Source organism: Giraffa tippelskirchi, chromosome 9 (genome assembly GCF_054371585.1).
Source record: "Giraffa tippelskirchi isolate mGirTip1 chromosome 9, T2T-mGirTip1v1.2.pri, whole genome shotgun sequence".
In the NCBI taxonomy this organism is placed as follows: Eukaryota; Metazoa; Chordata; class Mammalia; order Artiodactyla; family Giraffidae; genus Giraffa; species Giraffa tippelskirchi.
The window spans coordinates 52,782,617-52,854,550 of NC_137283.1; the positions used below are offsets into that span (position 1 = coordinate 52,782,617).

General features: G+C 49.5%; 1 long non-coding RNA gene across 7 annotated transcripts; it reads left to right on the plus strand.

Moving 5' to 3' along the window:
- Positions 1-35,663: 35,663 nt before the first annotated feature.
- On the plus strand, positions 35,664-48,357 carry LOC145519776 (uncharacterized). Of its 7 annotated transcripts, XR_014063906.1 has the most exons (6): positions 35,664-35,951; positions 36,439-36,617; positions 39,292-39,439; positions 45,217-45,367; positions 46,770-46,944; positions 48,189-48,357. It is a non-coding gene; the product is annotated as an uncharacterized LOC145519776 (long non-coding RNA). The 7 variants fall into 7 exon arrangements; XR_014063909.1 differs by lacking the exon at positions 45,217-45,367; XR_014063905.1 differs by lacking the exon at positions 48,189-48,357 and having other exon boundaries at positions 46,770-48,079.
- The last annotated feature ends 23,577 nt before the right edge of the window (positions 48,358-71,934 follow it).

Consider the following 71,934-nt stretch of genomic DNA (forward strand, 5'->3'; position numbering starts at 1 on the left):
GGACAAAACCTTTTTCCTCTTGGAAACATATCTGAGGGCGAGGAAAACAAATCCTCGATCGATGAGTCCAAGCAAAACAAGCTTTTAGCTGCACAGCAGTGTCCTCCGGGATGGGTTAAAGTTTCTAGAGAAGCTTGAATAAGTCATCTGACTTATTGCATAGGCAGCAGGGGCGGCGTGGGGTGGAGGGCTGAGGAGGGAGGGTCGGGGAGGAGACTGGGGACAGTGTCAGGGGGGCAAAGAAATGGGGGCTCTAGTGCTCTAGTGGGGGACTGTACCTCTCCACCTTCCACCCACCAGTTCTCCTTTGCACCCCCTAAAATAGGATGGGGTTGGAACTGAGCCCAGGGCGAAGTGGCCAGCTCATTTTAGGACTGAGAGCCAACGCATTGGTCTCTGGGCATCTCAGAATCCCCCCAGGATGCTCTTCTTTTCCTTCCTCTCAGTAGAGGAGCTGGCAAGAGGCAGTGGCCTTAACTGGATAATGTCCAAATGCCTTACCTCGACATTCAAAGCCTTTCATCACCTAGCTCTGGGCCCTCCCATCACTGATCTTTCCACATACACCAGTCAAATGCAGCAATTATTCCTGAGCACCTACTATGTGCCAGGTACTGCTAGAGGCACTTGGGATAAAGAAGTGAGACAGATAAGATCCTTGCCCTCAGACAATTCACATGTCAGTGGAAACGTGAGATAGACAAGAAAACAGTCAAACAAGCTAAATGACTGGAGTTGCTAGAAGCATTATGAAGGAACCTAACAGGGCAATGGGCTGAGGTGTGACTTCCCTAAAGGCATGATGTATACTGAGACCTCAAGGGCAAGAAGAGAAGCCAGACTTGTCAAGATCTGGAGGAAGAAATTTTTTTCCTGCAGAAGAGAGCACGGTAAGTGCAAAGGCCCTGGGGGCAAGAACAAGCTTCCAGTGTTCAGAGAACAGTCGGCCAAGATGACTGGAGTGTGTGAAGGCAGGCAGGGCAGGAGGTGGGGACAGAGGCTGCTAAGCCAGATCACCAGGGCTGGCTGGACACAGAAAGATGTTCAGGTTTTGTTTTGCTTTTTTGTTTGTTTTTAGCAGAAGAGGAAGTCATTGAAGGTTTTGGAGGAGGCTCAGTGAGACATGATCAGATTCACATTTAAGAAAGTCCGTTCTGGCTGCTTCTGTTTGGAGAACAGATTGGAGGGGCCTGGGGAGGTGGCAGGGAGATGGTCAGGAGGTGAGAAATGAGGCTGGAAGAAAGGGGCACATGTGCTTCCCCAACAAGCAGTGTGTTTCACACCCTGGTGCCTTTGCACACACTGCTCCTCTTCCTACAATGGCATTCCCACCATCCCCATCAGGAAAACCCCACTGGTGCTTCCAAGGGCTTCTCAGTCTCAACCTCACACCATCTGCCCTCCTGCCCAAACACGGCAATCTGCTGCCCCTTCCCCTGGCCCCATCTGGAAATTGATCTCTCTCTCCCTGCGTTATCGCACGCTGCGGTATGGAAAAAAACCTGGGCTGTGGAGTCAGACCACAGTTGGCCCAAAGCCCAACTCAGCCACCATTGGCCGGGGACACCTGAGTACGTGGCTGAGACTCCCTCAACCTCAGTTCCCCTCATCTGCAGAATGGGAAACCAGGGACACTGACTACAGTCCCTAAGAGGAGGATTCCCCTGTGAGGGACGCATGAAGAAAGCGCTCCAAGGGGAGACCAGGAAGGGAGGGGAAGCAGAACAGGGGCAGGAAGGGGCGAGCATGGGGAGTTCCGGGCAGAGCATGGGGAGCTCCGGGCAGGGGGTAGGGGTCACACCTCGGGGGGGCCTGGTCCAGGAAGGCGGCTGGGCTTTCACCCTCCCACACTCACCAGGCATCACCTAAGCACCGCCTCCCCATCAGAGGGGACATACACTCTTAGGCTTTTTGGTTCCATGGGTGCTAGGAAGGCTGCTCCAGGAACCCATTCATGGGTATCCGGCGAAAAAGGAATCGCAGTGTAGGCATTTGAAACAAAACCACAGCACGGCCAGGGGAAGGGAGCGCAGACACCGCCGGGGACAAGAAGGATAGGGCTTCATCCACTTCACCACTCACCCGGTCTGACATTGCAAGGATCACTGCCCGCTCCCCCCGCCCCTGGGGGAGTGGAGGCTGAGCTATGACCCTCCTATCAGGGGACTCTGGGCTATCTGAGGACAGGACAGGGTCCCCTCCATTGCTGTCCACAGAAGGACATGAGAGATGCCCTGAGGTCCCTGATAACTGTTTAACAAAGACATCAACTCACCCCAGAGCCCGTGTGCCAGCAAGACAAGTGAGTGGTCTTACAAGGGGGCTCTGTGATTGCTCACGGCTCTCCCGAAAGTTCAGAAGAGCATCGCTGCATGCGCCGCCCCCCCCCCCGCCCCCACCATGCTATAGAGGTCCCAGAGGCAGGGAGCAGCCGGGGGGTGGGGCTGAACCCTGAGCTGTTTCACTCTGGAGCCGGGACCCTGCCTCCTCGCATCTTGGGTACCTGTTGTCTCTCTAGCAACTGGTGGGATGATTCATCTCCTGTTTCCTGAAGCCCCCCGGGGCCCTGTGGCCACTAGGATTGATTTGTTCTTAGAACGGAGCAGCCTCTGGGGTCCCCAAGGAGACTCTTACCCAAACATCTCCTCCCCACAAAGCAAAGCCCCTCTCGCCTGTCCCCACCCCAGGGTTACTCACTTGTGAAGGCCGGAGCTCCTTTTCTGAAAAGACTTGTGTCCCGCAACAAGCGGGCGTCACATCAGGGCACCTCTGCCCAGCTCCCTAGTCATGGGACTCGGCTTCTCTGCAGGTTTAGGCCCCCCTCCGCCTGGCATGACCCCATGAGCTTTGCTGGGACTTAGGGACTAATCCTATTTCACCAAGACTCTTTTGTGAGCCTCGGACCTGGGTCTGTCAGGCATGTTTTTCATTCGCCTTTTCTCAGAGGTAAGGGAGATGATAAAAGATCTTTAGAAACACAAGAGCAAAGGTATCTGATCTCCCAGGTGCCTTGAAAATAGGAGGAAATGGAGAAGGCTGCCTTGGGGAGGAAGAAAACGTTCATCTTTTCCCACAGATTGTAGTCTTCTTCTTCCAGCCTCCCCGTTGCAGGACAAGGCTCAAGCAAATGCCCAGATACCTAAACCAGAAACCCAGGAGCCACCCGGACACCGCCTCCCACCCCCCCAGCCCCCATCCCATTCACTCTGTCACATCGACCAAGTTACTCTCAAGTCCAGCTGCTCCCCTCCGTGGCTGTCAAGCCACTGCCTGCATCCAAGTCTCTTGCCCAGGTAACTGCAGTGGCTCCTCCCTGGGCTTCCTCATCCTCCTCAGCCCTTTTCCAGCTGAGCTTTGGGGATCAGACTGGTCTGTGTCTCCTCAGAAGCCTCTCCCCTGCTCCAAACACCTGCAAAGCCTTGCTTTTGGGGATGAAGAATAAACTCCACAAGGGCCTGCCAACCCCAGGTCCAGCCCCACCCACCTCATCCTGCAACATCCCGCCCTCTGTCTCAGTTCCGGCCACAGGCCATTCGTACAGGCCAACCTGCCCCTTCAATCTCCCCTTAGCTTGGCTAGCCCATCCTCACCCTGCAGGTCTTGGTTCAACATCACTTCCTCAGGGAAGCCTCCCCTGACCACACTGCCCACTCGCACCCCGACAATCCTCTCCTAGGCCTGTACGTGGCATGCAGGCATCTCTCACCACAGACAGAACTTCACACAGAGCTCTGTGATTCCCTGACTGATTCCCAGACTGATGTCTGTCTCCCAGCTGCACTGGGAAGGGAACTTCATCTGGTTTTGCTCATTGTTTTGTCCCCAGCACATCCCCAGCACCTGGCACATAGTAGGGTTTCAGTAAAATATTGCCTCAAAGAGTGAATGAAAGCAAAGATGCAGGAAAATGTGGCTGAAGCCACTTTTGGGTTTGCACAGAGGACCCACCAAAGGTTAAGATCTTCCTAAAATTCAGGTTCCGTATCCCCTCCTGACATCGTAAGCTCCTGAAGGAGTGACAGGCATGGGGTCACCTCTGGCTTAGGGGTCCACCCACCGCAGCCTGGGGAGAGGTAGACAGAAACCCACCACAGAACGAAGAACAGACCAAGGGCTCCTCCTGACCCACCAGGGGAAATGTCCTCTTCTGTCCTCATTGTCAGGAAGACCTAGAGGACATTCTTTAGCATGGAAGGAACTTCTAAGAGCCTCTTGAACGGCCCCCACTAACCATTTCATAGAAGAAGCAAAAGTCAGATACGTTCAAGGACTTGCTTCTGATTTGAAGAAGCCAGTGGCAGAGTGGGGGTGGAATCTAGTTTAAAGGGTTCCTGCTGTGCACCACGTCCCTGGCCGCTGGCCAAACACACTCACACAGACGTGCCTGAGGGGTTTGGTGGGTCACAGATTCCCTCTCCCCTCCTTCCCACCCCCCAACACTGCTGCTGGGGAGAGGTAGAGCTCTCCAATGGCCACCTCTTACAGGAAGCCCTCCCAGGCCATCACCGGTGATGCTTGGCTCTCATGGGCTCCCAGTGCCTGTGACCTCTTGCTGTTCACTAGGAATTTCCACATACACATCTGACTCCCCAGATGAAGGGACTCTGGGGAGATCCAATGGTCTCCTCTGTCTGCTCCCTACATGGTCAATCCAGTTCGGTCACTCAGTTGTGTCCGACTCTTTGAGACCCCACAGACTGCAGCACACCAGGCTTACCTGTCCTTAACCATCTCCCTGAGCTTGCTTGAACTCATGTCTGTTGAGTCGGTGATGCCATCCAACCAACTCATCCTCTGGATACTCTACATGGTACCCAGCTGGAAGCCCAGAGAAGGAGAGAATGAATGGATGGATGGACAGGTCCAGCTCCCCAGGGAAGCCCCCGGCCATCTTTCTCCCACTCACCTCCCAGCCTGTGCAGCTCCCACGTGTGCTTAATCTCACTCCCTGGGACAGCCCAAGTGTGGCCAAGTGACACGGGCGCTACCCCGAACCCGCTCTTCTCCGGAGCCTGGCGGGTATGGCTGGCTAGGAAGAGAAGGTCTCACCCCTTGGAGAACACGGAGTTCTGCCCACACTGCTCTCTGAGCTTTAAAATTCCACCACCTGATGTTTTCCAGGCTTCCCACTTTAGTGGGGTTACCAGGCAACGAGGACTATTTCTTTCCCCCTCTTTAGACTCCTGTGAGCATTCAGGCAGCATTTCCACCCTCACTGGGGCTCCAACAAGACGGAGCCCTAGAGATTCAGAAGACCCAGCAAGGCCACTGATGGGCCTGTGTGACCTTGGACAGAACTTCCCCCCTCCTGGGCCTCAGTTTCCCCATCTGGAAGATGCAGAGGCTGGGCAGGGCCCTCTCAGAGGTGGTGCCCCTGACACTGCTCCTTGCCGGGCACCATCCAGAAGTCCTATAGACAATGGACCTAGAGGATGTAGGCTCCCGATGTTGTAGACTGGGAGGCGGAGACAGATGGACGAAGGTGTTGGCCGGGTCCCCTGGTTGATTGGCAGTTGGGGGGGCTCAGCCTGGGCCTCTCTATTTCAGAGCTGTCTGTGCACTGCAACACCACAATACGGTGCCCTGGGTGACTCCCAGATATTTCCAGGAGCAGGGGAGCCTGAATGGTTCTCAGGGCAACATTTCTTTAGCATAAATCCCCCAGAAGCAAGCCAGCAGGGAAAGATAGCGTCAAGCATGGTCTTTCTGAGTTTCCTGCCTTAGCATGTCAATCTGGGCTGCATTCCACATCCTGAAGAGCCATCAAAGTGCCAAAGCACCACCTGAATGCTCACTTGGTGAGCACTGGCAAGGGACTTCCCTGCACCTTCAGTCCTCAATTCTTCACAAGGAGCCCCTGAGCTTCTGGTGAGCCCATTCTACAGATGTGGGAATGAGGCCTGGAGAGGGTGGCTCCTTGTTAAAGCCTCCATTCGAACCCAAATCCTTGCATCTGAGATCCAGCATGCTCTGAACAGGAGCTACATTCAGAAAGAACGAGATGGAGAGACGGGCAGACACGATTGGTGGCCAAAAAAAACCTCTCAGCTCAGGACTATCTCCAGTCCTCTGGGTAAATTCCAAGCTCCCTTCCTCACTATGCAAAACAAACAAGTGAGACAACCTAATTAGAGGGAGGAGAACTCGGAGTGATCTATTTTCAAAATCAAGGGCTGCTGCTTCATTTTAAAAAAGAAATAGCTGAACTAGGATAGAAAGTGTGGGGGTGGGCAGAGGTGGGGGGGGGACTCGCAGGCCCTCCTGCTAGCTGTTGGGGCCCCACCCTGGCTTCCGGCTTCCTGGGGCATGTGTCCTTGGGCAGACAGATGGCAGCAAGCGGGTAAGGTAGGTGGGAGAGTGACTCTGGGGTCTCAGAGCAGCCCCTTAATGCCCACACATTAGGGTCAAGTCCAGGCTTCTGTGCGTTTGATCCCCATGACAAACTTGAACTATAGGTCTTTTTGGTATCACCATTGGGTGGAAGTTCAGAGAGGTTAAGTGACTAGGCCAAGATTACACAGCCTGAGAACTGCAGAGTTGGGATTCAAACCCAGACTGATCTAATCCCGATTCATGCTCTAACTGCCACACGCTTCAGAAGTGAAATGCTATGGCTCTACCAAGATTATCAACACTAATAAGGACATTAATGCTAACATGGAGCAATTAAATCACACAGGATCTGCCAGATCACTTTAAACTGACCCTCGGGCATTCCAGGGCCAGATTCTGATTCCCACTGCTTGTAAAAGCTAAATTCAGCCCCAGGAGGTGAAGAGCCAACAACTGAGATACGAAGAATATGACAGGGGGAACTGACCCACTTTTTGGAATCAGGAAGGGGGAACCTGCAGGAAGCCAGGGTGTGGTGCTATTTGCCGAATGCGTTTTCTCTTCTTGTCCCAAAGCGGACTCAGTTTTGGCCCCCAGGCAAGACAATGATGGCATTTCAAACCCAGGGCTGCGTCTTTAGTGGGGATGGCAGAGATGCTCCAAGAATTTGTTAATAAGCAGGGCAGGGCTGGTCATGTGTCCGTGGCTGACCTCCTCCACCCTGCCCAGGCCCTCTGGACCTGCAGCCCATGCCCCATTTTATTGGGCATCTAGAGGGCCCTACTTCTTCCCGCCCCTCGTTTCCCCTCACCTCCCAACGCCTCCCCATCCCTGGGTCCTGGGCTCACCTCCTTCAGCCCTTTAAACCGCAGATTTTAACTTTGGGGAGTTACAAATAGGAGGCAGGGAGCCTCCTTCAGGCTCTGGGTCCCTGAGCTGGGTAGGTCCATATGCCTGTGCTTCTGACAAGCTCCCAGGCAGTCGCAATGAGGGCGAGCCTCGCTGAACAAGGGCTCCCTGGGAGATTGCTTTGCAACTTTGTCCTTGGTTTTCACTTACCTCTGTGCCCTGGAGATGAGTCCTCATTTTACAACCGGGCTGTAAACCCCCTGATAGACAGGGATGTGTGTCACACTTGTATCCTCTAACTCTGACCCCGAGTGCTCAGTAGGTGCTCAATAAATTCTCTAAGGTTGGCTTAGGTCAGCCCAGTTGGGAGGGATGACTAATTCACACCGTAAAAGATTGAAGAGCCAAAATTATCCCCAAAGGCAAAATTCCTGGGCCAGATAGTCAGAGAATGATACTCAAGGGTAGATGAAAGACAGGCGTCTAGACTCAGAAAATTAAGTACAGATCAGTGGGGGCATTTGCTTGGTAGTAGTTTATGTGAGAGGCATACCTGACAGAGTTAATATTAATACAGGCTAACAGCATGATGTGGTTGCTGTAAAGTGAAAAAGCCAAATAAAATTTGGTTGCATTAAAAGAGGTAGAGTATAGAATCAGGGGAGGTGATGGTGACCACTCTTTGGACTAAGCCAGCCTCAGCTGGAGTGTGAGATCTGATCCTCTTGAAGAGGGATATTGACAGGCAGCTATCACTCTGAGGATAATGACTGAGATGGCAGTCTGGGGCTGCAGGGCTGAAGAGGCATCTAAAAATCATCTTACTCAAAGAACAAAGTAAAAACAACAAATTAGGAAAGTTTACCCTGGAGAAGCTAAGTCCTGATATGTTAGTCCCTTAGTTGTGTCCAACTCTTTGCGACCCACGGACTGTAGCCTACCAGGCTTCTCTGTCCATGGAATTCTCCAGGCAAGAATACTGGAGTGGGTTGCCATTTCCTCCTCCAGGGGATCATCCTGACCCAGAGATTTAACCCATGTCTCCTGCATTGCAGGTGGATTCTTTATCATTTGAGCCACCAGAGAAGCCCAAGTTTCTAAGTATCTAAAGGACTCTTGTGTGGAAGACGGTCTGGACCTTTCTAAGCTACTCCAGAGAACAGAAGTAAGATGGGTGGGTAGAAATTGCAGCAAGAAGGAATTAAATCTAATATTGGAAACGAATACAAAAACAATTCATGTTTTCCAACCACAGAACTCATGCCCTACGAGGCAGTGACTCTGAGCAGCAAGAGTCTAGCAGTAGCCAGGCCCATCTTTGTCGGGACAGTCTGGAATTCCAGAATCCTTGCTCCCTCCTCCACAAAAGAGAGGAAGAGCTTGGGGCAAATAGGTGCCCCCATGACTTATAAATGCCCCTTCTTCAAACTGGGAAACTGATGAGGAAGCTCTGAAGTCGCCTAGCATAGGATAAGATAGTGACTCTACTTGCCTACTTGGTTAACAGGAGCCCCTAGGACACTGGTGGCATTGGATGGGCCCTTCTCTTGTAGAAAAAACACCCCACTCAAAGTACCCAGGATGCATCTTTCTCATGAACCCCAAGTAATGGAGCTGAAGTTGCTGGGACCTCTGAAGTATGCACTGTGTGTGAGGGCCTTGAGGTCCATTGCACTATTTGCACAAATGTCTGTATTTGCCTGTCAGAGAGCCTCAGAGCGAAAGCAGTATGATCTTATGCAACATGACAGCCAAGCAAACATTTGACAAGGTGTTTGGGGCCTGCAACCTTTCCTTGGAGATCATAAGCTCCCCCACTGGTTAAATCACACGCAACTAAATGGTGAAAGCCCACATCTGCCCATGTTTTCTCAAACTCCTGGCACTCCACTCTCCAACCCCGTAAACAAAGTGTGGACAGACTCATGAGTTCAGGAGAGGCCCCTGGATTTTGTCCACAACAGCTGGGTATGGATGGAGCCCACTCTATTTTTGGCTCCTTCCTCTGATGACACGGAGGAAGAGAAGGTTGCCGGGGGAAAGGTCAGGCAGGTGGGGCTGAGCTTGATTAGTGGTGGGTCTAATGGGCTCTCTGAAAATTCTCTGGTGTCTTCAGTTCCAGCTCTTTCCAGGATTCCCAGCCCAGTGGCCTGTGTCAGGAAAACAGCTTTGCACTTAGCACAGGGCGGTTTGGATTAATCATTCTCCATGCCATTCCCATCACTTGGAACAGGACCCCTGGTGCGGGCCCAGGCACAGTCACTCCATTTGAAAGGTTTGCAGATTACTGGCCAGTGAGCGGTGACTGGACCAGATTGTGCAGAACAGGATTATTAGGGTCATAAATTTTTATTAAAGGTCACTACCAGATTTACAGAAAGCACTGTAAAAGGACACTTGCTTTTATTAGCATGGTTTCCAGCCCCGGACAGAAAGTGCCTGGGCCGAAGCAAAGCTGGATGTCTTTCTCCGATGACAGAGAGGCCTTTGATTCAAGTTCTTATCACCCACAGGGGTACCAATGCTGAAAACCCCGGGGCTCTCTGTGAAGTGGGTAGGACGCTCCTAGGATTATTCAAAGAAGGCCTGGTGGGAAGTTCAAGGTCATAATGTGTGGTGTGCTGTCACAGGGCACCTGCTGGATGGTGACCTGGCCAGTCATTTCTCCTTTAGAGCCTCAGTCTCCTCCTCTGAAAAACAGGAGTGGTGGGGAGGTTGCAACATCCACTCTTAGGAGGGTTGTGACTGCCGACATGAGCAAGTTAGGACACGCAGGGCTCCCCATCAATTCATCATCATTGTTTTCCTATCCACTCCAGTGTTCTTGCCTGGGAAATCCAGTGGACAGAGGAGCCTGGTGGGCTACAGTCCATGGGGTCGCAGAGAGTTGGACACAACTGAGAGACTAAAAATTTTCATACAAGTGTCAGTTGCCTGACAGATGTGGTTTATCAAACAGTAAAGGTGGATCTGGACCCCTGCGTTGGAAGGAGCCAGCCTCACATTCAGGTTGGAACACCCAGCCTCCTCCTCCCTCGTGGAGGGTGTCCAGCTAGCTCAGAGGTCTTCACGGATTCTCGTACCAACATCTAATTTCAATATGTTTTCTATATTAAAAAGAAAAAAGCCATGGGAGATAGAGAAAGATTGGAAGAGAATATACAAAATGATGGTGTTGGAGTGGAGTTTGGGTGCTCTTTGTCCTGCATTTTCTCCAGACATTTTGTAGGAAGAGAAGTGGTGGTATAAACACGAGGGGAGTGTAGGCTTTGGGGATAGGCAGACCCAAATTCAAATCCCAGCCTTCCTGTCCTTGTGGTGAGACCTTGGACAAATTGCATAATCTCTCTGAGTCATGGGATATACACAGTGGGTAAGACCATCTGCTTCACGAATTACATGCAAGCATGGAAACCACTTCGGGGAGGAGTCTAAGCATCCTCTCTTTCCTCCCTTTGGGGAATTTACGCTCTTCCTGATTGGCCCTGGCAGCCATCAAATGTTCAGGAAGGGAAAGGGAGTCTGAAAATGAGGCCAAACTACAAGAAGCAGAGCCTAGACAGAGAAGTCCTGCAAGAATAGCTCCTGGATCAAGCCTGACCTGAACTTGGAAGTCCTTGGACCAACAAATATCCACTTCAGTTATTTGGTTGGATTTTTTTTATTCCTTATAAAGGCCTACCTGACCCATGAGATTATCTATAATACATATTAAAAGCCTAGCAGGCATGGGACACACAGCCATAACTTTTTAAAACTCTTCTTGAAAAAGGACGATTTCCTACATTATTTTATTTCCCAAATTTTTAGTTTAGAAAATTGCAATCCTACAGAAGATCTTCAAGAATAGCTCAATTTGTGTTCACCTCCTTTTCACTTATACACACCAGTTGTTAATGTTTTATCCCACTTATGGTGTGTTTCCCTCCTTATCTCCCTTCCTTTCCCTTTTATTGAGACATTGGTCCATTTCAGTCCTAAGGATTTGAGCATGACTCTCCTAAGAATGAAGACATCCTCCCACACAAGCATGATTCCAGCTTCCCATCCAGAAACTCAACTCTGTATCATCCACCTCGCAGCCCACGTTCAAGTTACCCCAGGTGTCCCCGTGTCTTTACAACTCCTTTTTCTATCCAGGGTGATGCATTCTGCTTAGTGGTCATGTCACTTTAGTCTCTCTTAATTTAGAATGGTTCTCCAGACCTTTTGTTTCTTGCAGTATCAACATTTAGAGGAAGTCCCTTATTTTGGAGTCACCTCATTGTTTCCCACAATTAGATTCATATTAAACATTCCAGGCAGGAGCACTACCCAGGTGACTTCGAGTGAATGGATTTAGTTGTAGTGAACGTTGTATTAAAGTGTCACAGACATACATTGAAGAGACTAGCACTGTATTTTGCAAACTGCATTTCACAAACTGAAAACACACCTATATGTCCAGCCCTTGGGTCAACACATAGGAATGGCTAGCCTCCCAGAGGGCCCTTCCTGCCCTGTGAATTCTGTTATCACAGATTAGCTCTGTCTGCTCTTGACCTTCACACGGAAAGAGGGATCGTTCAGCACATTCCCTCTGGGGTTTGCCTTCTTTCACTCAACATCATTTTGTGAGATTCAGGCACATTGCTACATGGATCTGTGCCTCACAGCATTTATGATGATTGATTTATCATTTTCATAGGAACAAAGGGTGAATCAGGTCACATATGTTTTCACCCATAAGAAAAAATTGGAGGGCCTGGAGCTGTCCTGGCCCTCTAAACTGGCCTGTCTAGCCACTTACTGGGCACTTGCCTGCTCATACGTTGAGCAGCTGATGTTGCCAGGGGTCTAGGCACAGCCAAGGATGCCTAATGATGTGGCCCTGGTCTACTCTCAATTCACATAGACTTCACTCAACTCAAATCTTGGTCTTGACCCTGAGTTGGGCCACCCATCCCAGCAGCCCCTGGACCTGATGTTCAGAACTACAAGGCCTGAAGATCTGCCCAACTTCCATTCTCATTCACTAGCACCCCAGCCAGTCACACTGGCCTGCTTTCAGTTCCTACCTCAGGGCCTTTGCATGTGCCGAGCTTCCTGACTAGAATGCCCTTCCCTCCACCCATTTTCTGTGATCATCTTTCAGGTTTTGGTGCAAATGCCACTTCCTCAGAGAGGTCTTCCCCGATGACCATGGTGAACGTCAGGTCACCATCACACTCTCCCATAGCAACCCAGTGTGTGCATGCTAAATGATTTCAGTCATGTCCAACTCTTTGTGACCCTATGGACTGTTGCCCACAAGGTTCCTCTGTCCATGGGATTCTCCAGGCAAGAATACTGGAGTGGATTGCCATGCCCTCCTCCACGGGATCTCTCCAATCCAGGGATTAAACCTGTGTGTCCTATGTCTACTGTACTGAAGGAGGATTCTTTACCACTGAGCCACCAGGGAAGCCCATAGCACATCAGACCTGGTAACAAATGGTACTACTTTATTTGTGAATGTATCTATTTCCTGTCTCTTTTATTAGTTCCATGAAGGCAGAGATTTGCTTTGTTTTTATGGCCTGTTTGACACTTAACACAGCTATTTTCCAAGTTCAATGAAAAAGGAGGGAAGAGAAGAGAGAGGAAAAGAAGAAGAGAGGGAAGGAGGGAGGGAAGGAGGCCCTGGTTACTGATCCTCAGCTGGCTCCTTTTGTGGGCTCCAGGCACTTCTGCACCTGTCTGTGAGGTCTGGGGAGGCAGTTCCCTCCCCCCTCTTACAAGTGCTGAGAGGTCCTGGAGGCAGAGAGAAAACTCACACTCCCAAGACAGACTAGAACTGAATCCCAGCTCTACCCTCCTGATGGATATGTGACCTGGGTTAAACAATTCACTGTGCAGAGTTAAAATGGTGATAGTAATAGAACCAACCTATGATAAGCCGAATTCTAAATGGCTCTCAAGATTCTAACCCCCCAGTACACAAACCCTGAATAATTCCCTCCCCTTCAATGTGGGCAGGGTCTGTGGATATGACGGGCTATCAGTCCTGTGGTCATGGTACAAAGGTATATAGCAAAGGGGATGGGGTTCTGCAGATGTAATTAAGCTTCCTAATCAGTTGACTTTAAGCCAAATGGAGATTATCCCTGGGTGGGCTGGACCTAATCAGGTGACCTTTTAGAAGAGGGTCTGGTAGCTACAGACTTGGAGTCCCTCATCCACTGGCCTTGGAAAACCAGTGAGTTCTGTAGGTGCAAGGAAATTAATTCTGCCATATGAGCTTAGTAGAGGACCCTGAATTTGCATGAACTCCAGGAGATGGTGAGGGACAGGGAGGCCTGGTGTTCTGTAGTCCATGGGATCGCAAACAGTCAGACATGACTTAGCAACTGAACAACAACAACAGACGACCTTGAACCCTGTAGACCACCACCCCCACCCTAGTCTGGATTGTGAGACCCTGAGCAGAGGAGCCAGGTAGGTCTGGCCTGGTGCGCAATAAACATTAGTTGAATGAGTGAATAGTCGTGGGGCTACATTATCCTCTATTAGATTCTAAGTGAAAGTCGCCCAGCATGTCTGTCTCTTTGCAACCCCACGGACTATACAGTAAGGAATTCTCCAGGCCAGGATACTGGAGTGAGAAGCTGTTCTCTTCTCCAGGGGATCTTCCCAACCCAAGGATCAAACCCAGGTCTCTCAACTGCAGGGGGATTCTTTCACCAGCTAAGCCACCAGGGAAGCATGCATCTTAAAACAATAAAACACATCAATAGATAAATAAAACACATAAAACCTTAAAGGTCCCCTGGCTCCAGAGACGTCCCATCTCCAGCCACTAACTTCCCTGTGGTTCTGAGGGGAGATCACCAGCCCTCTTACAGCCTCACGTTGCCATCTGTAAAATGGGGCGATGGAGGCTGCACGAGCTGGCCTTAGTTTCCCCCTGTTGCAGAAGTCTGGTCTCTGAGGATTCTGGAGGCCCAGGTGAGTGGCAGGTTGAGTGTGGGGTTGTCACACTCTAGTGCAGCTGAGACCTGGCCCTGGGGGATTTCACCTTTGATTGAGCCCTTATCATTCCTTGCAGGGCTTGAGGCAGACTTTGCTGGGAGGTACCAGCTCCAGCCCTTGATAGTGATGTGACCTTGGACAGGCCAACTATCTCTAGATACCTTAGTGCTCCAGAAAGGGAAGACTGCAATCCATCCTCAACCTGCCCATCAGAGGCTGTGACCAGTGAGACAGTCCTTTTAGGCCCCACTCCATGCCCCCCAAATGCAAGGACAAAAGTTTCGTGGAGAACAGAGGGTGCTCTCCAGAATCACTCCAGGCCGGCCCCCTGCAGGTGGGATGGCTCAGGCAGCAGGTTCCCACAGCTTCCTCAGCCCTCCCTGCCTGACTACCCTCCCAGGCTGGGTCCCATGCTGGAGGCACAGCCCCAGGTCATCTGTCCCTACAGCCAACATGATTGCAATCTCTCCACTGGGTACAGGGCACCTCCCTGTTTCCAAGGCACTGTCATGGCCCATGCGCCCCCACTAATCCCCACAAGCAGCTGGGAAGCAGACTCGTGTCCCCCTGTTCCATGTTCAGGGGGGTTCGTGTGCAGAAGGGCAAAGTGTCCATGTCACTCCCTCACTCACTCTCCTGTTCTCACAGACATTCATGGGGCATCTGTTGGGAGCAGGGACTATGTTTGATCCTCAAGATACTAAAATGAAAAACAGTCTCAATAACAATTATAACATTTATAAGCACCTGCTACCTGGCAGCAGGGCTTCCCAGGGGGCACTAGTGGTAAAGAACCCGCCCGCCAATGCAGGAGACCTCAGAAACACAGGTTTGATCCCTGGGTCAGGAAGATTCCTTGAAGAAGGGCATGGCGACCCACTACAGTGTTCTTGCCTGGAGAATTCCATGCACAGAGGAGCCTGGCAGGTTACATTCCACCAGGCTTTGGGGCTGCAAAGAGTCAGACACAACTGAAGTGACTTAGCATGTACCTGGAAGCAATTATTAGACACCTACTATTAACTCAATTGTTACAACACTCAGAGGTGGGAACTATTTTTAGGCTCATTTAACAGAGGGGGAAACTGAGACTTATCAAGATTAAGAAATTTGTCCCAAGTCATCCTGCTACTAAAATAGAGGAAACAGGATTCAAATACACAGTCTGGCTTCAAAGCCTGCAAAGTTAACTGTTTTGCTTATCTGCACCCTGTCTTTGAGAGTTTGCAGAGTAGACCTCAGAAAGTATTCATTAGATGAATGCGTAATTGGCAGTGTAGGATGATCAGACATATATGATGCAGTCAGGGAAGGCTTCCCTGAGGAGGAGGCACTGGACCTGGGTCATGAAGGATGAATAGGACTCACCAGGACTCCACATCCAGATTCCCTGGTCTTCCAATAAGCCACACTGATTTCATAACAATAAGAGACTGATGGGAAGGGATCTTGCTGCTAAGTCGCTTCAGTCGTGTCCGACTCTGTGCGACCCCATAGACGGCAGCCCACCAGGCTCCTCCATCCCTGGGATTCTCCAGGCAAGAATATTGGAGTGGGTTGCCATTTCCTTCTCCAGTGCATGAAAGGGAAAAGTGAAAGTGAAGTCGCTCAGTCGTGTCCGACTCTTCGCGACCCCACGGACTGTAGCCTACCAGGCTTCTCCGTCCATGGGATTTTCCAGGCAAGAGTACTGGAGTGGGGTGCCATTGCCTTCTCCGAAGGGATCTTAGGGGTACAGTATTTCCATTCATGTCTTACAAAGGTCTGCCATGAAGGACTTTCAATCTGTCTCCATTACCAGATCTGAAATTTTCTTTGCCCTGTGTCTGACAGCAAGTTTGGAGCACTGAGTTGCATTTAAACACACGTTACCTCAGAAGGTCGGGTGGCCCCCAAGACTAAAACTTAGGACAGGAAGCATGACCCAGAGGTGCAGAATCAGACACTAGCCAAGAACATGGGCTTTGGAGGAAATAGACTTGGGTTCAAATTCTAGCTTTCCCATTAATTGGCTGTGTGACCTTGAGTAGGTTACTTATCTCCTCTGTACCTCAGTTCCTTCCCCCATAAATGAAGATCATAACACCACATACCTTGTAGGGCTGTGGTGGTTAAATCAGTCAGCAGATGTACAAACTGCCATGGGAAATGCTTTGTAAGTACAGTCTGTCTTTTGAATCAATATTCTAAACCTGGGAGCTTTCTGGGAAGACAGAACAGCCGCATGAAGTTCTTTGAAGACAACAGACATGGGGATGAGGGGTCCCTGTGGACTCTGAGCATGGGGACTTCTAACTAGGGCAGAAGCAGGGCCACGTGGAAGTTTTAGGTGAATAAATCCATGAGAAACACAAGAAATTCCAGACTCTGCCATTCATTCCTAGACTGGGCCTGGTTAAAATGGATTGAGGGTAGAAGGCCTCACAGGTCAGGTCGTGATCCCACTGGCTTCAGACCGGACAAGCACAGGGCACCTGGCAGGAAACAGCTTTGCAAATGGGATGAGGACTGGAATGGGAGGTTGACCTGTTCTTTGTGTGAGCATGGTTCTTGGACTGTAGACTGTGCCCTCTCTATGGAATCTGATATATTAAAAGATGGGGGCACAAAATGAATGTGGTTACTAAGAGTGGCCAGATATATGCCTATTGAGTCTTTGCTGTGTGCACTTTGCCTCCATTATCTCATTTACCTTCACAACGTCCCTTCCTGGTACCATTATTAGGTCCATTTTACAGATGAGAAAATTGAGGCTGAGAGACGTTGAACCACTAAGGGGTAATTCTGGGACTAGGACTCAGTTTTGTGTCAGGGCCTGTGTCCTTAACCATGCCCTGTGATCCCAAGGATGAGTCAGAGAAAGAGGCACAGGAGGGCATTGTGTAAAAAGGTCCTGATGCTGAATTAGGACAGTGGAAAACTTCCCCTTGGGCTAGGATGATGGGAACAGGTGTCAGTGCTGGTTAAAGACAAGTTTTTCTGACTTTGTAGCTCTGCCCATTTCTTCATGTGGAACAGAGGTCAGGGGTGGGGTGACTGGATAACATGAACTCCAACCTCAAGATTCTCTGCCCATCAAAACAGTTCCCAGGACAAGGATCAGACTCACTCCTTCTGGGCTGCTAGCACTGAGAACATCACTGCCAACACCCCTTCCAGGTCTGATGAATCATACAAGGAAATATGACTCCTTACTTTACTTCTCATTTTGACCTGAAGCCTTATCACTAGATTTATAATCTCTACTAGACTGTCCCATTGACATCTCTCCCTTTTCAGAAACCTCACCCACCCCTGAAGTGAGCAACTACTATCTGCTGAGCCTCAATGTCCCTTAAAGAATTGTTCCTTCCCCATCCCATGGGGCTGGGGTGAAGCTGTCAATCCATTGTGCCTACCCTAGCCAATGAGGGAAGCCCATCTCTCTGTCCACAGTGACAGGTCTTAAGGGGAAGGCACGTGACCTAAGCTGGGCCAACCCCAGCCCATTCATGAGATTCACTTTATGGACAAATGAAGGAGAAGATCATTCTTTGTCTAAGCTTGTGAACTGACTGGAAGAACCCCATCATCCCAGAACTATTGGTGGCTATCTGATCTACCACTAGGAAAGAATGTGGGAGACTGAAGCCAACACTGGAAGCAGAGCTGAGGGAAAAGGAAAAGCCAGGCCCTAGTAATATGACTTGAGCCTCTGGATTCAGCTGTGCCTGCTGCCCTCACCCTTGTACTTCACAGTCGTGTAAGCCAAAGCATTCTTCTTTTTTTTTTTTTTTCCGCTTAAACTAATTTGTGTTGTGATTTGGCCACTGGCAACTGATAGATTTCTATTAAATAGCAGTCTCAAAGGATTCATCAATTAATTGCCTCATTCAACAATGATCTATTTAGAACCCACTCTGGGCCTGGCACTGATATGCCATATGCCTAAAAGGAAATCAGGATGAAGATTTATTATCTTAGAATATTTAGGGCAATGGGACCCAGGCTCTGCAGGCAGTTTCTAAAGAGAAGCATCCAATATGCCTGGGGTGAGGTCCAGCTCTTAGGAGCAGGTTTGCAGCAGTGACCACAGCAGTGACCACAGCAGGGATCACATAGCACCAAAGGCTAATGGAGTGTACGGCAACAGGTTCCCAGAGAGGTCACTGTCAACTGGATGGCTATTTGGCTTGGGACAATGACAAGTCAAGATGGTGGTTGAGTCTCTGCTGTTAGGAGTTCATCATGGAAGATGGTGGGTCAGGGAGGAGGTTCAGGTCAGAAGTGGCAGGGGAAGGGAAGCTAAGCCTATGAGATCGTGAATGTTCACACTTCGGAGAGAATTTTGCAGAAGCTAAACTGAGCTGTAGAATCACTCAAAACCAGATGGCAAGCTCTTTAAATCCAGACCACCCGTGACATGCTCTGAAGTTCCTGTCCCATAGCCCAATTCCCCATCTGTAAAACAGGTGTATTAGCTCCCTTCCATCTAACCCTCAGGGCTGCCGTGAGGATCAGATGAGGTGCCCTGGAAATGGCAAGACCCAGGCTTGTTTTCCAGTGAAAGCAGGTACTCGATTGAAAGAATAAAATCTGTGCTCTGGAGTTAGACCAGTAAGTGTGACTGCTGGCGCCAGATAGGTCTTGAAGAGGCCCAGAAGAAAATAGATTATCTTCAAGAAGGCAGCTGAGCAAGCAGAGGGAAGCTGTGGGTTTTGTAGAAATGACTCTTGGAGAGCAAGGCTTGCCATGCCTCCCAGGGAGAGTCCAGCTGCAGAGTTTCCACTTCACTGGGACATTACCAGCCCTCAGCTGATGGTCTCCTCGCCACCCAAGAAACAGTGTGGGCGTGGGGGGGCGGGGGGCCTGCCAGCTAGCCAGTGTGCCCAGAGGCTGCTTCTGCCCAAGGGGCACCTTTTCCTAATGCAAACAGAGGTGCCCTTTGGTCTAATGGTGGGCGTGCACACACACACAAGCACAGATGTGCATGACAGCCGCAGGGACCTACGTGTGAGAGACAATCTTTGACAACCAGAATCCTGGCTCCATTCTTCGCTTCCTTGTCCTTGAAGCCCCAACTCAAAGGCTTCCCATTTATAAAGCGAAAATTCCTTCTTATACTACATCTTAGATTTTTTTAGCTAAAGACACCAGAGGACAAGCTTCCACCAAGCAGGGCCCCTTGGAGCCAGGGTCACTTTGTTCTAAAGCAGCTCATTCTCTCATGGCTGAACCGTGAGGTGCAGATTCCGTCTCTTCCTCCCTCCCGGGTTTCTCATGTCCTCCCCTCTCTTTCTGATTCCCACTAAACTGACACCTCACTGTAGCCCCCAAGGGAGCCACGTGGGATGGGAGATCGAGTTTGTCTAAGCAGAGAGGCCAGGGCCCCTCTGACAAAGGACGCTCAGGCTCTCATGTTTCTCCACAGAAAAGCAGCAAGACTCCAAACTGTACAGATTTCTCAAAGAGATGCTGGGTTTGTGGAGGGCAGGGGCTGGGTCTCCAGAGCTCCACGGGGGATCCGTGACACACAGCCCAAGAGACTAGAACCAACTCTGTTTTTTAACGTGAGCAATTCTCGTGCACTCGTTATATCCCGGGGGGCTTGTTGCATTCTCACTGAATGGTCACAGTGACCTATTTCACAGATAGGAAGATTGAGAGCATTTTCTGAACATAGTTCCTATGTTCTCCAAAAAATAACTGAAGAAAAGAAAGCTTTAGGCTGGATTCATGTAGATGCCTGTCTAGTTCTGAAATGTTGGGATGGGGCTGGGGCACGGGGCTGATGCCACGTAACCAGCTCACTTTACAGGTGGGGAGGCTGAGACCCAGAGAGGAGCTGGAGCTGTTAGGAGCCATGGCTGAGGGGCTGGACCCTGTCCTCTGAAAGCACACAGAGCACTGACCATGCCGGGCCACAACCGACATCGCTGTGCATGGTCCACAGAAGTGGCCCCACGTGAACCCCGCTCTCCCACCCCGGGACACACACGCCTCAGGAACTAAAGACCCTGGGCTTGGAGACTCGGTTCTGCCTCTCACTGGCAGCCTTGGGTAAACAATCAACCCTGTGCACTCCAGTCTCCTCACATATAAAATGGGAACAATACAGACACATTTTCCCTCAGAGTATTGCCATGTGGATTAAGTGAGATAATCCACGTAAAGTGCTTAGTGCAGTGCACGGTGCGTCCTAAGTGCTCAAGCATTGTTGACTTGTGTTATCTCAGTGGGCTAAAGAACGCTCTTCACGCTTCTATGACACAGTGAATCGAATGGAAGATACCTTTCCGATGGCATTTTGGGTATGTTTTCTTCTGTTTAGAAACTTCTGGGAACAAGTTTAGAGGTGTGCGCTCACTCAGTCGTGTCCGACTCTTCGCAATTGCATGGACTGCAGCCCTCCGGGCTCTTCTGTCTATGGGATTCTCCAGGCAAGAATACTGGAGTGGGTTGCCATGCCCTCCGCCAGGGGATCTTCCTGACCCAAGGATCAAACTCGTGTCTCTTAGGTCTCCTGCATTGGAAAGCAGGTTCTTTGCTATCTGGGAAGCCCGATTTATATATATAGTAGTAGTAGTAGTAGTAGCAGTGTTAGTCACTCAGCAACTCTGATTCTTTGTGACCCCATGGACTGTAGCTCTCCAGGCTCCTCTGTCCATGGAATTCTCCAGGCAAGAATACTGGAGTGGGTAGCCATTCCCTTCTCTAGGGGATTTTTTCAACCCAGGGATCCAACTCGGGTCTCTTGCATTACAGGCAGATTCTTTACCATCTGACCCACCAGGGAAGCCCTGGGTACACGTATATATACACACACATATATATTCATTATGGTTATTCATATCATACACTCATAAAATTCTCACCATGACTCCTGTGAGGAAGGTGTTGGGTGTTTTTCCCATTTACCTCTCCGAGCCTCAGTGTCTCCAATGGTGCGAGAGGCCAGTGCACACTGGTCCACCCCATGCGGTTTCCATCTATTCATCCATCCATCCATCCATCCATCCATCATCCATCCACTCGTGTACATATCCATCTGTCTATTGGGAACACCCAAAAGACAAGGCATGTGAGGTTGCTTCTCAGAAACAAAGTCCTAGAAAACAATGAAAGTTGGTCGGTGCCGCCAGATGTCAGCCATTCCGAAGGGCTCTGGCCACAGCGAGGGCTGCGGGAAGGACACCCCAATTCCAAGTTGTGGCACCTACCATGAGGGACCCTGTCCTCAGCAGCTGACTCCTGACAGCACACATCAAGGACAACAGGCGTGTCTTACTTTTCAACGTTCTTCCATATGTCCTTTGCCTCAGACTTCTAACTGTTCAAGATCAGACGGGAAAACAGTTTGTTCAGAAATTAGCCTGAGTCCATTTTCGTTTAGATTTGTCCCTGTTGCTTGACCCGAGTCCTCCAAGAGAGCCACCAGAGAAAGAAAATCTGCTCTCAGAGGGGGAGGAGGTGAGGTAAGCAGACCTCCACGGCGGCATGATTTATCCGTCGCGAGGCCACCTGCAGCCCACAGAAGCAGCCAAATCAGCAAAGTCATTTTACAAAGCCCACAGAGCGCTTACTCACCACAACACAGGCCGTTATTTCTCCCTGGACACCAGATGGGCAAAGATGCAGGCCCCGGCTTGACGAGGACGGAGCAGAGGAAAGAGAAAGGGGTGCGGCCCAGAAAGGTGTTGGTGGGGCTCTCAGTTTAAAAAGGCAATGTGGAGGCTCACGAGAGCTCTCCCGCCACGGTTCTGATGTGGAAACCACCTGGGCAGACGGACGTGCTGCCATTATCAGGGGTGAGGGTCTGAGAAGGAGGGCAGGTCCATGACTAGTGGTGGGGGGGCGGGGATCCACTCTGCGTTCACGGAATTGTTAGCAACTACAATTCAAGAAGATAAGCCCCTCCCAAAATAAGGTAAGCAAACTCTGGGAGATAGTTAAGGCCAGAGAAGCCTGGTGTGCTGCAGTTCACGGGGTTGCAAAGGGTCAGACACCACTTAGCAACTGAACAACAGCAACATGAGGTATCTCAGTGTTTCCCAGATTTTGAGATATCCTGGACCAGCAAAATTAAAAAAGTAAAACAAAACCAAACAACCAAACAAAAATACACTAGGTAAATCAATCTAAAATTACCAAACTTTGAGAGAAAGGGACCTCCTCCTAGCATCAGCATGACAGAAGAAAGTCCATTTTAACACAGAAAGAGTAGGAAGATTGAAATCCCAGGACAAAAGGACCTCCTTTTCTCTCAGCTTTATGGAAAGCTCCCGACCGTTGTCCAATTTGCCTCAGACCAGAGAACCTTGCTGAGGACCAGTACTGGCCTCAGGTGGTTGCCAGGAAACCACTAAGACGATGTGCTTTGTCCCGGAGGGAGCCCAGTGGATATTAGCGCTCCATCTTATTTCTCACACTCTGCCATGCTGTTAAGGTATTTGCTGCACATCCTGCCCTCTCCACCCCACCCAAGCGGTGGGCTTTGTGTGGGCAGGACACAGAGGCTCAACAGAGTAAATCCTCAGTGGGGGTAGAGTTAATGGGAGAAGGAAGAACATTCTAGAGAGAGCAGAGGCCAGTCCCAGAGATCACCCAGAGATCAAAACTAAGGGAGGGGGCCAACCCCTCCTCCCACCCATACACACCAGCCTACCCCCGCCACCCACCACCTACAGAGGATTCTGTCTTCACACTGCAGAGAGGACCACAAAGGTTCTGGGGACAAACTGCAGAAATAATGTTCACATCAAAGGAACAAGAGTCTTCATTTTGAGAGGACAAATCAGGAAAGGGGACTGGGAGGGAGTTAAGTCATAGCTACGACTGTTCATCATTGGGGATTGACAGAGAAGAGAATATACTCCTGATTCCTGAATGAGGCCCCGTTAAGATTAATAGGAGGAACAACATCTAACCCATGGGGTGAGCCACCACTACGGTGGACACTTGTACCATCATCCTCTGAACAGCTGACACTTAAGAGCACTCACACATACCAATATAACTAAAAGTGAAAGTGTTAGTCACTCGGTCATGTCCGACTCTTTTCAACCTCATGGACTGTAGGCTGCCAGACTCCTTTGTCCATGGGATTCTCCAGGCAAGAATACTGGAGTGGGTTGACATTCCCTTCTCCAAGGGATCTTCACAACCCAGGTATCAAACGCAGATCCCCTGTATTGCAGATGGATTCTTCACTGTCTGAGCCACCAGGCAAGCCCCACCAGTATAACTAAGTGATGGGTAGACAGATGCATGGATGGATAGATGAATGGGTGGATGATGGGTGGGTAGATAGATGCATGTGTACATGGATGGATGAACAGATGGATGGATGGAAAGATCTATACATAGAGAGGGATAAATAGACATATGTGTGTGTGTGTGTGTGTGTATATATACATACATACATATATCTCCATGTCTCAATATCTCCTTACAAAAGGTACTATTTTCTCTATTTAATAGATGAGGAAACTGAGGCTTCTAAAGTATGTCACTCTAGTCACTCACTCAAACCGTTAAGCAATTTTTGACTCCCTATGTTTTGATGATTAAACTGTGTGAGGTAGATGCATAAAACTTGTCTCAGAATCACCTTCAGGGACAGAGAAGGGACTCTACACCTGTAAATAGTGATCCTGTGTGGAGAGAAGGAGAAGGGCAGCAAAACCCGCTCATAGAGGAAAATCGTTCCCTCAACTCTGGGAAAGATGCTGGGAACTTTTCCATAGAGTATATCCCTTAATCTTCCAACCTCCACTTTTTAGCTGAGAAAACTAATGCCCAGAGAGCTCATGTGACAGAAAGTGAGAAAGTCAAGATTTGCACTCAGGTCATTCTGATCTTAGTCTGTCTGACTGGCTGGCTCAGAGAAGGTTTTGATGAATCATACTAAGTTAGAAAGAGAGAGTGGGGATCAATCCTCACAGTAGCTCTATTTTCTTCTCTATTAACCTAAAATCTGCATATTTTTACAAGATGTACAAACTTGAGGAGCTTGGAGCTGGCAAGCAAACAAAACCCAAGCCAACGTGACTTTGATTTCTGCTCAAAGAGCAGACGGAGTTAACACACAGATGCAGGCATTAGGCTCTGCTTTGGCAGAGTGCACCTGAAATAGCTGCTGTCCTCTACCCCGCCTCTCTCCCCAACCATCATTCATTAATTTCTGCTTTGTGGGCGCCGAGGCTCATCGGCTGCAGACAAGTCATCTGGCCTCGCAGCCTTTTTCTGCAACTGGATGGTAAATGCACGAGGGGACCCAGCAGGAAACAGATGAGGGGACATGTTGAGGTCAAGATCAAGGCTGCCGGACGCCCATGTTCTGGGGGATCCCTGGCCTGAAAGGATTCCCTCGGTGACCCCAAGAGCATCTTCATGCTTCGCTGCTTTGGCTGGCACTTGGAAGGATGGTTTGTGATCCTCAGGAGGGGACAGGAAGGTGTGAGAGTAACTTGTGTGCTGTGACCCTTCCAGTATGCAGGTTCCCAGGTGACACTGGGTAAACTGCCTCTGTGCTTTCCTGCCCTGAGAATGGCGCTGGGTCAAACCACACATTCAGGACCAGCCAGAGGCTCTAACCAGAGCCTCAAGACATGTTTGGTGAATGAATGAATGAGTGAGTGAATGAATGAGCTACTTTGAGCATCCGTGTTCTCGCTCGTTGTTATCCTACCACACAAACTCTCACACAGGTTAAAGGAAAGAAACACGCTCTTCCTTAACCTTAAAAGCTAAATGCTGTACAAGTGTTTCTTGTGATTGAAAATCCAGCACTTGCCTTTAAAGAAACTTCAACTTCTATCAACCCAGCAAGCGTTCCCAAGAGTCTGGTGCTCCGTTCTAAGCCACATACGGGGCTGATGGAAATGAAGAGAGGCAGCAGGCTGCAGAGGCTCCCCTGTCTGAGAGGAGTGTCCCCTCTGGACCCTAAGGTATGCATGGATTCTCTGAGAGGTTGAGGGGGGAGTAGAGAGTAAAGAGCATGTGCCCCCCACAAGTACTCACGAAGGCTCCAGGGAAGGCCTATGTGTCCCATAACAGACTCTCTTGCTTCCAGTCGTCTAGCATATGTGCGTAAAAACTTACAGGAGGGCCTGGGGCCCGAGATCAGATAGAAAATGTGCGAACATCCACATCCCCCAAAGCAGGATTAATAGGAGAATTAAATGAGATAATGTCAGCAGGCATGCCTGACACACTGTTCAGTTTAGTTCAGTCGCTCAGTCGTGTCTGACTCTTTGAGACCCCATGGACTGCAGCACACCAGACCTCCCTGTCCCTCACCAACTCCTGGATCGTGAACCAAAAAAAGTGTGACTTCGTTCCACAACCAACAGCCAGTGTGGATCAGAAGACCTAAGATTTGACAATTTCAGCCTCTTGTGGTTGGGGTGGGAAATGGGTGAAAGAAAAGTATGTGGTAGTCTCAAAGTCAAGGGTATTTGATCCACACTTCATAGCTCTTTTGGGAGGTAAAGCCAGTATATCACTGCTAAGGACCTTGTGCTTCTCTTGACCAATCTGTAAAATGGGTATGTGAAATTAAAAAATCTCCTGCCATATCAATAAACAAAAAAAAGTCACAGCCATCAGTGAGTTCTGGCCTCCAAAGGTGAAGAGGGCTCCCAAAACGGTGATCCAGCGGATGCTGCCACCTGCCACTGTGATTGCTGAGATGCTGGGGAAATGCCAGAAGCAAAGGTGAACAAGGAAACAGGATTGGCCCCAGATAGCTGAGGTGCATATGAAAGGAATGGAATCAGTGAGCCCAGAAGCTTGCATATACCTGATCTTTGCCATTCAGACTGCCTGCTCCCTTTGTTGCAACCTTTTATATTTAGCCCAACTTTCCCTCCTGCCTCCTTGGAGCAGTTTTCTCAGAGCTACTGAGATACTGTCTTTCAGGGCTAGGAATCGTACACATTCCCACAAAATAAAATAACTCTCTACTTTCAGGTTGTGACTCTATGTTTTAGTCAACAGGTACAACTCACTCCTTCCTTTAGCAGATATCTGCGTGCCTCTCCGTGCCAGAACTGCACATGGAGGGGTGCGTGGGCAAAAGAGCCACGGTTCCCCACCACCATGGGCCTTCCATTCTGGGGACGGGGCCGTTTAACAGCCGGCAAAGTACATGCCAGAGTTTGCTCCTTTCTTTATCTGACTGTGCTTCTTTTCTAAAAAACATCACACCAAATGCCTGATTCTGCTTCTTGCTCTTCCCTCTCAGCGCTGTGGTCTGGAGACAGAATCACACAAGTCCACAGAGACTGGAACCCACCTCCTCTCCCTGTTTCTGTTACCTGGGATTCCTTGTGCAGCTACCCTGTGGTCGAGTCAGCTCCCTGTGGTGAGACGGTCACTGCAACGTGAACTCACCTGGGCAGAGACTTGGACTACTTTGTTCACTGCTATGTCCCCAGAGCCTGCAAGGTGACTGGCACAGAGCAGGCACTCAATAAATGGTTATTAGGTAAAAAAAGTACATTCAGGTTGTTTCTGAGTAGTTTCCAATCGTCTGATAACAAAGAGTGTTCGGTGACCACCTGCGTAAGCCTCCAGGTGCACAAGACCACGTGGTACACTGGCATCACTCTGGACTCAACTTTTTATTTGGAAATAATTATAGATTTGCAGGGGGTTGTTAGGAAACGTATAGGGAATAACTAGATATCTTTTGACTAGCCTCTCCCAAAGTCAGGATCTTGCATAGATAGAGCACAATGTCAAAACCGAGAAACAGACATTCCACAACCCCTAGAGCTTAATTCAAACTGCACCCGCCATACAGGTGTGTTTGTGTGCATGCACGTGTAGCTCTCTGTAATTTTTTCACATGTATGTCTTTGTGCAAACAACAGCCCCTCCAAGACACTCAACTGTGCCATCCCTACAAGGCCCCCTCCCCTCCCCAGCATGCCGCACGCCCTCTCCCCATCCCTGACCCCTGACCACCACTAACTTGTTCTCCATCCCTAAGATTATATTATGTCACCAAAGTTACCTAAACGAAGTCATGGAGCAAATAAGCTTGTGGGATTGGCCTTTTTCATGCTTCGAGGTTCATCTGGGTAGTTGTGTCTATTAGCAATTCATCCATGATATGGTCATTCCACATTGTGTTTAACCCTTACATATATTTTTAATTCTAAGAAATACAGCAGATAATTACAGCTGATTTGCGTTGTTGTACGACAGAAACCAACACAACATTGTAAAGCAATATTCCTCCAATTAAAAAAAATTAAGTTAAAAAAATGTAAGAAATACAGCAGAATTGCCCCCGTAAATGCCATGACCAGCCGTGGATACAACATCTATTTCCCCCACATCTTCATCAAACTGTTTAATTTCTGCCAGTCTCATGAGTGAGTGGGGGCTTCCCTGGTGGCTCAGTGGTAAAGAATCCACCTGCCAATGTAGGACACACGAGTTTGATCCCTGGGTCAGGAAGATCCTCTGGAGAAGGAAATGGCAACACATTCCAGTATTCTTGCCTAGAGAATCCCATGGACCGAGAAGCCTGGTGGACTACAGTCCACCGGGGTGCAAAATTGTCCAACATGACTGAAGCGACTAAACAACAACGCAAGTGCAAATTGATCTCACATTATGTGGGAGCATATACTTTCCTTATTCCACAGATAAGACTCTTCTAGAAAACTCTGCACGGCAAGGGACTCCTGGGCATAGGGACGACTACAAGGAAAGACAACCGCCTACTGTGACAGCCCCAGAGGGCAATGCTGAAGCTCGCATGTGTGGAGACCGAATGAAGGTGTTGGTGGTCCCAATTAAAGGCCTGCCTGGACCCCAGCCCTTTTCAGTGTGACTCTGCCATTTAAGAAGTACCACCATATTTCCCCAATCCTGGAATTGGGGTGACCTCATAACTTGTTTCGGCCAACAGAAGGTTTTCCAGGTGGTACTAGTGGTAAAAAAACAAACAAAAAAAAACACCGCCTGCCAATGCAGGAGATATAACAGACATGGGTTTGATCCCTGGGTCAGGAAGATCTCCTGGAGGAGGACAGGGCAACCCATTCTAGCTAGCATTCTTGCCTGGAGAATCCCATGGACAGAGGACCCTGGCAGGCTACAGTCTATAGGGTCACAAAGCGTCAGACACAACTGAGCAACTGAGCATGCACTGGAAGTGACCTTGTGCCAATTTTGAGCCCAGGTTTCAATGACCCTTGCGTGCTTCTGCTTTCTCTCACAGCCCTGCCACTGCCTCTCCAACAGACCCACACGTGCTGCTGGAGGAGAAGATACGGCATACAGCAGAGCTGGGCTGTCCCACAGAGACTGTCCTAGGCCAGCCCTGAGCCAGCTGACCCCCACACCTGTGAAAGGGCCCACCACGATCAACAGAGCTGCTTACCTGACTGACAACAGACCACAGACATGTCAGGCAATCCAGCGGGTCCAGAAGAACCATTCAGCTGAATTGTACACTCATTACCAATAATACAAACCAATTGCTTCAAGACATCAAGATTGGGGCAATTTGTTACCAAGCAACAGCTAACTGATCCAGCAGTGCTGGAGAAATCTCCCGCCAGGCAAATCTCCCTGGGCATGGTGACAGCAGCACAAGATGGATTTGAAGGAGTCTCTGGCAAATTAAGATATATCTCTGTTCCAACATACAAAACTCCCAGACAAATTCCCCCACTCATCCCCCAGCCCCAGGCCACCCACTCTGAGTAAGGAACTTTAACAACTTCTGTCAAAGACAGTTGCCATCTTAATATGACAGTGGGTGGGAAACCCAAAGTGGTGAAGCTGCCTCTTCCCTGGTCTCACCCTAGGAGACAGGGGTGTTTGGAGTTAAAAATATCCTTTCCCCTTTAAAACATGGAAACTGTCCAGGGTCAGCCTCCCACACACTTCCACTCAATTTCTGACTCTGGTTATAAAACGTTGTGCCAAAAATAGATTTCAAGGGGATTTCATAGACATGTTCTCAGGCATAATTGCAGCGTTCCTGCAAACTTTGGAAAAATTCAATTTCAGTCTTTGAACACACACACTCTTCAAAGCCCTGCCTCCCAGGTATTAAGCATCAGGAAGAGCTATGATTGATCTCTCTCTCTCTCTCCCTCCCTCTCTGGTTCTCCCACAACGCAGGCAGGTGTCAGACGCAGCTGTTCTCAACGTGCGTCCGCCTGGTCGGTTTCAGCAGGCTGCCTCTGCTCACCTCCAAACTGTCCGGCCACCGGTTTGCACACCTGCCCAGGTCTGACTGGCTGCATGCTCCTCTCTGCCCCTCCTTCCCACCTCTGCCCTTCCCTTCCTTTGCTTCCCCCAAACAAAGGCATCCCCAACACTCCCTCGCTCCATTCTGATCCCGTTTGTCATTGTAGCCTCCCCCTTCCACCTCACACAAGTGCAGAGCTTGGAACAAGGAGGAGGCTAGAATTCAGCTGGCCCACCCCCTCTTAAGTTTGCAGGTGAAGCCTGGAGAGCCAGGCTGGGTGCGGGATGCAGTCAAGGTCAAATGTGTGGGTGGTGACCAAGGCAGAGCTGGAACCCAGAACCCCCACACCAAGGGAGTCACCTCAAAATGTGTTCACCCACCAGGCTCTAAAACCACAGCAATAATGATATTAATAATTATAATAGCTCTACTTATTAAATTCTCCTTATGTGCTAGGCACTGGGTACATATTTAATTATTATCGTCACTTTATAGATGGAGAAACTGAGGGATGGAGAAGGTAAGTGTCCCATCAAGGTCACAGCTATTAGCTGGCAGATTAGGGATGTGAGGTCAGGCCTGATGCCAAGGATCATGGCTCCTCGGGCCCATCCTGAATCCTGTTGCAAGCACCTCTTCCACAGGGATGTTTCGCCCTCTCGTTGCACAGCGTCAAGCTTCTGAGGCCCTTCTTGCCAGTTTACAGGCTCCCCTTTCCCATTCACTCCACAGTCTGCTGGTCTTAGGTGGACCCTCGAAGGCCATCCCAGCCCCTTTGCGGAACGGAGCCAGCGTTTCAGAACAGGTGTACTTTCTCAGCCAAACTCCACTACTTCCTGGCTCTGTGATGTCCGACAAGCAAACTCACCTTCTGAGTCTCAGTTTCCCCATCTACAAAATGGGACAGGATGATCCATTTCATAGAGACACAGGAAAGAGTAGATGAAATAAATACAAGTATGATGCCCAGCACATAGTACGCTCTCAGGAATGAGTCCTCTTCAGACCTAGCTGGTGCCCTCGCTGCCCCGTATCCACTGCCCTCACATCCAGTCTCAGAGCACACAGTGTTTTCTCCACCACCCACCACTGCCCTTCACAGTATCTGGTCGCTAATGGGCCTTGCCCTGCTGTTCTGGGCTCCTATGGAGGCATTTACCTTCTATGACATGTCTAGTCAGTGCCATCATCCAGGCCGTAATTCTACACATTGCTTAGGCTCTAGTGTTCTCCCCACCGCCAAATTACAACATCTTTGAGGACAAAGCCATTCCTACACTCTCTGAAATATCTAAACCACCCCCTGCTCCAATCAACAGAGCACTGGCATTGTTGGTACACAGAGATCTCAGGGTCCAATGCAGAATCCAGAAACACCTACTGATTTGTTTCATTCATTCATTCAACCCATAGTTTGCTCAATATCCACAAGGTGCCAAGCCCTGTGCTAGCCTGCAGAAGATACAGGAAGGGGTAAGTCCCAAGCCCCTGTCCTCTCACAGCTCTCACTTAGCCTAGCAGGGGAGCTGGGAGTGTGAACACACAGTTGAGCAGACCCTGGGAGCTGCCTCCCTAGTGGTCATTCCTTTCCTGGCTGGCAGAGCCCTGACTTTGTTGGGCATCTACCTCTGCTCCTAACTGATACAGAAATAAGTCCCAGTCCTTTAAAGCCACCCCCTCCCCACCCCATCGCATTCCCTTGGCAGTGATTGGTTTAGACACGGCCATGTGACCCAATTCCAGCCAGTGAGACAGAAGGGAAAGTTGGCTGGGGGCTTCTGGGAAAGACTTCCTCCCTAATAAAAGAAACAGAGAGCTGCCTCTGCCTTTCGTCCCCTGGGTGCTGAAAGGGATGCTTCAGGGGATGCTCAGGACAGTGGAATCCTTTTAGATGATGACAGCAGAGGAGAAGGACAGAAAGACTATGGGTTTTGATGGCATGGAATGAACTGCTGAATTAACTGACTCCAGAGCTTTTGGATCATGTGAGATAAGAAAGGGTCTTACTGTCTGTCAGTCAAGTCAGGGAATCCAATTCACTGAAGCTAAATGTAGGTTCCCTGGTTCAACCGTGAATACTCAAGAGTTAACACTCTGGTGACGGCCTACAGGACATCTTTCTGAGCCCTGAGCAGGTCTGCCTTACTTTGCGGGGGTGGGTGACTGGGGTGGATGAGGAGCCATGAAGAAAAACTTCACAAAGAAGTCACCTATGATCAGTCTTCCTTTCCAAGAGTGGGAAAGAGCTGGCTGAGATGGCGTCTGCCAAGACGGGAGGCATGAGCTAGCCAGGGTGTGTGCAGGCGAAGGGTCTGAACTCTGCAGGAGCCCACACACTGCAGATGGAGACAACAGCACCTTTGCTACATCCTCTCCAGTCCGCACTTTGTTCCTCTGTAAAATGGGGACAGAGACCTTCCTTGCAAGGTGGTGGTGGGGCTCTGATGTGCACATAAAAACACTTGTAATTACCTGGCTCTAGTAAATCTTAACTGCCACCACGGTTAGCCTTTGCCTGGGAAATGGCTCACCCAAAGCTGGGACTGAGGGTCTCTAAAACGAGCTCCCTCCATGTCCTCCCCTTGTCTTCCACTACCTCAGCCTTCCAGACCAGCCACCATCTCCCTTTCATCTCCCTCCTCCTTCGGACCCTTTGCAGGCTGCCCTCCTGCCAGAAGTGATTCCTCTACCTGATCATACCACGGCTCTCATCTCTTCTTTCATCCCAAACTGTTTTGCCTGAGTCAGTCGACGTCATTTCTAGGAATGTGTCCTCAGGAGATGCCTGAACACAAGCCCAGGGGTCCACAGACAAGATGTTCATCCCAATGGTGTTCCTAATGGCACAATTCAGGAACAACCGCCAGGAAGAGATCCATTAAATAAATTATGGCAGAGCCACTTATAAAAGACAAGGTAGAGAAATATTTACTACTATATAAGACGTCCATACTCTACTACTGAGTGACAGAAAGATATAGAAAAAAACAAAATCTATCTACTTACCTATCAATCATAGAGAAACATCTGGAAGGATATTGTCTGGAAGGAAAGGTTAATGGAGGTTAGCTCTGTTTTATGGCATTGCATTTGAGTTTTACTTTGTACTTTTTGATATCATTTGTAATTGTATAATCATTATGTAACCAATCTATAATTGGGAAGAGGAGCTATTTTTATTTTTAAAAGGGAAAAAGAAATAAGAGAATTACAGCCAAGATCCACCTTCTTTGGACAATCCTCACCTAAAATCATGTGCGACAGAATTGGAAAGTTTATGCTAGTTTTGCTGACTTGAAACCTCCACCATGACATTCCACCCCTACTTGGAAACTTTCTAGTGTGGTGAGCTTGCTACTGTGCCAGGCCAAGCCTTAATAGCTAGAAAACTCGCTCACACTGAACAGGACTCTCACTCTCAGTCCTAATTCTGGTCTTCCATGCGCACAGAACCAACCCAATGCTCCCCTCTCCCTCCATGCCCTTGTCATTCTCCACCAGAGCCACTCATCAAGTGATGTGACTTCCTCGGGGGGATGCTCCATTCCAGGGAGAGCACGGGCAAAGGCCTGGAGTTGCTCCAGCACACACGGCCCATTTCAAGGATGCTGTGGACTTGTCTGGCAGGACCACATGAGACCAAAGCAGATGAGGCTGGGGTGAAATTGGTATGGTTCCCATAATCTGTGCCACAAATACCAACCTTCACCTCACAGAGCAGTGGTGCTCACCCATGTTTGTATCCACAACACTTTCAAACACTAAAATTTTAATCATTACATGTGAAGGAATTAAAAGACTTAAACACATCTCTAGAGCTTCCCTGGTGGATTAGACAGTAAAGAATCGGCCTGCCATGCCATAGACCTGGGTTCGATCCTTGGGTCAGGAAGATCCCCGGGAAAAGGGAATGGCAAGCCACTCCAGTATTCCTTCCCGAAGAATTCCATGGACAGAGGGCTACACGTCTGTAAACAAGTAACACAACTGAGTGACTGAAAAACAATGAATTTAAAAACATTGTGGTTATTTTAGCTCGTGCCCTACCTGTATCAGTCAGGACAGGACAGATTATGCCGCAGTAACAAATAAGAGCAAAGTGTCAGTGTCTTCAGAGCAAAGGCTCACTTCTCACTGACTGCTGCACATCCATCATGATTTGGCAGAGGGCTCTGCTCCGCATCATTGTCATTTGGGAATCAGACTGAGGGAGGCTCCATCTTCATGCTGCCTCAGTTGCCGAGGGAGGAAAAGGGGACAGTGGCTAACAGCGTGCTAGTTATTAAAGCTTCCATCCCGAGATGACAAATGCCACCTCTCAAATTTCACTGGCCAAAGCAAGACACACAGCTAACTAATGACAAAACAGGCAAAGAAGCTCCGTTTACCATCTACCTGGAAAGTAAGGAGCTAGAAATACTTCTACAGCACTTATTGACTATCTCAATTAATACAAATGAAGAGAGAAGAGGAGGGGTGGGTGAGAAAAGAGCAAAGGAAGGAGACGATATTTATGACCCAGGCTTTTTTGCTAAACACTCTACAAATCTTAATTGGACACTCTTTACACCCTCGCCCTTCACAGCTCATCCAGTTTCCTCAAACAGCATCAGAAGCACATTTTTTTGACATCACTCACACGTCGATGGCCCAGCTGTGAGTTGTGGCCAGCAATCACCACTTAGGCAAGGGGGCCTCGTCCCGGGATTTTGTTGTTGTTGTTGTTGGGTGGGGGACAGTGACTGTTTGTGTTTTATAAGAAATCCATTCATCCAACACATTTATTAGGCACCTACTATGTACCAGGGCCTGAAAATGCAAAGTTAAAAAAAGAAACACCCCATCTGTGCCACCTCTAAGCATAGCGACAAGCAGGGAACTGGCCGCTGAGGCTATTTTCCCTTTCTGAATACCCCTCCTTCCCCTCACATCTTCCTCTCCCTGATACATCACTTCTCTCTAGCCTCCCAGCTCCACGAAACCAGGAACAACATCTTCATACCAGTGGGTTTTCAGCTACCAGAGCAGGCACCATGCAGTGAGGCCAGCTCAGAATTGGAAACCTGAGGACTGGGTTTGAGACCTGGCTTCATCAGTGAGTAACCACCTTATCGGGAGAGGAAGCTGGTATTTATGGAAGCATGTCATAGGGCTTGCTGTGAGGAAGATTGAAAGATACAAAGACATGTGAAAAGTTATCTAAGTTAAAAGATGAGGAGGAGGGTAACAGTAGCAGCTGTGTGCCAGGCACTGTTTTAAGAATCACTCGTCTTAATTCCTCTCATTCCTCAGGAAAGCACCCCTGAGGTAGGCACTGTTGGTATCCTGTCTCACAGATGAGGAAACGGGACTGAAGCCGCTCAACTCCCCCAGGATGCCAGAGACACGAATAGAAAGTGATGGCGTCAGGACGGGGGGCAAGCAGGATGGCTCAGGTGGAGATGCTCCTGTGTATGCCTGGGACTGCTTTCTCTGTCAGTGTGGACTAAACAGTTGTCATTTGCTCCTTCTAAAGAACGTTCAATTCTTCAGAGCTGGTATTAACCTTGGGGCAGAGAGGAGTTCATTCTTGGCCCAAATCATTCACATTCACGCAGTCTGGTTCACTGCCGTTGTGCATGAGGCTTTGTCCTCCCTGAAAATACACTGGAGTCCTAACCCTGTACCTGTGAATGTGACCTTATTTGGAAACGGGGTCTTTGCAGATGTGATCAAGCTTAGATGAGGTCATCCTCAGTGAGGGTGGGCTCCATTCTAATATGACTGCTGTCCTTATAAGGACAGAGAGATGTGAAAATGAGACACAGACAGAGTGGGGGGCCAGCTGTGTGAAGACACCAGCAGAGATAGCAGTCATGCAGTTACAGGCTTACGAGCAGCAAAGATTGCTGGAAACCATCAGAAGCTTTCCTACAGGTTTCAGAAGGTTCATGGCTCTGCCGGCCCTTTGATTTCAGACTGCTAGCCTCTAGAACTGTCTTGCTTGCTCACTCAGTCGTCTCCAACTCTGTGCGACCCCATGGACTGTAGCCCGCCAGGCTCCTCTGTCCATGGAATTTTCCAGGCAAGAATACTGGAGTGGGTTGCCATTTCCTCCTCCTGGGTATCTTCCCCATCCAGGGATCAAACCCTCTTCTGCATTGGCAGACCAATTCTTTACCACTGAGCCACCTTGGAAGCCGTTCTAGAACAGTATGAGAATAGATTTCTGACATTTCAAGTGTTCCAGCTTGTTAATTTGTGACATCAGCCCTGGGAAACTGATACAATTGTGCGTTAAGCACCTACTGTTACAGGCACTTAGCGAGACAGGAACTCAGACCCTGACATGCTCAGTTTGGTGGATCTGGCTTAGTCCTAATTCTGCTCTAGAAAAAAAACAGAAAAAAGTAGTAGTTCAGGTGACAGGAGACATGAATTCATCGGTCTAGTTCAGATCCCTCAAATGCTGTGTGACCTTGGAGAAGTTGCTTTCCCTCTCTGGGCCCATCTTTTCATTTTTTTTCTGCAAAATCAAGGAGTTCGCCCAGGAACTCTTCAAAGGATATCCTAGTTTTATGACCTGCTGGAGTGAGGACAGGTGGGAAAGGGCAGAGAAAGCGTGGGCAGCCTCCCATGAGCCTCCCTACTGCCTCCTTCAGGGAGCTCCTGCAACTCTGCTTGTCCTAATCACCCTGGGGCCGGGTACCAGACAACTCCCGGCAGGCCTTATATCCTCCAGCCTGCTGAAATCACTCTAACGAGCCAATCCTAAACCTGCTTCCTCTGTCTCGCCTGTTCCTTTCCATGGAAGCTCCCTTGGCTTCCTGGCTGACCCTGGTGCTTCCCATGTGGCCTCTCGTAACACGACATGCCCTGTCCTCTTGGGGGACTGCGAGTCACAAACTGTCTTTTCAATGGCAGTCGTCTCCTGATCTATTGGCCTTACCATACCTGTTGCTTTGTTGTTTAGTCGCTAAGTCGTGTCTGATTCTCTGTGAGCCCATGGACTGTAGCCCGCCAGGCTCCTCTGTCCATGGGATTTCCCTGGCAAGAATACTGGAGTGGGTTGCCATTTCCTTTTCCAGGGGATCTTCCTGACCCAGGGATCAAATCCACGTCTCATGCGTTGGCAGGCGGATTCTTTACCACCGAGCCACCAGGGAAGCCCCTACCAAGCCTGACTCACATAAAATCTACATTTTCAAACAGGGACGACATCACCCACCTCATAGGATTGTCAGGAAGACTAAAGTAGAGAAACAAGGTAAGTGATCTCACATAGCATCTGGCACGTGGCAGGGGCTCTAGAAATGTTACTTGCTTTTCTCTTTCCCCATCTCTATCTTTTCCCTGCTGTGTTCCCGACTCCCACCCTTTCTCTCTTCCTCTCTCCCTCCCAGGATGGGCTACATAATTTGTAGGATGTAGTGCAAAGTGAAAATGCGGACTTCCCTGTTCAAAAGTTATTAAGAATTTCAATATGTGATCATCGAATCAAGTTGTGGGTCCCCTCGCACCACAGAATCCCGCGTCATTACATAGATCACACGCCCAGCTGGCCCTGCTCCTTCCCCTTCCCTGACATCCGTCAAGCTCTCCTGCTTACCAAATCTTCCTAGTCTGATTTTCCAAATTCAAGGCCCCAACAGTTGACTCCCTTTTCTTCTACTGTTCTCTGCTAATGGATTCAAAGTTTTAGATACTATACAGCTAATAATTACACTTCCTTGGCAGGGAGAGGAAAGGAGGCCAGTCTGAATTAGTGAAAAGTCTGAGAAATAAGACTTTGTTATAATTTTCTATATTACTAAAGAAATTCAATTTTATGACTTGCAGATTTCTATGGTGACAGGGGTAACAAGGAGAGGAGGGGCGAGAGGAGGAAGTTCTACTATTCTGGACGTGACTGAGCAAACAGAAAAGATTTAACTTATAATGAGCACATTTCTTATTTGCAAATGATGCTACTAAACACTGTGTCCCTTAAGTAGGTTAATATTCCTCTTGCCGGCAATCACTTTGCCTGGTGAAACCTTTCTGCTGCGATAGATGCTGGTAAGATTCTTCTGCAGTGGTTCTACATAACAAAATGATTTCCCTGACCTTGCAGGCAATCCATAGTATAGACTGGGTTACAGAAAATTCCTGTCAAAGGGAAAACCAGCACAACCAATTCTCTCTCTACCGCCTGCCTCTAGAATAGTCACATCTTCAGAGGATCCTTGTAAAACGCCACAGCACACCAGCTTTGGACGCAATCTTCGCTGGCTCTGCTGTTTCAGACCTAACTCTTGTCCTGTCACAGTTAGGTCCAGACCTATTTGGGGGATGGTAGCTCCAAACAGTTCACATACCGTACACCTCAAAGCCTCAGTTACCTAGGCCTGGAATGCTCTGCCCCTAACCGAACAGTCCATCAAAATCCTAATTCAGGTTTCAAGCTCTAGCTCAAAGGTTCTGTCCTTCAGAAAGCTGCCTCAGACTCTTTCAGGCAAAATCTGTGCCTCCGTCTGCCCCTGTGGCACACCTATTACAGCATCTGTGTTCCTAACAGGCATCTGTGAGCTTCTTTGATAGAGTGAGAGTGCCCGTGGGCCCTGGGTCTTGTCCATCTCTGGGGAGGCACTGCGACTCAGCAGTTAAGTAGCAGAAGGGGTTCCAGCCCCACCACTAACCAGCTGCATGCAGATGGTAACAGCAGCTTCACAGCCCCGGGAGGATTAAATCAGATAACTTGAAAGGGCATAACAGAGCCTGGCAAAAAGCAAGCTCAAAAAAAAACATTAACAGTTCTCCATGAACACTGGTGTATAAATACGAGGTCACGGGATCGCCATGCAACCTGGCTTGGCTGGACAGTGCCTGTTTATGTCCGCGGTTCTGGTGTTATCATTAATAATGCCCTCTCTCATTCTCAAAATTATCTCAGCTTGGACAGCAAATTACATGGTCACCCTAGACAACTGGGACCAGGTCTATCTTCTTTACCAATGTCTCCCTGGCACACTAAACAGTGCTTAGCACATATTAAGTATTTAATAAAAATGTGTCAAATGAATGAATGTGTCTCCAGGGACCAGGAGGTGCCTGGCACCTGGTAGGAGCTTCATAACTACAACATATGGCTGATATTTCTCAGTACTTCCAAGCACCCCTTGACTCAGAGAAGGCATGACTCAAGGCTAGGCAAGGGAATGAATGAATGAGTTCTTCCTGCCTAGTCTCCTCTGCTGCCAATAGTACCTCTGAGGGAAGGAATGACATCGCACAGAGGTAGAGAGAAGAGTGGGTCAGATGGAGAAGGTGAGGCTGATGTTCGCCCATGAGACTGTGGAGTGAGAGGGGGGGTGATCCTCCTGGGACTGCAGCAGGGCGCCCCCGTCATCATCTCCCAGCTAGAAATTAGCGACTATTCTCGACATGGAAGCAGCAAGAAACCACAGCCTACAGTAGCCAAACTAGTAGGTCCAGAGAGCTCTTGAGGGTCTGGGACTCTTGCCACCACCAAACATTCCACACAGGGCACAAGGGTTCAGGGTTCCGGCAGGTGCTGCCCCCTAGCAGCCCACAGAGCCACCGAAATCTAGGTGCCGGAGCAGACTGGAGAGGATGGGAACGTTTCTTCCCTTCTGAGCCCAGAAAGGAAATTTCACATGTTGGTAGCCAAAAATTTTTTGGACACAGACCATGCACTATGCATGGTGGTAAGAACTTTAATAAGATTAACACAATCATCGGAACAGCGCTGGGAGGTAGCTACCCCCATTTTACACATGAGGAAAGAGAGTCAGAGGGGAATTGACTTGTCAGAGGTCACACAGCTAGTAAGAGACAGGGCCCAAATCCCCCAGGTGTAGGAACCAAACAGGAGTACTATCCTTCCCTCTCAACCTTTTTTGGAAAAAAAAAAAAAAGCCCAGTTCTTGCTCCTTTTACAGGCTGGCTGTGCGACCTTGAGGTTGGATCACCTTCTCTGGGCCTCACCTCTCATCTTCAAGAATACGTTCTAGGATGCTAAGACGCACCCGATGGCCAGGACACAGTCTCCTCCTGAGACCACAGGGCTTCAGGATGAGCAGGCCCCGGGTGAGTCCAGGTATATGGAAACATATTGATCCACTCTGGGGCCCTAGGTGGGGTACCTGCCCGAGCCCTCTTTCTCAAGGACCCTTTGACGCGGGACTGGAAAATCAAGCTGCAGATCTGAGAGCCTGACAAGAGTGTGGGGCTTTGGAGCCCTTGTGCCATCAGGTGGGGGACTCCTGCTGCTTGGGGAGGGGCTGCGAGCAGGGTGAGGGGCGCCAGGGAAGAGCAAGGCCGGAGATGCAGAGAGCACCTGGCAGAGGGTCCTGCTCCGAAACCGCCTTTGCGGAGGAGAGAAGCCCCCAGCCCCAGGTCAACATCCACAGCTCCGCTCCTGTCCCGAGCCTGCAGATATCCGGACCTGGAGAAAGGGGGGACCCCGCAATACTGGGGAGAAGCCAGGCAGAGAAGTCAGAGCCAGCTGTGAAGGAAGAAATCGGGGGGGGGTTCTAACGCCTTGGACGCCCCCCACCCCCAGTTCCGGGGCTGTTCGGAGCCCCGGAAAGTTTGCGCGCAGCAGGCGGACGGCGCGCCCCCTCCCCGCGCCTGCTGGCGCCGGGTCCGCAGGCGCCCACCCCGGCCAGCCCCGCCCGCGCCGGCTGCCCGCTCAAGGTCACCGCTGACAAGGCGCCTGCCTCCGCGGGGCGAGTGGACCCGGGACGCGCTCCGGCTCGGGCTCTGGCCGGGCAGCGGTTTCCGGGGACGAGCGCCCAAGGAAGGGAAGCCAGACGGGGGGAAGAGAGAGACCGAAGGAGAGGGGAGGAGGCCCAGAGCCCCGGGCCCGGCCGCCCCTGCCTCACCTGCGCCGGCTCCGCGAGCGAGATGCTGCCGCTGCCGCTGCCGCTGGTGCGCGCCCGGCCCGGCCCGGCCCCGCTGCGGCTGCGGCTCCTCTGCCGCCGCTGCCCCGCGCTCGCCTCGCCCCGCCGCCCCGCCGTCGCCCGCCCGCCTCCCTCCCACCGCCGTCGCCTCTGCTGCCGCTGCACTGCGCTCTGCCCGCCTCCCTCCCTTTCTCCCTCCCCTCCCGCTCCCTCCTCCTCCGCGCGCTCCCCCTCGCCCTCCCCAAACTCCGCACGGAGAGCGCCTTGCGGGACCCGGAGCTCGTGGTCCAGCCCGCGTCCTCCCCCGCGCGCGCGCTGCGGGGCCCAGGGAGCGGGTGTCCTGCCTCTCCCTGGGCTCCGTCGTCAGGTATCTCCATCAACACCAGCTCCTTACCGCCCCCGCCCATCAGCCTGACCCTTGGAGGAACCCTTTCCCCTGGGTCAGGGTACCCCAATCCCCCATTCCCAACACACAGGAACCGAAGGCTGGGGTCATGCAGTGTGGGATTACTGAGGTGTGGACGGGGTATACGGGGAGACCTAGCTTTGGGGGAGAGGGCTGGCTGGAGCAATCCTGGGGTGTTTAGCCCTAGGGCACTCAGACTGGGAGACGAGATGGGGGTAGGGCACGGGCACCTGTTGGCCCCCAGCCTCCAGCCCTGGCGCGGCCTAGGGCCTAGAGGAGGCCGTGCAGACGAGGAGAAAGGTGGCTGCCCCAGGCACACACTGAAGCACTTCCCCAAAGCAGGCTTCCCCTCCTTGGCACAGGCCCCAGGTCGCTGAAAAGCCTAGCTCCACCAGGAAGCTGGGCCACCTGACTCCCAGCGCCTGGGTCTGCTCCATGCCATCAATTAATCATGCCCGCTTGCTTATTTATTTATCGGCTTTATAAAAAGCCAAATGCACTGCTCTGCTCACAGGAAGAGAGAAGAGGGGCCCCCCGTGGGGCAGGGGCAGGGAGGGCAGGACCCTGGTAACCACCCACCCACCCCCAGGCTTTGGCCTGTTGAAACAGGAGCTAGGGCCTGGGGAGACCCTGGGCTCTGGGTGTCTGGAAAGCCTGCTTCCTAGGAATGGCTGGAATCTTGCTACCCTTTGCAGGGGCCAAATGCACAATGGCCTGTGCTCTGCAGCCCTAGGATGGGGCAGAGAATATTCACTCTCAGGGGCTTAGGTGTAGAGGGAAGAGAGGGGGCCAGGGAGGCCACCGAGCAAAAGGAAATCCGGCAGGTGTGAGAGGACATGTCTCCAGGCTCTTGGCTCAGAGCGCTCCGTTCTCACTGCTCCAACTTGGCTTGGCAGGCGTCACTGCATCTCCTGCTGCAGGCCTGCCCTCTCCCGTGGGTGCCCAGAGGACATCTCCACACGGACACCCCACCTTTCCCATCCCAGTGAACGGCACCACGGGCCTCCAGGTGACCAGCTCAGGCTCTCCCATCTCCAAGTCCTCATTGAGGGGGCCTCCACAGTTCCCCCTGGAACCTGTTGAAGGGCCCCAACACCTCTCTTGTGGATTCTCACAGTTCTCCTGTCTGCCTGCATCCAGCTGTCACACTAGGTTTCATGACGCCAGACATGGTTCATGGCTGCTTCTGCTCTAAAACCTTCCATAGCTCCCCAGTGCTCTTAGAAGTTCCAGAGCTTCAGACTGCCATTCCAGGTTTCCTGCTTTGGCCCCAAGACCCCTTTCTGCTCCGTTCCCACCTTGGTTCCCAGCACCCCCCGTGATGTGTATTTAGCCCCATACCACATCTCTCTCTGTGTTCTGCTCCTTGGATGGAAATGCCCTTCTCCTTCTCTCAATCAATTCCTGTCCAGTCATAGTGTCAAGGCTCAGCTTCAGTTACTATTTCTTTTATGAAACCTTCAGAAACCAGCAGTTGAGTTGAAAGGCAAAAGGGATAGGTGTGAAAAGCTGCAAAAGGTGAGGCAACTCAGTGCAAAAGTAAGGGCCACCACAAAAGTCCTAATGACAAAAGTCATCAGTTGGGTGACCTTGAACATGCCCTCGACCTTTCTGAGCTTGTTAGTTTATTTGTGTGCGTGCTAAGTTTCTCGGTTGTGTCTGACTCTTTGTGACCCTAAGTACTGTAGCCCGCCAGGCTCCTCTGTCCATGGGATTCTCCAGGCAAGAATACTGGAGTGGGTTGCCATTTCCTTCTCCAGAAGATCTTCCCGACCCAGGGATTGAACCCATGTCTCCTGCATTGGCAGGCGGGTTCTTTACAACTAGCGCCACCTGGGAAGTCCTTCCTACCTTTATGTTTATTTAAAGGGTGATAAATTCCATAGCCTTCTCCAAGGTAAACACATACCCCCCCAAAAAACAGTAGCTATTGTTATTCTTCACACCTATTGTGTGCTAAGGCCCTGGGATTTACAAAGCTGACTTGGTAGGGATTCGAAGGACTGGGGAGAGGACGCCTATGCGCTGTGCTGCGCGTAGTCGCTCAGTCGTGTCCGACTCTTTGCGACCCCATGGACTGTAGCCTGCCAGGCTCCTCTCCCCAGGAGGATTCTCCAGGCAAAAATACTGGCATGGGTAGCATATCCCTTCTCCAGGGGACCTTCCCGATCCAGGAATCGACCCGGGGTCTCCTGCATTGCAGGCAGCTTCTTTACCAGCTGAGCTACCAGGGAAGCCTGAGAATTCCTATAAGGCCCAGCAATACTAAGTGAGGTGGGCTGGTTAGGACTTAACAGCTCTCGCCTCTGGAATCTCCCAATAAGAAAAAGCAGCAGTGTTTGTGCAGTGACAAATAGGAGCTGACACTGGCTCTACTGGGGGAGGTAATAAGGAGTGGTGGGGACTGTGGCAATCTGCCCAGTCAAATGGATACAGCCACCACTCAGCTCCACCTGACCATGGCCAAGCCGGGATGTGAGTCTAAATTGCCAGTTTTCTATTTTTTTTTTTCTAGATAAGCTGGACATCTGGATTTTTAGGCTCATACTCTTTATCTGTAAATATCATCAACAGTTTTTTAAAAAATTTAAAACTCTGTGAGGAGCAAACACAATATAGCTGTGGTAGGTTTTTTGGCCAGCAGGCTGGCAGCTTATGACCTCTGGATTAGCAGGAGAAAGATCAATGTTATCTATTTACACACAGGCACACAGGCCCCTTCTTTCTCCCCCAGAATACATTCATGTCCACCTAAGACGCACACAGGGTCATGGGAGTGGAGAGGACAGGATGGGGAGGGGGTCAGGGGGGCACATGGAACCCTAGACAACCCCCCTCTGTTCACTGAGCCTCAGTTTCCTTATCTGAGAATGGGTGGGGGAGAAGGGGGGAATTGCTCAGCTGTGGCAAAGTTTATGTGAGGTGACAAGCATGTGACAAGTGAGGACACGGGGTTCCAGTGACAACACAGAAGAGCATCTGGTAGCGAGCGAGCTTTGGCAATCTGGACGCCCAGAAGTCCCACTCCACTAAAAATAGGGCCCTTCCTGCAACTTGAAGACTTCTTGAGTGACGGAACTAACAGCAAAATAAGGTGGGAAACGACCACTTCCCTCTACCGGACCGGGAAGAAGAGACGAAGAGACCGGGAGGTGACTGACGCTTGGCGAGCGGGTGGGCACGTCACCTCTGAGTTCGCAACAAGAAGAGAAAGAAGCATGGGTCTCCCGGGGGTCTGTTGTGAGGCAGGGGCCAGAGCAAAAGTGACCCAAGACTGCATGATCCTGGGACCATGTGAAAGCCCCTCAAAAGTGATTTTGCTGGGAGGAGATTGAAGCCGACTTTTATTTCCCAATTCCCCACAATGACCATGTCTTACTATTTTTAGTCACAGTAGAAGTCATTCAACACACACACACACCAAATGATAGTCCAGGGGAGACTGGAATAAATCGATGAGCAAGGTCTTCAACAGACAGAAGCCACCTTTCTAAAACTGCATCCTCTTGGACAGATTTTTGTCTCATCTACCTGGAGAATTTGCTTCCAGAATCTCTAAGGAGATTGCTGGACTGACTCAGGTCAGGGTCGGAATCTCCAAGGAGAGAAGGCTGAAGATCTCCTGCCCCACCCCATCCTGTCCTCTAGAAGCTCCAGCAGCAACTCTGGGCTAAGCAAACTGTTTATTGAGCAGGGGAGAGGAAATGGCAAGCCAGCTCCCTCCCATTAAGGGTCTCTAAATGCAGCTGAGAAAACCCAACTCCCCAAATACAGGGCAGGTTGATCGATAACACCTGAAGCACAAAGTGCCACCAAGCGGGGTTTCTCTGGGGAAGATTGGGAGGGCAGAGGAAACATTCTGTGTATCCCCTGTATGTTTCAGGCTCTGCCAGAATCTTTTACACTAACAATCTCCCATGTTTTATTTGTGCCGTTTTAAAACCTAAATGAGAAGGAAAAACACCCCATGCTGAGGCAGCAGGGGAAGAGATGATTAATTCTCAAGACAGCCAGTGAGGAAGACTTTGGAGGTGGAATTTTACTGGATTTTGAAGCAAGAGGACCAATGACAGAAACAGTCACTGAACTCTATTAAAGTGTCGATTACTGTTCTTAGAATTTTGAATAGCCTGATTTCATCCTCCCAATGAGTCTAGCAGGCAGGTATTTGTTAGCAGGTGCTTCTGGCATGCCACCCTGCTCTCCACCTGGCAGGTATGCCCAGCCCCTGGCTCTCTGGGGGCTGGCTTCTCACACCTGCGCCCTTCTCTGGAGGATATGGTCCGTGGCCGATGGGAACCACTAGGTAGCAACAGCCTATATGGTGCAAGTCACCCCCCAGGGTTCCCCAAGGGCTGAGGCTGAGGGTGGACTTGTCCTGAACCCTGAACCCACATTTGCCAAGCGCCTTTCCCTTCCCTGTCCTGCCCTCATCCTTCCCCAGCAGGTTATTCTGGGAGCACTCCCTCAGTAAATTCCAAGCACAAGCATGCCCATCCCAGGCTCTGCTTCTGGGGAACCAGACCTCAGACCCTTTTCGTATTCTCATTTTGCAGTTGTGGAAGTGAAGGCGCTAATCTCGAAGAAGGAAGAGCCAGATCATGGGCCTCTTCTCCATCCGCACAAGGATTTTTCTAAGGGGACAAGGGAGCATGTCAAGGGCTCATGTCAGAGAGAGACGAGAGAGACGGGGCATGAGAATGTGGGGTGAGGGGTCTGAGGTGGATGCAGCGTGGGTGTGTCAAGTGAGAATGGGCAGAGAGGCAGGAAGGATGACGGCTGTGCAGTCATTGGCCCCACCTGTGCACTCATCCATCTGTTTATCTGATGTGTGTGCCGGGTCCTTGCACAATGTGCAGGATTCAGAGATGAATGTGTATGAATCCTTTTCCTCAAGAGGGGCTGGTGGGATGGGAGGGGATCAAGGAAATGGGATAGACCCAAACCCAAATGCTCAGCAAAGCAAAATCGGACAATGGAAACATGTTCAACTCCATGTCTCTGTGAAAGAGAATGACTCTTGAGCTGACTGTGGACCAGCCTGGCCAGGAGGGACAAGTCTATTCCTCCTTGTTATTGTTGTTGTTCAGTCACTCAGTTATGTCCAACTCTTTGCAACCCCCTGGACTGCAGCACATCAGGCTCCCCTGTCCTTCACCAACTCCCGGAGCTTGCTCAAACTCATGTCCTTTGAGTAGGTGATGCCATCCAACCATCTCGCCCTCTGTCGTCCCCTTCTCCTCCTGCCTTCAATCTTTCCCAGCATCAGGGTCTTGACCATAGGCTTAATAAACGCCAGGGTGGCTGCTGGGAAAGTTAATGCAGTTGGAGGCAGGAAACCCCAGTCAGGGCAGGAACTGCAGCACAAGCTGGGGAGGGAGAGGAGGGTTCTCAGGCCACAGCTATGGATGGTGACGGAGCAGAGAGACCAGATGTGTTGGCAGGATTTGGGAGGGCAGGATAGGAATCTGACTGCAGTCCTGCCAGGGATGACCCTCCTACCGAGCTCCACTGAACGCCCTCACAGAGTCAGAAGGTGCAGCAAGTAATCTCTGGGGTTTCCTCCAGGCTGGACCTAGGACAGGGATCCACACCAGACCTGGAAGGATAGTAGGGCCCCAGGAAATGAGAGGCAAGAGGGTGTGCGTGAGGAGAGCTGCCAAGCCCGGGGGAGGGAGGAGGAAGGCCTTCTCTCCTATAAATATGTGGTCTTTAAATGTCAGCTTGGGAGAAAACACAGCAACCTTTTGAGGGTGAGAGTCTGAGTGGCATCTGAAAAAGGTGCTGGTAGTGCCCCACTGCGTCCCCACGGCAAATGCAAAGTCCTTGCTAAGAACTTCTGCCTGACTGTGGGAGTGCCAGCCCACACGCGAGGCAAGGCAGACAGGCTGGAGGGCCATCCCCCACCCCACCCCGCTGCTGACGGGAGCTGGGCTGTGAGCTCTGCGGCCCCCACACATGGCAGGCAGGATAACTCTGAGGTCGCCGGTCTCCACCAGCTCCCAGGTCACCTCAGTGGGAGTCAGCTTTGCTGGTCCCCGGGGTGAATGATTTAATGAGGACACTTTGCCGGCCTCCTTCTCATCCCTTCCCTGTCTCCCCTTCCTAGCCCCGCCTGGTTTCCTGGAGTCACCTCACAAGTAAGCTACTCAAGCTAGAATCCTGGTCTCAGGATCCATTGGGGGGAACCCAAAGTTGGAAAGCATCACAGTGTAACTTGATGGGGTGCAACATCACAGAGGTTTGCAGTCAGAGGACCCAGCTCTGGCCTTCACCTGGACCAGGTATCTAACTTCTCCAAGCTTCCATCTTCTCATGTTTAAAGTGAGGAAGGGGTAATAATTGTGACTGACTCATATATTTCATGTGTGCATTCATTCATTTCACAAATATTCACTGAACGCCTACTAAGTACCAGGCACTGTTCTAGGCTTCAGGGACACAGTAGGGAACAAAACTAAATTTCTGAGCTTGTGATGTTTACCTTACTGAGGAAATCAGATACTAAATAAACATATAATATCAGGCAGTGATAAATAACCAAGAAAAAAACTAAAGCTGGATAGAGAATGATGGGGGTTATTTTAAATGTAAGTGATTTAAATGAGAGAATTCACACCATATTGAGCATATTGCAAGACATACAATAATCATTCAATAAATGTTTGCTAATAAAATCTCCAGGCTTCCCTGGTGGCTCAGTGATAAGGAATCCACCTGCCAATGCAGGAGACCTGGGTTTGATCCCTGTGTTGCGAAGATCTCCTGGAGAAGGAAATGCCAACCCACTCCAGTATTCTTGGCTGGGAAATCCCATGGACAGAGGAACTTGACAGGATACAGTCCACAGGATTGCAAAAGAATCGGACACAACTTAGCAACTAAAACAACAACAATAAAATCTCTACCGCCATTGCCACCATCACCTTCTCTTCCCATCCACCCATGCCATTTGCTCATTGACTCAGATGAAAAATGTATGTATTGGTCCCTCCTCAAGGCCTGACCATCTGCGGGGTGCTAAGGATACCATGGTGAGGAAAACAAACATTATGGTGACTTTCGTGGACTCATAGTCTAGTGGAGGAGAATAATAACAAATAAAAGTAAATATCGTTAGATGTTTATATGCTAAAATCAGTACCTGTAAGGGAGAATACAACACACACAGCATAATGAGAGAAGGAATGTGAACAGCATGTGCAGAGGTCCTGGGGTAGGGTAGGAAAAGGACAAGAGGAGGAATCAGAAAGAAGGTAAGTTTGAGCAGACAGAGCAAGAGGGATCATGGACAGGAAGAGGGAAGTAGAGGACAGATCATTCCAGGCCATTCTACCATTTATCAAGTGCCAATCAATATGCCAGCCTCTGTTTTAAGCTCTTTGTGTATATTATCTCATTAAACCTCAAGCAACTCTTTGAGCTGAGTATCTTTATTATAAATCTTATACTCCCAAAACCCTGAGTCTCAGAGAGGCAAAATAGCTTGTCAAGGCCAGAATCTGAATCCACATCTCTCTGACTCCAGGGCTAAACTAGAATAATGATCTCCAACTTCATGTTAAAAGCATCAAGGAACAGTGATTCAAGATATTGCCGTGGGGGTAAACTGGGTTTCAAAAGCTACACAGGATGTTTCCTACTTATTGCAATTGCACGCAAATCTACAATTATTTCAAAATAAAAAGTTTAAGGAATTTTTTGAAAAACAATAGGAAGCCATTGAGAGTTCTTAAGCAAGAAGTTGCCCTGATCAACAACGGCATTTTTATAGGATCCCATTGGTTTCCCTGAGGACCTGAGAGGGGAGCAGTGCAGAGGCACTGAAATGATCAAGTGAGAGATGACACTGCTTGACTCTTGTGGGCGGAGGAAATACAGGGAATTAAGAGATGTTTGGAAGGTTTACGATGCCTCCCATAAATGGTTTGGCTGGGAGGCAGGGTGAGAGAGAAGACCGGGGGGGGGGGCTGGTGGAAGATCAGAGAAATAGGCTCAGGCTCCAGTTCTCAGCCCAGAGTCCGACTTGCCGGGGACCTGGGGTGCCGTCACTTTCTTGGGGCTCAGTGTTGTCAGGGGTAAAATGTGGGGATGAGGTGCGCCAAACAGCTTCCAGGGAAGCCCAGCTGGAGCAAATGCCACACGGTGCTAACCTGTGCATCAGGAAAGGGACGCGGGGACCAGAAAGGCTCGCTGGTGCACAGCCTGTCATACTGAGCGCCGTGCTGTCGGCATTCTCTCTGTCCATGCAGGCTTCCTCCTGGAAACGCAGCTCTCCCAGGGCAGGTGGGAGCCATCGCAGTCCCCTGGCACTGGGCTCAGGGGCTGCGATGGGGAACAGGCTCCAAAATGTTTGCCAAATGCTGCACAGCTCTTACAGTGGCCTGATGGTTAAGAAGAGCTGATGGTCATAAACTGGCCCAGGCTTACAGAAGGATCTCTAGGCTCAACAGAAAAGGCTTTTTTCCATTGCACAGTCTTTAGTTCAGGGTGGACTCCAAAGGCAGGGCAAAGTGCCCTCCTTGTCACGTTGACAGAAGAAAGAATAACAGGCCTCCCATCCCACATTCTGCACAAAGAGAGGGAACCCCCCCAGATACAGGAGGGTTGGGTCCATGGGCTGAAGTCCGAAAGGGGAAAGGAGAGGCCAGTCTCTAGGGGCTCTTGAGTGTCTAGGGTCCAAAGAGGAGCACCCAGCCCTGAAAAGACACCCAAGTTCACTGCAGAGTCACTGCCCCAAGGCCCAAGATATCTGGGAGGAGTCTGGGAGAAATGCTAGAAGGCTGGAGGCAGGGAAATTGTGTCTCAATTTCCCAACAAGGGAAAAGGTGACGTCCAGGAAACTACAGCGCTGTATGCTTACAGGCAACCCCTGTGATGAGACAGATGAATGTGGGTGTCAGTGGCCTGCTCCATGCCAGGCCCCACCCCAAGCACCCTGGGTGAGCAGTTATACAGGGCAAGACCCTGTTTTTATGGAGCTTGCCATCTGTTGGGGGTCAGAGACATACAGGGCATTAAGGGCAAAGGGGAAAGGAGGTCCCATTTGTTTAAGGATCTTGAAAAGCATTGTGAGGAGGCGGGTTTAAGTTGGATTCATGCCATGAAACCTCAGTCGTTAAACCAGTTTGATACTGGCAAATAAGGAGGTAGGCATACCAATGGAACAGAAGAGAAAGTCCAGAAACAGGCTCAAATCCATACAGGAAGTTGGTAAATGATAAACACATCTTAAGTCACTGGGGCTCAAATGGACTTGATAAATGGTGTTGGGATGAATGGGCAATCATTTAGGAAAACATATAATTAGATCCATACCCTATACCGTACACCAAATGGATCAGGGAATCGAAATTCTGACTTAATAACCAAACATGAACCCATAAACTATCAATATCAAGCTTGGGCAAACTCCTTTAACACTTCAAAATGGGTAAGGTCTTTCCATCACCCAAAATTCAAGTCAGAAAAGATAAGACTGTCAAATTTAACAAGATAAAAAAAAACCTTTAACAAGATTAAAAAAATCTTTCACACTTCTAAGTGAGGAAAAAACATAAAATTACAAGAGGCAAATGACAAATAGGGGAGGAAAAAAGTGTATCTTATGTCATAGACCAAGGGTTAATTGCCACAATATATAAAGTATTTCTAGAAATCAAGATGGAAAAGACCAGCAATGTAATAGGAAATGGGCAAAGGACATGAATAGGCAGTTCCACCCACCCCCCCAAGTAAACCCAAAGGGCTCTTAAATATATGAAAAGCTGCTCAACCACACTCATAAGAGAAATTCCATTTAAGACTGCACTGATAAAGCCTGACGCCAGTTGTAGGTGAAGCTTGGGGAAGCAAGTACTCTTATGCTCTGGGAGTGGGAGTGAAAATCAGTACAACCCTCTGGACGGAGGCTTGTAATATCTGTCAAAATGACAAATAGAGCTACCCTCTGACCCAGCAATCCACTTGTAGGAATCTGTCCTACAGTTACCAGCCCACACAGGGAACATGTTATTTCTATAGCATTGTCCAGAAAAGCAAAGGACTGGAAAGATCCCAAGTGTCTGTCAGCTGCAGCCATGGTAAACAACGATGAAACATTTACACAGCGCAATCCTCTGGCTACGTCAAGAATGAGGAAGCTCTGCAAATAGTGATGGGAAGAGAGCTCCAAGCTATATTGTGAAATGGGAAGAGCAAGATATAAAACAGTCGGTATCAGTGAATGTCGCATCCTAAAAAAATGGATTTGTTGAGATACCATTTGCCTATCATAAGGTTCATCTGTTTAAGGTGATGATTCAACGGCTTTTAGTACATTTAAGGGTTGTACTACCATCGCCATAATCTACACTTCATAACATTTTCATCCAAGTTCCAAAAGGAACCTTAGTACTCTACATTTTGTATAAGAGGAGAAATAAGAAAATAGACACACAGGCATGCATCTACACCCACAACATGCATATTTTGCACATGCTTGTATAACCCTAGAAGGGAACACAAGACGCTAACACAGGTGTGACGGACATTGTAGAGTCGTGTGATGTGGTTGGTGCTGTGTGCATGGGAAGGGCTGGTGGGAAATGACCCGGGACAGGCCAATTGGGGCGAGATTGCTTAAGGCCTTAAGTACAAGGCTAACCAGTTTGGATTTTAGCTCATAAAGTCCAGCGCTGTCCAGACCAAACTTTTGGCGGTGGGGAAACATTCTATACCCATGTGCTCCAATATGATAGCCACGTGTGGCTCCTGAGCACTTGAGATATGGCTCACGGGTCCGAGGAAGTGCATTTTAAATTTTATCTCACGTTAGCTAACCTACATCTAAATGGCCACCTGTGTCTAGGGACTGCCTCACTGGACAGCACAGCATAGACTGGGGAGCCATGGAAGGTTCCACAGGTGGGGAAAAACACAGCCTGATTTTAGTTTGAGAGGGTCTGTGAAGGATGGATTCGAGGGAAGCCAACAGAGGCTGGAGATAGTTGGAGGGGAATGGCTACAGCAAAGTCATCCAGAGGGAAGGGAAACTGACCCTGACCTTAACCCAAAGCAGAGGCCCAGGGCTGGATAAGAAGGGATGAGTTTGAGAAACTTCTAGAAGGGGATGTGAACAGATGGGTGAGGCTGAAGGAGTTGAAGATGACTCTGCAGTTCTAGCCTGAGTAGCTAAAGGGGTAGGGAGGACAAGAAGGAAGGGGCCCTGGTGGGTGGAGCCTGTGAGGGTGGGACCAACCAAGAAGCTCACACTGGGTCTCATAGTCTCAGAACAACCGAGGGCGTCCGCATTTAGAACACAACCTCAAATGCCCCACAGGGCAGAGGGGGCCACCAAGCTCTGACTACCACCTACCCCTCCACGCTCATCTCCCGCTTCCCCAGCTTCCACTCATGCTGGCCTCCTTTCGGTTCCCCAACACACCAACCCCCTCCCACCGGAGGATCTCTGCACCTGTTTCTCTACTTATCTCAGGGCCTGGCACACAGTAGGTCTCAAAAAATGCCTGGTGATGAACAAAGAAGGCAAAGGGTCAGCTTCCCCGAGAGGACTTTCCAGAGACCTGGGGAGGAGTGCTGCGGCTACCACGGTGACCACCACCTGTGCTGACCACTCGAGGGACGCGGTCCCGGCCTTCCCAGCCTCGCAAGACCAAGAGCAGTGACAATACGGAAAATCAAGTCCATGCACCTCACCAAAGCCGTTGCTGCTTGCTGAAGAGGGTGGGCAGGCCATCAAAGTGAGACCCGCACGCCCATCAGAAAGAAGCCCCAAGGAGGACAGACCGGTTTGAGCGCTGCAGTGGCCAGTGAAAGTGGAGGTGAAAGAGAGCTCTGGCCCCGGTTTGATTCAGGCTCTGCCTTGGGCCAGCATGGGAGCCTGGACCTCAGTTTTCTAATCTGAAAAATGGTGGTAATAAGACATATATTGAGGGACGGTTGTTAGAAGTAAACACAAAAGGCTTGAAACATAGTAATGAGTTAGTCACTCAGACTCCTTGCAACCCCACGGACTATAGCCCACCAGGATCCTCTGTCCATAGGACTTCCCAGGCAAGAATACTAGAGTGAGTTGCCATTCCCTTCTCCAGGGGATCTTCCTGACCCAGGGATCCAACTTGGGTCTCCTGAATTACAGGCGGTCTCCTGCATTGCAGGCAGATTCTTTACTTCCTGAGCCACTAGGCAATTCCCTGGTACCTAGTAGAGCTATAATCTCTACTACAATATAATCTCTACTACAGTAGAGCTATAATCTCTACTACATGGAGTTTCTACAGGAAACTCCATGACCTGTGAGACCCCAACCCTGTAATAAAAAAATGACACAGAGAGTGCACTTGGGGAGGAGTGAGGATATTCTGCCTAGAAATGACATGTCATAGTAGGAGAGATAATAATAAAAACAACAACAATGATAAATGGCAATTATGTGGCTCTTGTATTGTGCCACTTAAAACAAGTTTTAAGTGGTTTGTTTTAAGTGGTTGGCTTTTATCAATTCATTTAATCCTCACGAGATCCCATTTCACAGATGAGGAAACTGAGACATGGAGAGTTGGAGATACTTGCCAGATCACAGCCTTTAAGTGGCAAGATGGTCCTGTCTGTGTTCTAAGCCAAGACTCTCCTGGCCCCCAGGAAACAGGGGCTTCAGGTGTAGGACCCATCCCTGCCCCTGAGGCAGACAACTGGGCCCGCATGGGCATCAGCCATCTGGTCAGTCTTGTGTGTTGAACAAGAACCAGCCACTAGGCTGGAGTACAAACACTGTTGTTGTTCAGTCGTTCAGTTGTATCTGACTGTTTGTGACCCCATGGACTGCAGCATGCCGGGTTCCCCTGTACTTCACTATCTCCTGAAGTTTGCTCAAACTCATGTCCATTGAGTCAGTGATGCCATCCAACCATCTCATCCTCTGTTGTCTCCTTCTCCTCCTGCCCTCAATCTTTCCCAGCATCAGGGTATTTTCCAATGAGTGGGCTCTTCGCATCAGGTGACCAAAGAATTGGAGCTTCAGCATCAGTATCAGTCCTTCTGATGAATATTCAGGGCTGATTTCCTTTAGGATTTACTAGTTTGATCTCCTTGAAGTTCAAGGAACGAGTTGGACATGACTGAAGCAACTTAGCATGCATGCGTGCAGCATGGGATCTGAAATGTGAACTACCGTGGGGAAAATCTGATCTTCACTGCATCAGTCATCAATCTGCTGAACTTCTGGGAGACCAAGCCCTGTGCGGGTTGGAAGGAAACCCTCTCCTCCTGGTCTAGCACTCACAGGACTGCGTGAGGTTGAAACCAGACAGCACGGACAAAGCATAGCCGCAGAGGCCTCTGGAAAGAGGAAAGAGCTGGAGGAGTTCAATCTCAGGTGACAAGTAGGAGTCACACAGGGTGTGTGCACAGGAATGAGTGGGTGGAAGGGTGGGCCTGGCAGCAGGAACAGCAGGAGCAAAGGCAGTGAGGTGGGAGGCAGCCCGGCACGAGGAGGCGACTCGAGCAACTCAGCGTTTGGATGGAGTGGGAGCTTGTCGAAGGGGAGATGAGGCCTTGGAAGCCCCGTGAGGATGGCAGGATTCCACCCTGAGGGTGTCAGGAGCAGTGGGCGGGTTTAAGCCGCAGTGACAGGATCAGTGACAGCGATGCGTTTCTGGGAGAACTGCCACTCCACACCCCTGTGCCTCCAACGCCCCTGAACGCTGTGGCCACAGGACTGAAGTCCCGTCCTCTGGTTGTCCACACCTTCCTGGTGATGGCTGCCGCCCACGACCTGACGTAACACAACCTGAAGAGTCTTGACGTTCAAGGCTCCAGGTTCTGCAGAATGAATCAGTGACCTACTTCTTCCACGTGACATGAGAAATTTAACGAAACAAATGCCCCTGTAGATTGTCCCAGGAAAGACGAATGGGGCAGAATGAGGGTGTGTGCATCTAGAGCCAGGGAGGCAGACGGGGAGAAGGTGCGTGTTCTCACGGTCAGAGCTGCCCGGTGACCAAGCGGTCATCCTGGAGTCACTCAGCAGAGGGGCCTGGCAGAGCCGGCTCCCCAGCTTCCAGACAGACCCTGGCTGGGCAGTCATCCGCCAAGGCGAGCACCGGAAGAGAGGGTGTGACGAGGACTGCACACAGACAGGGCTCTGCCAGGTTAAAAAAGGATCACCTTCACTGATTCCATGGCTCTCCTTCTCCAAACTGTGCTTACTGCTTTCAGAACAGAGCCTCTTAAAGGTTTGCTAAGACCAGACCAAGACCTGTCAACAAGTCTGAACCCACTTGTTAAAGGTAGTTTGTTGAAAAGTGAAGCTGATTCTCTCTTTTTTTGTTTTGCTTCCTACTGTATATATTTTTTATCTCCTCTGGCATTCAACTAGACCAAAAAAGAAGTTAATGGGGGAAAAAAGAGAACTCTGAATAACAAGTTCTATGTGGGGTGGAGGAAGTGTTCATTTCAAAAATAATCAGAGAGCATGGAGAGACAGTCCTCATTCCTCAAGGACAAGGCGAAGTCTAAGTGACTCTCTTGAGTGTCTAATAAACTGAGTCACATTTAAAAGGCGCCTCCTTTCTTCACCTCTCATGGTAAATGTATTTGTTTTCCTCAGTCCTGGGCTTCCTTCCCGGACAATATCACACAAAGGGGGTGGTACATGTACTCCTCTGGCCACTGCCCGGCTGCCTCTGACCCTTTCCCCATCTCTCCCCATGTTCCCAAAGAGTCTCAGGCTTCGTCCCTTCTCTGTCTTGAAGCCCCTGGACCATTGTGCTCACAGGACATCTGGACCATGGTGGAGGAAGCACTCGAGCTGGAGTTAAGAAACAAACCTGTGTTTGAGTCCTGGCTTTTCCCCTTGGTAACCGTTTGACCCTGGACCTTGGACAAGAGGTTGACCACACCGAGCCCCAGCCTCCCCAGCGGCTGAGTGGAGTTAGTCACCCCTCCCTCCCTGTGGTGCTGGAGAAGAGCATGATGGAGGAGCCTGCAAAGCCTCCTGCTTCCAGGCATGCATGCCAGGCTGCTGGGTGAGCCCGAGCTGGATCAGAGAGGGCCACCCGCTGGTCAAGGCTTGGCTGCGGAGCAGCAGTGAGAGGCTCTGAAGAGTCCAGGGGCTCTCCTCCTTTGCCAGCCCACCTTGCCATCAACTTGGGGCTGCCATGACCAGCTCCGGTGGATGGATCCCAAGCCATGGGGATGTGTGTGTTTTGGGCCTGAAACAGAGATAAGCAAACGCCCCTCCCCCTTCTCTTCCTTCTGTCCCACGGACACTTGCGGGGCCACAGTGGAGATGACCGAACCCGGAGGCCCCGGAGTCACCAGGTGAGAAAAGACTTTCCATGAGCAAGAATTGTACCTTTTTAATCCGAAGCCACTGAGATTTCAGACTTTTGTCTGCTCCATTAATTAACATACCAGGTAAACCAGGCAACATTTATTGGGTAGTTACTGTATATAATAACTTCCCAGGTGGCTCCGTGGTAAAGAATCCACCTGCCAATGCAGGAAACCCAGGTTCGATCCCTGGATTGGGAAGATCCCCTGGAGAAGGAAATGGCAACCCACTCCAGTACTCTTGCCTGAGAAATCCCATGGACAGAGGAGTCTAGCGGGCTACAGTTCACAGGGTTGCAAAGATTAGGCACGACTGAGCATGCACACACGCATCATACATAATACATGCCAAGCATTGTGCCAGGTATCACGGTTGCAGTAGCAATTGAGGGGTGTGTACAACAGCAGAATCACACATAACATGGAGGTTGGGGAGATGGAGCCTAGGATGGGCACTAGACCCAGTCTCAAACTTTCCTTGGAAAATCCTAACCATCGCAGTGGTTTGGAGAGCGGAACTCTGTGTGGGTTACTCTTAGGTCCAGTAAAGTTAGCAAACCAGTGAGCCAGACGAGAGGGAGAAACACAGGGGGAAAGACAGGCCCCACACAGGGGCCTGGTTGTTCCAAAACTTTGAGGTGACAACTGCAGGCCTACAGACGGCACATGTGCGTCCACCTGTCTGCACCTGCCGGCTCTGTGCTTATACAGACCTTCCAGGCACTGCTCCTGATGATGGATGTTCCTGTGGATGGAGCTAGGGTTGGGTATCTAAACAGAAATGAGTAAAGTGTAATTCCACACCATTGTCCCAGCCCTCAGGGGATCACAGAGCAAGGGGTCGCCTCCAGGCAAGATGAGGTTTATTTGCATAGGTTTCTATGCAGCACGTTTTTCTATGTGGGGTTGGGTGATGATACAGTCTTCACCACTGCAGAGGGTGCCCTCATCTCTCCAATGATCACGTCCATGAGCTGGGCCTGTCATGGGTACCAAGGGATAAAGAGAAGTCAGGGAGCATCTTTGAGACTCAGAGACTCTGCCCTGAGCTCAGGGACAAGGGCAAGCTGGGAGCTAACAGACACCCTGTTGTGCCCTCTCTGTGACCTAAGAACATATAGACGGCCCCATGCAATTTTTATTCACTGCACAGAGTCCACCACCAAACCCAGAAGTGCCTGCCCTCTGCTCGCTTCCTAGTTCCCAAAGAGCTTTTCCATAGTAAGACTGATGTCTCCATCTTGCAAGTGGGAAGATGCACCATGGAGCCGTCACACAAGCAGCTAGAGAGACCGTCAAGACCCAAGTCCACGCGGCAATTCCTAACCCAGGCTTCTTTCCAGTTTACCAAGAAGGAACCCAAACCTCAAACATGGATGGAAGAGAAGGCGGGCCCTGCCCCCAACCCTCAGCCTCCTATTTACAGCAGGGAGTGCCTGGCCCTAAAGTTAGCAAAGAGAACCACATCCCTGGCTTCAGCCTCCTGTTTCACAGTGCTCAAGGGGCCGGATCTTTTCTCAAGCACCCCAGAGGCTCTGGGACATAAGGTACTATTTGCAGCCTGAATCCATTAATCATTTAAACGCCGAGATCCAGTTTGGAGAGTGGCTGGGTGTCCACTCATCCATCCTCACAAAGCACATCCCAGGTCGATGTTTGCCTTGGAGCCAAAATCAGAAACGCAGCCAGCCTAACCACGCATGCCATTACTGGGAGCAGCTGAAAGTGGAAGGATTCAGAGGCTGCAGGCTCTGGGCGGGGGACAGCCCTCCGTGGTAACACCCCATAGTAGCACCAAGTACAGGCAAAGCATCCTCAATCTTCAGATCCGTTGTCATGGGTGATCCTCCCAGCACCTCTGAGAGGGTGAGTCGCACCAGCCCCTCACAGACGGGGACACTGAAGTTCAGAGAGGCTGAGGGACTCCCGTGGCCACACAGCCGGTCAGTGGAGCAACCGCGGCAAACAGGGCTGAGCGCCCTACTGCCCTTCGCAAAAGGGCCCACAATGGTGCTCCCTGCACCTGCCCCATCGCCTGTGGGTCATCAGTTATAACACTGCGATGCGTCCTGCATCATGGGCGGAGCTGTGGATGCACCACGGTCTGGGTAGGAGCTACTGGAGACATGGGCCCATGGTGAAATTGCCTCATCTTATCCCGCTCCTCCCAACATCCCCAGTGAGCTCCAAGGGGCCAGGCTTTGAGAAAAGGGTGGGCACTGGACTGAAAGGTGATTTTGGGGCACACGTGAGAGAGGCGCCAGCGCAAGGCTGGGGTTTGGGAGGAGGGACCTGCTGGTTGCGATTGTGTCCTGGGGAGACCCCACCAGATGCACTGCAGGGGCCGGGTCAGAGGGGCAAGGCTGCAGGCAGTGGGGGAAAGAGAGAGAGGGGCAAAAAGAAGCTAGTGCCAGGTGGTGTAACCTGGAGGCTGGAGGGTCAAACAGCGGCACACAGGCTCTAGAGGAAGCATCAGACCGCCGTTGAGGGTCTGTGTGAGGGGGGAAAGAGCGGGCAGAAGGAGCTGAACACCACGCCAACCTCGGTTCCAGGAAAGGAAGAGAGGAAGCAAATTCGCTTATTCAAGGCAGATTTCCTGAGCACCTGCTCTGTGTTGGGTCCTGAGGTTAAGAATTCAGTCTAGAATAAGAAGACCTTTAGAGAGCAGTCAGTTCAAACCCAACATCACACAGGGAAACACAGTCTCAGAGAGGGATGGACATTGACTCAAGAACACAAAGCAGAGGGACCAGACTGGAAGACACAGCTCCCTGGACCCCAGACCAAAGCCCTCAGTGCCACCCCAATGCATTCTTCTCAACACATCGTCTGGTGCCAGACAAGGATTTCCGGAAGGCATTTCCAGGTCTTAGATCCAACCCAGGGGGCTCACTCTCTGCAGCTATGCAAAGATCCCGTGTTTACACACAAGTTTGGTGTTATCACTCTACTTCTTGGGTGCAAGACGGCTTTGCCTGGAGGTCTCAGAGGATCAGTTCCCCACGCTCCTCGAGAGAGGATGCCAGTTTTGCTCCTCACTGGGGTTTTCTGACCTACCTGACCTCTGCATCTTTTATTCCCGCCTTGGAGCTGGGGTTCACACCATCTCCCTGAGCTCATTGCAATCACCTCTGCAGGCTTTTCTCTTGGGTAAATGACCTGAGGGGGAAAAATAGAGGAAAAACTGGGCTATTTCACAATCCGGCAAGGTGAGCTCAACCAAATTACCTCCTCCAAGCCACAGACAGGTTTTGGAACCTGTGTTTAACGAGGTCTATGTTTTTATGAGATCTTTCGAGCCAGAGATCCTGCTTGAGTGGCCAGGTACTTCGCTGTGCCAGGCCTCAGCTTCCTTATCTGCAAAAGGAAGGGAACAGGGCCAACGCGTCTGCGGATCCTGGAGCGAACCGTCAAGGAAGGGTTCAGCCCGGAGCCCGGCACACGGTTGGGTCCTGGTGGATGCAGCCATCGCTGTGACACGCTAGGACCTCTGTAAGAGGCAGGTTGCCCGCCAAAAGGCTGGCTGTTCTGCTAGTTCTCGGTGCCATTTCCCACACGTTAGCCTGCCTAAAAGTCATCTAGGGAGACTGTGAAAACCTACAACCTACAGACTTAGATCTTCCCACCCCCAGAGTCTGGGATAGGGACTGAGAACCTACGCTTTCACCAGCTCCTCCTGGGTGGCTGAAGACGCCAAAGGCTAGGCCGTGAAAAGGCACAATGTAGGTCACTGCATCCTCAGGTGACCCCGCCGTGACGATGTGGCCTTTGAGAAGCAGAGCGCACCAGCCCGATTCCACATCCTCCCATGACGAGGTGACAGGACGGGGAGCTGAGGACGGAGGTGGCCCTGGGCACGTGGCCTCCATTGAGGGGGAAGGAAGCCACGAGAGAAGTGGGGACATTCGGGACCCCACAGGTGAGTCACACCTGGGTGCCAGGGCACTTCCTCGCTGGTCTCGGGGACAGCTGTGACCATGCCTCAATCCCCAGGCCCCACAGGACAGTCATTTCTGTTGAGTCCAGCGAGGCTTTAGGACCCAGATCTGTGCTTGGTTTCCTCATTCTATCACTCACTTGCTCAGTCAACAAACACAACCTGAGCCCTTCCTCGGCACCTGGACTTACATGTGTTTGACGCTGGACTCTGTGGCAATGAAAGCAACGTGACCTTCAACTTGTCACTTCTCTGAACCATCCATAAAAGGGCAAAGCGACAACATGCTTTAGAGGGTTGCCACAAGGGTTCTGTGAGATAACGCATATGAAGTGCTGGGTCCAGGGCCTGGCCCCCTGAATGTCAGGACTGCTCATGATTCCTGAAGCATGTGCACCACACATGCCATCTCATCCATCCCCCGAACCCCCTCCACTCTCTGTATCCCAGAAGCGATGAACTCTGCTCAGTTCCTTGGGGGATCCTGTTCTCTTTCTTCCAGGCCTTTGCAATGCTGTTCTCTCTGCCAGGAACACTCTTCCAGCCCTCCAAGTTCCCTTTCCATAGACACATTCACTGCCTGGCCAACCTGTCCTCATGGTTTCTGTAGTTACTCCTTCCGGGACGCCTCCCCTGATACCCTCCTCCCCAAGCTGAGGATCCCCTGCCCTGCTCCTAGAGCAGTGTTTCTCAACAGTGCTACTTTTGACGTTCGGGGCTGTGTGATTCTCAGTTGCAGAAGTTGCTTGTGTATTATGGAATGTTGAGCAGCACTCCTGGCCTCTATCCACAAACGCCAGTAGCACCACCCCTCAACCCCTCGCTGCAAAGCTGTACCACCAAAGCCATCTGCAGACATTACCAAATGTACACTGGGTGGAGACAGGACCGTCCCCAGTTGAAAACCACTGGGTCAGTGCCTTGTTCCTCCATCATGAACACACAGCCTGCAGGTCACTGCAAGTTCAACATCCATCCTTCCTGAGAGACTAAGCTCCATGAGGGTAGGATCTGGAATTGCCTTTCCTACTGATAAAATCCTCAGCATAGAACTCACTTGCAGGCACAGAAAGCTCTCAAAGAATACTTTTTAAATGGACAGACGGACAGATGAAGGATGGGCGGATGAAGTGACTTGCCCAAAGCTGCACTCCAAGCAGATGGCCCAGCTGGACTTTGAACACAGTCTCTGCTGGTAGGACCCACAGTCCTTCGACCTCACCTCCCAGGGCTGGCTCACGGTCAGGCATCAGAGCACATGAGGCCTCCTGAGATGAGAACCAACACGTACCTAGCTCAATTCATAGCCCAGGCAAAGGGACCAAGAGTGAGGTTATCAACACTGCTGATGCTGCTGCATCAGGAGTAGTGGCTAACACACGGGGAAGAAGGGAGGGAACCTTCAGAGAGTACTCCGGACTAGTGGAACATCATGATCCTGCAAACAAAACACAAGTGCCAAAAGGAGATGGGAAAGAAACAGTAAACATGAAAAGGCAATGTCAATGGAGGAAGGAGCCCAGACACAGAAGAAAACGATCCAGGGGTCACAGAGGCTCACAAGGTGAGCCTTGTGATGCTGTTGGCATCCCTAACCAGCTCTCCTTTCTTCACCCTTTCCCCAAGCAGACCCAAATTTTATTTCCCCTAAAGCCACTCAGAGCTCACTCCTATTTCATAAATCTTCAGTGGTCCCCTTTGCCTTCAGACCAAGTTCAAATTCATCCTTCCCAACAAGCCCACCCCACCCAATCTCTGCAAGCTTCATTCCTCAAGCTATCATATAGACCCAATATTAGAGTTGTCCTAAGAAATAGGAAATAAGAGATAGAATTCTCCCTTCCTCTGCCTTTTTGTTCTATTTGGGCTCTTGAAGGATTGGCTGATACCCGCCCCAGAAGTTATTTCCCTGCAACCCTAAGAGACGCCCTGAACCAGAACAATCTAGCCGAACCTTTCCTGATTACCTGACCCACAGAAACCATGAGAAAGAACAAACTGTTATTATTTTAAGCCACTAATTTGGGGGTGATTTATCAATGGATAGCCAGAACACTCACCCTGGCCCATTTTCATCTCCACAGCTTTCTCACTCAATTCCTCCTGCCTGGTACACTCTTTTCTTTGCTCCTTTTCAATACTTCTTTACCAGATTCAACCATCTCTCTCAGAGGCCCAGATTGGGTTACTCCTCTTCCATGCAGACATCCCTGAATGCTTCAATTCTTGCCCTCACTCCCTACACTACTCCCTGTGGCACTTACCATCCCTTCTATTCATCTGCACTTAGTAGATGGATGCCTTTTATAATCGCTGTCTTTCTAGGTTCATTTTCCTGCCCATCTTCAGGGACCAAATCTTTTCTGGCCATCCCCTGAGACCAATAGCAAATGAGTTCCATTACCCAGTGCTGCGCATGAGTGAGATTCTCTCTCCCCCACACACACTCCTGCATAAGAGTGCCTGTATGTCCACAGCTGGACTGATGCTTGAAGGTCATGGAGAAATCAGGAGAAGCAAAAAAGATCCTGCAGGTGACTAGAGGGGATGATCAGCATGTCCTCCAGAGAAAGAGAAAAGTAATGAGGGTCACTTGTCCCAGACAAGAAGACTACAAAATAATCCATATGGGTTTCAGCTAGTGGTGAACTGGGCTGAGGGGGACCAGGCCTCAGGGACATATGATATTGTAGCTCTCAGCTACCTAAATAACATGGGGCATTTGTTAAATTATAGTTTTCTGGGCCTCTTCCCAGACCTATGATGGAGCCTATAATTCTGCATTTTAAATAAACATCCCAGTTGATTCTTATAAGTCTTGCCAATATTGCTCCATGTTGAGAAGACAACATGTACAAACTAGAGTGAGAGGTGGCAAGCTTTCATTCATTTATCAAGCATTTAATGAGCACCTACTCTTTGTCAGGCCCCATGTTAGGTGCAAGGGAATGAGCAACAAACAAAACAGATAGTTTCTGCCTTCTGGGAGCCTATAGTCTAGTGGACAAGACTTTAGTGATTTAGTGACATAGGTCATTAGTTAATAATAACTAAGAAGAAGTCAGGGTTACTATAAGCATGCAAGCAGGAAACCTAAACAAGACATATTTTTCATCCATATAGCAGCTGTATTCTTTTTTTTTCAGCACATGATGTAAATCCTACCAATCAAATGCTCTGACTTAGGAGTTTTTGTATCTGGAATGAGGGAACAAAGGAGCAGAGAGAGTGATTCTTCTTGAAGGGGCAGGAGGTAAGCACAGATTATCAGTCTAGTGAGCAGAGCTTCCCACAGTGGTTGCATTCTGTACCAGTTATCTACTGCTGCATAACAAATTACCCAAAACAGAGCAGCTTGAAAGAACACACATAACAAAGCTTAAAGGAGAGGCTCAAAGGTATTAAACTGTTTCTTGCTAACTTAACTGTATCTCTGAACAAAGCTCAAAAATATTTAAAGAAAATTTAAGAAATCCATCATCCAACATTAAATCCAGAACAACTTTTAAGAAAAGTACTAGGCATGCAAAGAAGCAGAAAAAAGTGTGAGCCATAACGAGGAGAAAACTCATTCAACTGAAACAGATCCAGAAATACTGTAGGTGATAGAGGTAGTGGATTAACATTAAAACAGCTATTTAAAAATACTCTATATGAACAAGAAGATAAAGAAAAGCATAGACATGTAAAGGAGAGATATGGAAGAGATAAAAACTGCCAATCAAACATCTAGAGATTAAAAGTAGAATGTCTGGGATATAGACAGAATTAACAGAAAGCTTGTTCCAGCAGAAGAAAATATTAGTTTTATGAATATTTTTGAACTTTGTGAATAGTGGTGGAAACTATCCAAAATGAAATAAAGGAAGAGGAAGGGGAGAGGGGAAAGGGGTTGAATACAGCATTGTGGGATATGAAACAAGGGGCCTAATATTCATAGTACTGGTGTCCCCAAAGGAGAGAAGAAAGAAGTTGATGGAAGCACTGAAAAAAATATCCTAAGAAATAATGGCCAAATATTTTTAAATGTTGATGAAAACTATTAATCCACAGACTCAAGAAGCTCAACCAACTCCAAGCACAGGGAAGATAAAAATACACCATAAACAAACTGCTTAAAACTAATAATAAAGAAAAAACTTTAAAAGCAGTGAGAAGAGCACAAACTATAGAGACAAGGGGAAGAGAAGAATAACAACAGATTTTTCACTGGAAACACTGAAAGCTAAAAGAAAGTGGAATAACACGACCGAAAAACAGAAAGGAAAAAATGTCAACCTATAATTCTATCCACAGTGGAAATGTCTTACAAAAATGAAGGCAAACAAACAACAAGGGATGGTAAAGATGCAGAAAACTGGAACCCTGGTACATTGCTGGTGAGAGTGAAATGGTAAGGTGCTGTGGAAAGTAGTCTCATTCAAAAGGGTAAATACAGAGTTACTACATGTGCGTGTGTTAAGTCACCTCAGTCGTGTCTGACTCCTTGCAACCCCATGGACTGCAGCCCACCAGGCTCCTCTGTCCATGGGATTTCCCAGGCAGGAATATTGGAGTGGGTTGTCATGCCGTTCTCCAGGGGATCTTCCCAACCCAGAGACTGAACCTGTGTCTCTTATGTCTCCCGCATTGGCATGAGTGTTCTTTACCACTAGCACCACCTGGGAAGCCTATGACCCAGCAATCCCACTCCCGGGTATATACTCAGGAGAATTGCAAACAAATTTCCACACAAAAACGTGTACATGAGTGTACATATGTAACAGAATTATTTGTAATAAGCAAGAGTGAAAACAACCCAAATCTTCATGGAATACCCCTATGAGATGGAATATTTTGCCATAAAAAGAATAAAGTACTGATACATGCTGTAACACGGACAGACAACAAAAACACACCAACTGAAAGAAGTCAGACACAAAATGCCACATACTGTGTTTCCAGTTACATGAAATGTCCAGAGTAGGCAAATCTACAGAGACAGAAAGTAGAACAATAGTTGCCCAAGGTTGCGGAAAGGTGGAGAATTAAGAGTGGGTGCAAATGGGTATGGGGTTTCTTTTCTGAGTGATAAAAATGTTCTAAAATTAGATAGTGGTAATTGTTGAATTGCACATCAGACTGCACATTTTAAAAGGATGTATTTTATATGTAAATTATGTTTCAACGCAACTTTTTTTTTTTAAAAGACTTTTCAGACACACAAAAGCTGAAAGACCTCATCATAAGCACTGAAATGTTAAACAAACTCCTTTAGGAGGAAGGAGAATTATAATAAGATGTAAAATATGGACCAATACAATGGAATGAAGAGTACTAGAAATGAGAAACAAAAGGGTTAATAAGAAATATTCATTTAAAAATCTCTTTAAAAGACAACTGACCATTTGAACCTAAGATAGTAATTTATTATGGTTTCATAAAATGAGAATAAGATGCATGACAGTAATAGCTCAATAAGTTAATGGAAAATGAAATGTCCTATTGTAGGTTCTTCCCTTCATGACAAGTGGGCATATTTGAATATAGAGACTGTAATAAGTTAAAGATGTAGTACGGCACAGTGGTAAAGAATCTGCCTGCCAATGCAGGACACACGGGAGACACGGTTTCAATCTTTGGGTCAGGAAGATTCCCTGGAGGAAGAAATGGCAACCCGTTCCAGTATTCTTGCCTGGACAATTCCATGGACAGTGGAGCCTGGAGGGCTACAGTCCATGGGGTCAGAAAAGTGTTGGACACGACTGCTTGCAACGGAGCATGCACACAAACCCGAAATCAACTGCTTAACAATTGGGCATAAAATAAGCCAACAAGAGAGAGAAAATAGAACCATAAAAGTAGTCAACTGGCCAAAAGAAAGGAAAAACAGAAAAAGAGGTGAGGGTGAAATAAAGAATAGGTATGACTAATTGAAAGCAAACAGCAAGATGGTAGATATAAACCCAATCGTACCAATAGTCACATTAAGTTTAAATAGCATCTACACAGGAGGTAGATATTGTCAGACTGGATAAAAAAGTAAGACCCAGCCATATGTTGTCTACAGCAACCCACTTGGAATATATGGATACAAATTGGTTTAAAAGGAAAGTACAGGAAAGGATCTATCCAGCAAACACTAATCTAAGGAGAACTGAGGTGGCTATATTAATATCCTGCAGTGAAGCAGGATTCCTTGGGGTAAGCTGGTTTAAAAGTGGCTTCCTAGATTCCACCTGGGGACCAGACCACTCCCACAGGGCTAGGAGGTAGTGAGCCTTGAATGCCCGGCTGAGGAGCAGGCACGGAGCAGGCAACAGTGCCCTTGCAGGGTTTGGAATGCAATGGGGCAGTGTCGCTGGAGACTGAGAGCCAGTTAGACAAGAGTGATGGAGGCCTGGACCACTGCAGAGACAGCTAAGGTGCGTGATGTGGTTGAGAGACCACAAGGGGGGACTGAAGGGCAGTAAGTGGAGGACGGGAAAAGGAGACAATCTGAGACAGGGAAAATGGGAAAGTGAGGAGGAGTTAGCAAGTAAGGGGATTCAGATCAGAGAAAGGATGCTGATCCATTTAGCATTTACTGTGCATCTATGAGGGCTTCCCAGGTGTCACTAGTGGTAAAGAACCCATCTGCCAATGCAGGAGACTTAAGAGACGCAGGTTCAATACCTGTGTTGGGACAATCCCCTGGAGAAGGGCATGGCAACCCACTCCAGGCAGTATTCTTGCCTGGAGAATCCCATGGACAGAGGAGCCTGGCCAGCTACAGTCCATGGGGTCACAAACAGTCGGACACGACTAAAGCAAGCAACTTAGCATACACACATGAACACATCTATCATGTGACAAGCCCTGAGCTATTGGCACTGGAGAGAGTTCAGAGACAGGGAAAGCTCAGATCCCAACTTCCAGAAGCAAAATATGTCTGTGTGACTAACATCTGTATTATCTGGCTCTGCATCATGAATCTCCAAGAATGCTGCAGAATGCAACATGTCCCAAACTCATTCAACCATCTGAAGAGCAGAAGCATAGGAGTCATCATCAGTCACTGAGCACTTGCTGTGTCCTAGGAGATTTCTCTGCAGCCGGGCTTTCAGGGTGTCTCTAAGATGTCAGGGGTCCCCCTCACAAAGCCCCAGTGGCACGTGTCTCATTCCTATAGATGTCCATCTTTCCCTACGACAAGGTTTTGGAAGACAGGGAATAAATGTCAAGTCCTGTTGGGAGGAAAGATATGTCAACTCAGATGGATAAAGCACCCCACTGGTGAGCCCAATTGTGTTAGGGTCTCTAACTCAGCTCTGTACACTCTGCAGTGGGTCCAGGAGCCCCTCTGTCAATCTCCCAGCCACTGGTCACCTGCTGGTGCTGGTGCTGGTGCTGTTATATCATCAGCAGCAAAGTGAGCTCCCGGAGACAGCCACCCATGTTTAGGAGAGGGCTCCCTCATTTCTTCCCCTTTGAGGCAATAGGACAATTGTGCCCATTTTACAGATGAGGAGAGGCTTCTGGGGGTTTAAATGAGTTGCCCAAGGAAACAGTAGTGGTGGAATCTGAACCCAGGCAGTCTGACTATAGAGTCCAGTTTCATCCCTCCTGCACAGTGAGGCTTCTCAGGGTTGGCGAGTCAGAGCAATGGAGTTTGAAAATGGCCCTCTGCAGGATGATAAATCCACATTCCTTCTAAGAAGAGAAAACAGGGGCAGGAATATAAAATCAGCCTGCAACATCCTGTGCCAGAAAGTAAACTGTTAGTTGCTCAGTCATGTCCGACTCTTTGCCACCACATGGAGTGTAGCCCGCCAGGCTCCTCTGTCCATGGGATTCTCCAGGCAAGAGTACTGGAGTGGGTTGCCATTCCCTTCTCCAGGGGATCTTCTTGACCCAGGAATCGAACCTGGGCCTCCTGCATTACAGGCAGATTCTTTACCGTCTGAGCCACCATGGAAGCCAGAAAGTAAGGAAGTGTCTATAGAATGTGGGTGCACATCTAAAGCACACAGGAGGCACACTGGCCAGACCCGGGACCATTTGAGCATCAAAATAAACAATCACAGTAACAGATCATAACCTATTAAACACAGTGGGAATCCATGCGTTCACACTGAGTCCACACATCAATGACTGAGTAACTGGGAGAGGAGAAAGCTTTTCCTTATGGTCAGATTGCTGATCGATCCATTTAGAAGGGATGGCAGAATCAGAAAATCACCATTTGGCAACTGTCATAGTACTAACACTTGATTCAGGGGAGAATCAAGTATTGATTCTGATGTGGGGGCTTGAGGCGAGGCAGACAAAGACTTTGTTTTTGTCACCCCCAAAATATCTGAGGTTGATAGGGTATCACATTAGCAACTTACTTTCAAATGGTTTGGGGGGAAAAAGCTCTTTGTACTACTGCTGCAACCTTCTGTAAAACGTGAAATGATTCCAAAAAAGAAATGGAGCTACTTTGGGGGAACCTTGCTGAGATGTCAGAAAATGAAGGTATTTGCCAGGGAAGGAGGTAGGGGACTAATGCATGCATGCATACAAAGTTGCTTCAGTTGTATCCAACTCTTTGCAGCCTCATGGACTGTAGCCTGCCAGGCTCCTCTGTCCATGGGATTCTCCAGGCAAGAAAACTGGAGTGGGCTGCCATGCTCTCTTCCAGGGGATCTTCCCAACCCAGGGATCGAACATGCATCTCTTATGTCTCCTGTGTTGGCAGGCATGTTCTTTACTACTAGTATCACCTGGGAAGCCCAGGGGCCGGTCTAAGGAGATCCATAAAAAGGCTTTCCCTTCCCCTCCCCAGCAGGCAGACGCTGGGGGCCTTCCTAGGTCCCTCCCACCTCGGGAAACACCAGCAGCTGCCAAGGGTGGGTCAGGAGGCCAGCAAACTGCAGATATCTTGGGGAAAGTCCTGGGGTTCGCTCCAGAGACCTCGGCTTGAGGCCAGCCTTCTTCACTTGCACAACTATAGCAATGAAGAGCTCACCACCTGCATAGTAAGCTGATGATCATCGTCAGCAAGTTCTTCCTCTTATAACTAACAATCTGCCCCCTAGAACGAAGGGGTCCCTTCTGACTTAAGCATCAGGTCAATTTCACTGGGACGTGTTCTGAGTCCTTCAGGTTCTCAGTGCGGGGGCTGTAGTGATGGCGCCTCCTTGTGTCCAAGAGAGGATGTGCAGTTGCCTCAAGCCAAGATCCTTCCAGGGGAAAGGCATGATACCTCCCTATTGTCCCCACTCCAAACTTACTCCCCCTGGGGCTAGCCAGGCCACTTATTCCCATTCATTTAGGCATTAATTCTTTATTTTGTTTGTTCATTTATTCATCCATTCAAGCAATCAGTGCTCTCTAGGTAGCTGGCTGTACCTCACCTAGGAAGTACATACTTGGGTCATTCCCAGGCCTTACTATCAAAGAGTTCTCAGTATGATAGAGGGACAGAGTACTACACCACAGCAGGGTCTGTCTCATGACAGGTAAGTGCAAGGGGCTTTGGGAACACCCAAAACAATCTGGGAAGTCTTCCAGGAGGAGATGACCACAATTCAGCTCCTTTCTGTACCCTGCTGCCACCTGCTGGGAGCTCTCCAAAGCTCCCTACCTTCTCCTCCAGGGCTTCTGGATCTGTCTAGGCCTGGCTGAAGCTAACAGAAGCAGAAGAGATTAAGAAGAGGTAGCAAGGATACACAGAAGAACTATACAAAAAAGATCTTAATGACCCAGATAACCATGACGGTGTGATCACTCACCTAGAGCCAGACATCATGGAGTGCAAAGTCAAGTGGGACCTAGGAAGCATCACTACGAACAAAGCTAGTGGAGGTGACGGAATTCCAGCTGAGCTATTGCAAATCCTAAAAGATGATGGTGTCAAAGTGCTGCACTCAATATGCCAGCAAATTTGGAAAACTCAGCAGTGGCCAAGGGACTGAAAAAGGTCAATTTTCATTCCAATCCCAAAGAAAGGCAATGCCAAAGAATGTTCAAACTACCACACAATTTCACTCATCTCACACATTAGCAAAGTAATGCTTAAAATTCTCCAAGCCAGGCTTCAACAGTACGTGAAGCAAGAACTTCCAGAAGTTCAAGCTGGATTTAGAAAAGGCAGAGGAGTCAGATCAAACTGCCAACATCCGCCGGATCATCGAAAAAGCAAGAGAGTTCCAGAAAAACATCCATTTCTGCTTTATTAACTATGCCAAAGCCTTTGACTGTGTGGATCACAGCATACTGTGGAAAATTCTTAAAGTGATGGGAATACCAGACCACATTACCTGCCTCCTGAGAAATCTGTATGCAGGTCAAGAAGCGACAGTTAGAACCAGACATGGAACAACGTCCTGGTTCCAAACTGGGAAAGCAGTATGTCAAGGCTGTATATTGTCACCCTGTTTATTTAAAATATATGCAGAGTACTTCATGCAAAATGCCAGGCTGGATGAAGCACAAGCTGAAATCAACATTGCCAGGAGAAACAGCAATAACCTCAGATATGCAGATGCTGCTGCTGCTGCTGCTAAGTCACTTCAGTTGTGTCCAACTCTGTATGACCCCATAGACGGCAGCCTACCAGGCTCTTCCGTCCCTGGGATTCTCCAGGCAAGAACACTGGAGTGGGTTGCCATTTCCTTCTCCAATGCATGAGAGTGAAAAGTGAAAGTGAAGTTGCTCAGTCATGTCTGACTCTTCGCGACCCCAGGCTCCTCCATCTATGGGAGTTTCCAGGCAAGAGTACTGGAGTAGGTTGCCATTGCCTTCTCCGAGATAGGCAGATGACATCACCCTTATGGCAGAAAGTGAAGAGGAACTAAAGAGCCTCTTGACAAAAGTGAAAGAGGAGAGTAAAAAAGCTGGCTTAAAACTCAACATTCAAAAAACAAAGATCATGGCATTCGGTCCCAGCACTTCATGGCAAATAGGTGGGGAAACAATGGAAAGAAACAGACTTTATTTTCTTGGGCTCTGCAGATGGTGACTGCAGCCATGAAATCAAAAGACACTTGCTCCTTGGAAGAAAAGCTATGACCAATCAAGACAGCATATTAAAAAGCAGAGACAGTGCTTTGCCAACAAAAGTCCGTCTAGTCAAAGCTATGGTTTTTCTAGTAGTCATGTATGGATGTGAGAGTTGGACCATAAAGAAGGCTGAGCACCGAAGAACTGATGCTTTTGAACTGTGGTGTTGGAGAAGACTCTTGAGAGTCCCTTGGACTGCAAGGAGATCAAACCAGCCCATCCTAAAGGAAATCAGTCCTGAATATTCATTGGGAGGACTGATGCTGAAGCTGAAGCTCCACTACTTTGGCCACCTGATGCGAAGAACTGACTCATTGGAAAAGACAGTGATGCTGGGAAAGATTGAGGGCAGGAGGAGAAGGGGACGGTAGAGGATGAGATGGTTGGATGGCATCACCAACTCAATGGACATGAGTTTGAGCAAGCTCCAGGAGCTGTTGAAGGACAGGGAAGCCTGGCATGCTGCAGTCCATGGGGTCGCAAAGAGTTGGACATGACTGAGACTGAACTGAATTGAGGCTTGGCTGACAGAAGCCTGCCCTTCCAAGGTCCTATACTCAGAGGTATCATGGCTCAATGAGTCCCTTCAGGCAGCCCAGAGACATAATTTCCCCTGCTGGCTATAGTATTGATGACAATGATATTAATAGTAGCAGCCAATATCATTGGAAAAGACCTGATGGAGGGAAAGACTGAAAGCAGGAGGAGAAGGGAACAGCAGGCGATGAGATGGTTGGATGGCATCACCGACTCAATGGACATGAGTTTGAGCAAACCCCAGCAGATAGTGTAGGACAGGGAAGCCTGGCATGCCATCCATGGGGTTGCAACGAGGCGGACACGACTCAGTGACGGAACAACAACAATCATTCAGTGAGTTTTAGTTTGTTTCAGGTGCTGGGCTCAGAACTGTACGATACTATGTCATGTAATCCTCACAACTACCACTGAGACTGTGCCCATTTTACAGATGAGGAAACTAAGGCCCAGTAAGGTT